This window comes from Mesocricetus auratus, unplaced genomic scaffold (assembly GCF_017639785.1).
Source record: "Mesocricetus auratus isolate SY011 unplaced genomic scaffold, BCM_Maur_2.0 Super-Scaffold_6730, whole genome shotgun sequence".
NCBI classification, from domain to species: Eukaryota; Metazoa; Chordata; class Mammalia; order Rodentia; family Cricetidae; genus Mesocricetus; species Mesocricetus auratus.
In genome coordinates this window covers 101,233,359-101,305,447 of record NW_024429184.1, presented here as the reverse complement: position 1 = coordinate 101,305,447, position 72,089 = coordinate 101,233,359, and the positions used below count along the sequence as shown (strand labels likewise).

The following is a 72,089-nucleotide window of genomic DNA, read 5'->3' as shown; positions in this document are numbered from 1 at the left end:
TAGCATTTACTTGGAAACAAGTTCTGTGTGACTAATGATTCCTTCCCTTTTTTGGGGGGCAATTTAAATATTCCCGGGTGTGAAGGCTTATGAATTCTACAAGGTGAAAGGAGAGGGTGACAAATGCAACCTCAGGCTGAGTTACTAGCTGGGAAGCCACTTACCAAATAAGTAAAACCCTTATTTCTCCTGGCCATCAAGCACAATGCTGAACTCCTCAGTGTGGTACTGCCGAGGAATTTCCAATAATGGGGAGACATACAATACATTTGGAAGAGAAAATAAGCCCACTTGAAGCAAGCAAACTGTTTATGTGCCCATTGCTGTGTGGTCAGAAACTACACGAAGTTGAATGGAATCTATCCCTACAATTGCAGGGAGAGCCACAAGTTGACACCATCTGTTGGAGCACGTTTTCCTGGCTCTTAGGAAGATGCAGCCCAAGTGCTGAGGACACCATCATAACCATGGCCAGTACCCAAGACAAAACAAGCAGAGGACAAAAGGGATCAGAAGGGAGGCATTTGCAGTTCTTCAAACCCCTTCTCGTTTCTGACCTTATTCTTCTGTATGCTGCCTTTGAATATGAATTCATCCATGCTGTTGCCAAAAAGGGTTGCATAATATTTCTCTTAAGATACATCTTACAGTGGGAATTGGAGATCCAGGTTTTCTCCCTCCTCCATTACAACCATGCTCAAGATATTTTTTGAACCCTCAGCCCATGCATTGCCTCGGGCACAAAACCCTTTCTGCCCTTAAAGGTCTCTTTGCCGTGCCTCCTACTTTAATGCACATCACTTTATGCTTATACCTCATTGTCTACATATCTGTGTGTGTGTGTGTGTGTGTGTGTGTGTGTAGTACTAATATTATGGTTCTAATTTTTTTGGAACTATGTATTAGTATTTTATCAAATATACTGGAAGTAAAAATTGATAACCAATACAAGGTGCATGGCTATTTTACTTCATTCCTAGTCCTGATGTCTAACTCTCACAGTACATTAACCATGGATGGGGCAGAACAAGGAAGACTTTGCTCTCCTGTGTCTAGAACCATCATCATCTTCAAATGAAGCTTCCCTCTAACTGGTCCAACAAACAGGTTCTGCTTTTTTGTTACATCTTTCCACGTTCCCAGTCTTGTAATTGAACCTCATCTAATACAAATTGTAGGTCAGTTGGTGGTGGTGCGTGCCTTCAATACCAGCACTCAGGAGGCAGAGGCAGGTGAATCTCTGAGTTTGAGCTTACCTCGGTCTATAGAGCAAATGCCAGGACAGTCAGGGTTACACAGAAACCCTGTCTTGAAAGGGGGAGGGGGAAATGGTGAGAGACTGGCACCCATTCAGTCCCTCTATTGCAATAGGACATGGACTACTACTCTCCTAGCGAGTAATGTACCACACAAGTGCTAAAGTTTTCTTGTATTTGGGTACCAGATTTTTTTTTAAAGCCACATGTAATACAATGCCTGACTCTAAATATTCAAATTCTGAAATGTAAGATATGCTAACTGATTATCACAACACCTAGGACAATGGCTGGACTGTCCATGGTAAAAGAGACCTAGAAATTGAGGTAGATGTCATGAAGAATTTGTTTGTATTACCTAAAACACATAATATAGAACTTGGAAATATATTAACCACCCAGTAAATCCTTATTTCAAGAGGAAGAATAGAGAATAGATGATTTGGAATTTTTCCCATAGAAGGAAACTAAAATTCCACACCAAATTGCCTGAGATATTAAGGTGGCTTATCAAACCATAATATTCAAAACTGAGGAGGCATAGAACTAAGAGGATTTGGCAGTTCCCTTGCTAGTCTATGGGTTTCTGTCACCTCTGCCATCCTGAATAGTATCTTTATCCTTGCAATGTATGTCCATTTAGTAGCAAATAGCTGCATCAGTGTCCAATACTATTTCTGTATATCTCACCATCTGGGGGACAGAAAAACACCATTTAAACATGTAAAATTAACTAGATTTTTATACTAGGAGCTTGGAGAAGGGGATTGAGAACATTGAAACTGGCCTACTCCAATTACAACTAATTCTTGTCAAGGGGTGACCTCTTTCCTACTCTAATAACCTATGAGGAAATTTCTAAAGTTGAAGGTAGAGGATGAATGCCAAAAGGTATCCCCAGTATTGTACAAAGAGGAAAGAAGGGAGGGAGGGAAAGATGGAGAGAAGAGAGGGGGGAGGAGAGGGAGAATGGCAGAACAAAGGAAACAGGAAGAGAGGAAAGAAAAAATTGAGAAAGAAAAGCTTGTTTGTTGTTGTGCCCAAAACCTGGGTTATTTAAAGTACATGGAAGATAAACTATATTTAGAACAAACAGAAGGGTCAATGAATGAAGCAGCATGAGCTATCCTGAGATAGACTCGGAGAGTTGGTAACACTTTATTTCTCTGGCTTATTCTATATTTGATTAAAATAAAGCTAGTTTGAGATATACAGCAGTAAAGTGACTGATGATGGTCTACATAGAGATGTTAGAGACATCTTATGCATTCAGAGGACGTCACCCATCTAGATCATCCCCACTATCTTTACTACTTCATTTTATTTTATTTTTAAAGAAAGAGTTATAGGGTCTTATTCGGTGTCATAGACTAGCCGTGACCTTGTACTCTTCCTGCTTCAGCTTTTAAAGCCCAGATATTACAAATGTACACTGCCATGCTTGGCTTTGTTTCTGTCTAGAGCACACACAAACATGGCTCCAGTGGTATGAAATTTTAAAACAGAGCAAAACAGGCTAGCAAAATGTAGCAAATATCAAAAACGTGAGAAACATAGTTTCAGAAGTTCCAAGTTCAAATCTATTCTTCCTAATTTTATACAGATTTTTTCACATCACATAGTTTTCTGTCTTTGAAATACCTTGCCTATAACATAGACAATATACCCTAACTACTCAGAGTATGTTGGAAAGACTAATATGCTATAATAAATACATTATTAGCATTTACTTCTTTACTACTTGAGTTTCTGTTGAGGAAATACCTTTGGACCTATTGTGAAACATCCAGGTTCAGTTATTAGCTGCAGATACAGCATCTGACCAGATCCAAAAGACTCCTGATACTTGACTTAACATTTGGCAGTTCCCATGACATACTAAGTTCTCCTTTTCTGTGTCTTACATTCCTACAACAGATATTTGTTCTCTTTCTATATAGCCATTGCCTGTAATGGATCAGGTGCATGAGAGAGCCAGGGAACCAGAAATGAGAAGAAAGGAGAGACAGGCATTTAGATGAATTATTCATGAGAGTGTACATATGAATCTCTGTTGGCAAAATAGACAGAGACGGTCTTGGGTGTGTTCTTTTCTCCCCCAATCTCAGTTGTTATTGTTTAACACAATATGTGGATCTGAAAGGAGCATGAAACTTTTAAGGCTTAGTTGCCATCTCAATACTTTTTCTCAAATGTTCTACTACCTCTTTCAGGGGTACACGTCATTCCAATTTGAACTCTTTTAGTTCTATGAACAAATCCTTAACTTCCGTGTTGATGAGTAAGATGGCCAGATAATCCTAACCTTGATATCCAATTGCTTATAATTCCTTGATGGGTTTTAATGAATATTCAGTTATTCATTTCAACTCTATACTCTCTCAGGTTTTCATGTTTTGTGAATTTACTTACTAAGGCCCAGATAGTCAGTTGCTTTCAAACATCATTTCAGTAATTTCACAAATGTCTTTATAAATTTCTACCATATGATAAATAGGCCTCTTGTTTAGTTTAGTTTCTCATTAATTGATTCTGAGTCTATGATATAATATGATGACAATGGATACTTCTGGGTCTGAGTACAAAGACATGAAACTACAGTGTAGGCAACAACTTGACATTTAGTTCTAATTTTCTCTGAAGGAAAGAAATACTGTGTCCATCTGGTGCATTGTGTAGAAATGGGGTGACACAGTGAATAAATAATGAATTACTAATAAGCTAGTTAACAAAACAAAACAAAGGCCATTCATTCTGAAGCAAAGAATACTCAAGACAAACTGATCTGAAAATAATGGGCGGCAAATTGGCATTAAACTAGCAGTTTCTCAAAAGTTTTCTGTGGACCCTGTCTCATTGAGAAGGTAAAAAGGGAGAGATTTTGTTATCAAAAATGCACACAAAGTTATGTATTGCAATTAAAGCAAATACATAATACTAGTAGATTTATCACCTGTTTCTGACTCCCTTTTTCTCCTCTATATGCTTATAGACATCCAAAATTTATAAACTATTCCATTAAATAGAGCATTCTCTTCTATAAGATATCCTTGGATCTTTTAATAGCAGAATTGTGTTGTGCCTTGTGAAGACATAGGGAATAAAAGGACAGTATGATCTCAAAAGTATCCAAATGAAATATTTCAAAATAAGACTATGCTAAGGGAAAGATGACATCATCTTCATTAGGATGCTAATAATATCAACTATATTCTTAGTCATTACTTCAAGAACACTGCCTTGCTGATGGCTAATTCAGAGACACATGACTGGTCAAAGCTAAGCATAAATAGCTATTGAGGGTCAACCCTCAATGAGACAAATCTGTTTACTTACCCAAGGCTCAGGGAGACTTGTATATGAGGAGGCAGAAGGCATGTAAGACCCAGAGGAGGCAGAGAATTGCTGGGCGGTGCTGTCCCAGACATGGTGTGATCTTCACATTCACAAATTCACAGCAGCTAGATTTACCTGCCTGAGGCCTACTCACAATGGGCTTCTTTGCCATTCCAGCTTGGATAGAAGGAGGAATGTGTGAGGTTTCATCCCTCCTTTAAGAGCAATTGACAATGGGTGCTGGCGATGGGGTGGAGGGTTTTTTCCTTCAGTAGTATAGGTACTGGTAATCTGTCATTGCTCCAACGAATAGTTTCTCATCCATGCTCATGCAAGAAACTCTTAGTTAAATCAAGCAAGTAACAAAACAAACAAAAAGAGGAAAATAAGCAGGGGAATTGGAAAGAAGGGGTTAATGGGAATGGGAGTGAGAAAGGGTAATGGGGGGGTGAAAATGGTCAAACTATACTATATATGTCAGAGAGTAATTAATAATAAAAAAGAACACTAACTTATATTTAAATTATTCAACAAATATTTATTTTGTTGATAATACTTCTGCTATTGGAAAACCAACTATTTTATTCTCACAAAGAAACACTAATTTTCCTAGCTGTTTCTCAATTTAGGTCACTGGAGATACTAGGAAGGGTATTTAGAATGAAGCAATACGTCAGCTAAAATTTGAAAGAAAATATAATAAACGGAGAAATGCATTACTTACCTTGTGACTTCAGTACATGAGTATGTGATCAGCTGCAGACACATACTCACTTAACACCTTAATCAATCCCTTAATAAACTTCATCTCTCTCCTCAGCAGTGTTTCATCCTTTCCATCGGAGACATATGACCTACATTATAGTTACAGCAACTGAATGCAATGTAATAGCCTGCAATTCTACACAGACTGTATTGAGTATGGCTGTCAGTGGGGGGCTAAGCCATGAAAAGGGGGAGAAAGAGACATGAAAGGAGACATGCTCCAAAGCAGGTAAGAGTTCTAACAACAGAACCAGACTGCTTGAATCTTGTTTGGCTTTGATGCTCGCCAGGTACATGCTCTTGCACAAATTGTTAAATTCTTTTGACATCATTTCCCTACTTGCAAACCTTTTTCATATGGAATTTGCAAGAACCTTAAATCACAACATCCAAACACCTAGCTCTGTCTAGGCGTTTTACAACAAAAATTTGAAATGTTCCCTGAATGTTTAACAGATTAATAACACTAGCGCGTGATAATGCTGGCTGAGAGCCGGAAACAAGCCTCTAAGTAAACACAGATGAGGGACTAATTCCACTAGCCTGGAGGACATGAGCTCAGGAAACATTCCCCAATCTACTGTTGTTGTTTGTTGTCACTAAGACTGGGGTGGGGGGAGTCACAGTCATTAGAGAGAAACAAATGGTAGTCTGGTGTGTATTAGCATAGTGACAGGAGGAAACTCTGTCCCATGAAATGATGTGTCACAGCAAGGGAAAAACAAGTCAGGTAGAATATTAATTAAAAGACAAGTCAGTTGGCATATTACAGTGAGACAACCTTTGCTTGCTCATAATTACAGATTCTAAACACATAAAATATTTTTAAAAATTTAATCACTTCATACATGTCCATGTTTGCTTGTATGAATATATGTGTACCATTTGTGCCGGATGCCCATGGAATCCAGAAGAAAGCATCGAGTACCCTGGAACTCTACATGGTCATGAGCCTCCATGTGAGTGTTGGGAACCAAACTTGGATCCTTTGCAAGAACAAGTGCTCTCAGCTACTATACTAATACATGCAAAATTAAGATGCCAATAGGGAGGGCCTCTCCAAAGGCTGCAGAGGACACCTCCCTTGTTTCTTCGGTCCTGTTGCATTGTCTCTGGCCATTGTCCAGGCCATTGTCTTCCATGGCACACTATCCCTGAGTTGCCTACATATTCTTCTCTCTATGCATGTCTGCCTCTATGTCCGTGTTTCCTTTTCTATCAGGACAGTAGTCATGCAGAATTATAGCCTTTCCACCCCAGTAGCCCCCTCTTTACCTTGTGAAGAGCCCAACTCTGAGTCAGTTCACATCCTGAGGTAGTGGGCCTTAGGACTCCAGCATGTGCCTTTAACAAGACTATTGAGGCAATGGCTCTCAGGCAGGGGCACCTGCAAGGCTGGACTAGAATGCAAAGCTGCGCACCCACTCAATTTTGCAGAAAATAAAGAAAACAGAAGGAATTGTTCAATCATACTCTTAGAAAATACTATGGGGGACTATTGAGGAGGAAATTGACAGCAGAGAACACGGAAAGTAGAACACCATGAGTGAGTCTCATCACCACCCAGTTACCTGTGATATCCATCTTGGCGCAAGGTACATGTCTGGAACAAGAAAGAAAAATATAGATGAGATTTGGGAAGCAAAGTAGACTGGGAACCGGTACTTAGGTCTCCATCCTCTCCAGAGAGGTCAGCTTCCCAAGCCTTTTATATACATACATACATACATACATACATACATAATGATCCTCTTTTTTGACAGGTTGGCTAAACCTGCTACAGAGTCAAGGATGACCTTAAGCTTCTGATCCTCCTGCCTCTACTTCCTGAATGCTGGGATTACAGGAGTGTGCTGTTACACCTGGTTTATGTGATACTGGGGCAAGAACCCAAGGCTTCATGCTTCGTACATGCTAAGGAAGAACTCTACCAACTGAGCAGCATTTCCAGCTCATTATGTTTCTAAATGGAACAAAACTCCTCACACTTGGGTGTATGTCTATACAAGAATTCAATATTTACCTGAAACTGAAATCTTACCAGGCAACCTATGAATCATTTGCTAAATCTAGCAGCCTTAATTAGAATAATTGGCTTGGTTGGAAACAATAAAGAAAAATTCCAAAGTATATAAGTTAAAAAATTTACTTTTCTAGGTAAATAAGAATTATGGTATTATTGCTGTGATAAACACCATGACCAAAAACAACTTGGGGAGGAAAAGGGATTATTTGACTTAAACTTTCACTTCACTGTTCATCACTGAAGGAAGTCAGAACAGGAACTCAAACAAGGCAGAAAGTAGGCACTGATGCAGAGGCCATGGAGGGGCCTCTTATTGGCTTACTCATCATGGCTTGCTTAACCTGCTTTCTTACAGAACCCAGGACCACTAGCCCAGGGATGGCACCAACCCCAATGGGCTAGTCCCTCCCCCCATCAATCACTAATTAAGAAAATGCCTTACAGGGTTGCCTGTTTGCAGCCTAATCTTCTGGAGGCATTCTTTCAATTAAAGTTGCATCCTCTCTGATGTCTATACCTTGGGTCAAGTTGACATAAAACTCCCAGCATGGTCAGGAAGGCTGCAAGTTAGAGGACCTGCCCTATAAGGTAAGATTCTGTCTTGAATGAACCCAAAGCCCTCAATACACATTATCTAGCAAGAGTTCACTGGACTCAAAGATTAAGAAATTGAAAAATTGAAGAGATATAAATAGAAACCTTGTTGCTATTCCAGCTCCAATGCCTAAATTCCAGAAGGGTCCAGAACTACAGTTCTAATTTGACTCAAACTGTCCTAGAAGTTTGAAACTAAGAGCAGTTGGCACAGACCTGGAATGCTATAGGCTGTCTGAGAACCCGTTGTGTCAGTCCTGAAGTCTTTGGCGTGTGGCAGACAGGACTGTCCCAGATCCATCTCAGTGCTGGTTAGGGATCTAACACTGCTACCACAGGTACACGATGAAGAGGGATGTTCCGTCTCTTGGCTACTTTGCTCTTCAGAGTCCAGATTTTGTTCTTGCCTTTCCTCTGCCTCCAGCCTCCTGTCCTAGGTGTGGCATCTTTGATTATTTCATGGTCACACTCCACACATGAAGGAATCACCTATAGAGTCAGTCCCCTAGTAAGAGCATCCTATTCCCCTGAAGAGTCTGGACTTGCTTGAGGTTGAGCCCATCAAGAGTAGACATTGGCACAGTGACTTCTACTCTGTTTCCCCGGGGCACATGTCTCTGATGCGCACTGCCCCAATTTCACAGGACACATTTTCGACTTAACATTTAAGCCTCAAATGTTCAGTCAGATCCTAATCTGGGAGCTTAACATGTTTGATGTACTGTTTGTTTTGGGTTCAAATGGAAACCTTGAGAAAGCCGACAGTAAACAAAACCTTTCCTGGCCCATTATCTACATAACTTATTCTTCCCTCTACAACAGTGGTTAAGTATGATCAGGGCTTTTATGACTTCGAAGCAAAGACTGAAGCTCATGAAAACCATGCAGGTGACCTGGATTTCCCTCCACTGGTGTTCCCACCTGGAAATGAGATACAGTTTTCATAGGCAGTAGCAGTGTTCATTCCATCACTCATCTTTCTTGCATAAGCTTCCTTGTCTAGTATAACATCTTCACATAATACACTTTCTGAGTATCTGCCTTATCACAGGTTTCCTAGGTATTTGGTTTTGGTGGTTTTGTTGCTGTTGTTTATTTTTTAAATACTGGAGACTTCACCCCAAGGTCTCATACATGTAAGGCAAGTGTTGTACCAATGAGCTACATCCCAGTCACACCACAGGCATTCAAATACTCATTTGCTTCCTGGATGGGATCATATGTAGCTTTTGAATGAATATAAACCCAGAGATACTCCCAAACCAGAAGTCCTCAGGAAAATACAACTGGATTTCTTTTCAGTCTCTTTCCAGGGTCATTCCTGACAATGGTTTTCTGATTATGATGCTATAACCAAACCAACAAAAGTTACATCTTTGTTCTCTACCTAGCACATCAGATAATTGTTCTATGAAGATAATGAACAGGATACAAATATGGATAGTCCAGTGGGCCAGTAGGATCACAGGATGTATTTTAATTGTTAACTTACCATGTAACTCCATTAAAAGTAGACTTTTTCAGGTTAAATTATAGCAATATAAAGAAAATTTTCTAATAGGTAAGTTAAATATAGATTAAATTGTAATGGAAACTCCATGGAGTTTTGTCCTGAGTCTGTTGTGTTTAAGTGGGCCATTGCTGTAATTAGGTATCTTTAGGAGGCCTCTTTCAATACCAGAATAGAACTAAGGACCTTTGAGAACTCTTCCCTCTGTTTGTACAATCAACCCTTTCAAACTTGCATTTTAGCACCAAGCTACCTTTTTTTTTATCTCATCAAGATGGTCCCAAATTACCTCTGATGGTAAATTATTCAAATAGCTGTATGTGGGGGAGGTGGAGCCTTTTAAGTGGATTTGATAAAACAACTTCTTTAGCAAGTCATTAAGATAAGAGATCTCAGCAGGGGGGAGTTTCTCAGCCAAGAACAAAGCCTGACCTCTTTTCTGTCCTCTTTCCTTCCCTTTTTGCCTCCAGAGTTCTCCCCTCCTTCTTTTTGTATAACCAATGACCCCCTACTTTTTGAAAACAACATAGGTTTCTAGCAGTATGCAAAATGGTTTCATTTTCAGGACTTTGAAACATTCAACACGGAAAACTAACCTGGGGAAGGAGAAAACTCGGTCTACGTTCACGGGTGATTCTAGAGACAGTGAACATTGAAGACAAATGCTTTCTAGAGGGTTTGGTGATGGCAATACTATGGAGGAACTGGAGAAGATGGAAGGCAGTGGGATTTCCAGAGATAAATACAAGAAAGGGTTTCTCTAGAAGCCCCTATTGTGATTGGGGGACAATACTTACTTGCTAGCAAAAAATTCTGTGTTGAAATGTGGATGTTACTAGTGGATGACCTTAAAACCCACTGTCTACCTGAACACACAAAAGAGGTCAATACAGCTATCCGGAAAGACTTGCATGCAACAAAACAGCCCTGGTAGACAGAACATTGCATGAGTGAAATTACAGTATTCTCAAGGTAGCAGAGCACAGAAAGCAGTTCAAGATTTCCAGCAGTTCAGCACTTTCTCTTCATATATAACTAATTAATCCAACTCCAGACAAAATTACAGTAATTTGCATGAAGCTCAGTATCCATAATTACCTATGTTGGCTATAGTACTTTAACAGCATCAGTTTTGGTTATTGGGCTGGACCTATAATCCATTTTTGAGAAACTCATCCGTTAGATTTTTGAAATCTACTAAGGATTTGAACTTGTCCAAAACCATAGAGAGATGACAGCCATGGCATTTCTCTTATTTTCCTTATGAAAAGAAAACTCTGTATTTGGAAAGGAAGGGCTGTGTCCTACCATTCTTTTCAAGTTACTTCGCTTTGCTGTCCCAGTGAGAAGCAGCTTTCTGAGGTCAGCATGTGTTGTGGCAAAGTATGATGGAAGGGTGAAACAAAGACGTGACCAATGCTGACTGTCATTTTCAGTGGGTAAACGAATGCTCTTTTAGGACATTTACATCACAGTTTCCTGAGAAGGTAGGCATCTTGATTCCTGAAAGATGGCACAGCCCTATTTTTCCTGATGAAACTTTCAGGTGTCCTTTAATCACCAGGTCACAAAGATCAATGCACATGCTACACATAACATCCCACATGTTTTGTTTGACTTCTCATTTCTCCTTTAGTTCAGTTTAACTGTAAAAAGATTATGTTGATGGAATGTTGACACTGGAGGTATGTGTGGGAGAGGGTAGAAGGTGGATACGAACTATCTGAACTTTAAACAATTTTATTGGGAGCCTAAGACTGCTCTGAAAATACAACCTGTATTAAAAGATGATACGAATCTAGTTACACACTTTTCATTCTGGCTCCTTCTTAGTCCTGTAAGTCAGAGTTATGTCTGCAGCTGGGTTGTGGCTACCTTCTTGACCTAGTGTTGCATTAACTTTGCCTAGGGAGAAGGGAACAGACTTCTACTGACCCCGTGTAGGGTACCAATGACAAAATGATGTAAAGATTCCAAGCACATCTGTAAGTCTTTAAGCTTTCTTACAGGTGCATGGCTGAGGGATTGTAGTATGTTGATAACAGTCAGAATTAGAGACAATTTAAACAGCCAAATAGTGAAATTGCTTGTTAAGCTGGACTTGAAAACCAAGAACTTCAATGTTTTTGTCCAGCTGTAAGGTGCTTTCTTTGACTTATTTGAAAAACAAAGAGAGTAATATTTTATTTGAATCTAATTTGTGTTGAGTCATAGGACAGGCAAGGCTACTGTTACATCTTTGGAAGTCTTATAAGTATAAGGTGTGGCGATACCTTGTTTGTACAAATAAAGCCTGTCTGAAGGTCAGAGACTGGAGCTCACCATTAGCTAACCATAGATGTCTGGAGGTCTGTACACACAGACAGGAAGTGATATAGCTTGGAGGAAACAGGATATAAGAAGGGAGAAACAGGAACTTGCTGTCTTGTCTGCTGAGATGCAAAGGAGGTAAGGTGAGGCCGTGGCTTGCTACTTCTCTCTGATTCTCAGCATTTTCCTCCATATTTGACTCTGGGTTTTGATTAATTAGACCAACTAAGAACTCCATTTACAATCAGGTGTTAAGGAAGAAAGTTCATGATTCTTTTACTGTTGGAATCAGATTAAAATGTCAGTAAGATAACTATAGCAGCAAGATATAGAGCATGGCTTTCAACTTACCTTGGGCAGTGGTTAGTTTAATTGTCAACCAGACATAAATTAGAGTCATCTTGGGAAAGGGAAGCTCAATTGAAGAGTGGCCACCATCACATTGGCTTACGGTCATGTGTGTGGGGAATTGTCTTGATTGATGATTAATGAAGGCACAGTTGCTCCCTGGTAGCATCAGCTCTAAGCAGTCAGGCCTAGGCTGTATAAGAAAACAAGCAGAGCAAGGCAGTGAGAACAAATCTTCCCACCACCATGCTCTCAGCTTGAGGTTCCTGATGCCTTGAATTCCTGCCCTGCATTCCCACAAAATGATGGATTGTGGCCTAGGACTTGGAAACTGACATAAACTCTCAAGTTGCTGTTGGTCAGATTTTATCACAGTATCACAGTATCACAGAAATAAGCCACTTTGAACACCATAACAATAATCTCTTCCTGAACTGTGAACGTTGTTTCAATGTCCTGAGGCTGCACCTGGGTGGTTTCCACTTTTGCAGCAAGAGGTAACCACTTAAGTCAATCACCAAATCATTCCAACTTTGGGATGTTCTCCTCTGCCTATTTTCCTACACCCAGTTTATCATCCACTCCAAATGGCAGATGGTGCAAGGTCTCTGAGGCTCTCAAAATTCGCACCAAAGAAATCCAAACCAAATAGGTGCCTTCACATCCTTCATGTGACCGAGTCCCAATTGTTAGGGAACAGCAGCACATGGTTTTAAGTTTCTCTATGTGTGTCCTCTTGACTTCAGGGTCCTCCCTCACACAGCAGGGATTTTGAGTCAGAAGAGGAACAAAACCTGGAAGGCTGGCATGAGACCTGATATTTTAGAGTCTTGGAATTGCATTTCTGCTTCCCTGCTTTGATATCAGCATGCCTAGAAACGCAGGACCCCCCTTTTTTTTTAGCGCCTGCTGGAAAATCAGGAAAAGTATGCTGACTTAGGATTCAGTAACTGGAATATTAACATTCTCTCACTTATGAAATACAGGGTTTGGACTGACCCCTACAACCAACACAAGTTGCCATTATGCCTTGTAAGATCCTGGAGGTAAACAAGAGCTTTTCAAATTCTTGTGAACACAGAACTTCTATTTGTGATGCTATGTGGGCAGTATTCAAGTCTAACCAGTGGTTAATGTCTCTGGCAGTTCCACAGTGTTTTTCTGAGATTATTGATAGCATCTTCTCAGGCCAGCGTAATCTACTTTAAGCCTTGTTAGATACTGGGGGAACCAACGTGCAATCACGAATGTTTAAGGAAATGACAATCAAATTTCCACACAAATTCTTTGTGTCCAGGCAGAGAAACAACGCATCTAGGCAGAGAAAACAGATCTCTAAGATCTTAAATTTGGCTATAGGAAGTGTTTGAAAAACATAAAGCAGACTGGTGTTTGCAGGGAAGCATGATGGGAAAAGAAGACCCAGCAGGAGGCCAGCGTCAACCCTTAGCGTCTATAGAAGACTGCACTTCATTCTGAGCACTGTGTTGAGCACCAAGATTGATGGAGCAAAGCTATCTGAGTGAACTGCCAAGGTATGTGGCTAGGTAGAGGCTGGGAGGATTAAACCATTTTAGCTGGAGAAGGGAATAGGGAAAACAGTCAGAATGCAGAAGAAAAAATTAGGGGAAAGGAGAAGGCTTTTGGAGTAAAAGAGGTGTCCCTGATAAAAGGGGAATTTTCTTGATATTTGGAAAGGAGAAGGCTTTTGGAGTAAAAGAGGTGTCCCTGATAAAAGGGGAATTTTCTTGATATTTTCCAAAAGCCACTGGGGTTGAGGTTCACTAATGTCAAAAATAGGAAGCTACACATGACAGAGGGAAGTGAGCAGGTGTTAGGAATGTCGCTGTTAGAGTCCCTGATATGCAGGGACATAAGGCATGTGTATTTGATGTATATGAGGATTCTGTATATCATTAGACCAGGCTTATGGTCAAAAGGCTAACAGTCTTCCATACTCCATTTTTCTTTTCAGCATCTAACGTAATGCTATTGGATGCTCAATATATATTTCTGGGTCTCCAACTTTACTCACAATTTTCTGTCTTTGTCAAATTAATCACCTGGATTTGTATGAAGCCTGGTAGATCAAGAAAACTTCTTGTAGGCACTGATAATTCCTGCTTAGCAGTCAGTGAAGCAAACTCTCTTATTCTGGCCTATAAAGTTAACTAGACAGCCAGTTTGTTAAGATGGCTCATCTTGCTTGAGTAGAATTTTATTACTTTACCTGAAGTACAAGGCAACATCCCCAGGGAAGACAGTGTCATAGGAAATAATAACACCTTGCATATGGAAAGTAGTTTCCCCAGTGTTTTTGCATATATAATAATGTTTCACCACAGCAACTCAAATTAGACAATGCAGATGTTATCATTTTCATTTGGAAATTTGGAAATTAAGGCTAACAGTTTGTACATTTATAGTAGAGTGAAAGACTTGTCACCCATATCTTTGTCGTTGTTAGGCTTTGATGGAAAGTAATTTTAGGGGGATATACATATCAAAATTTTATTATTTGAGTAGTAAAAGAGCAATGAGCTTTCTCTGTCCAACTTTTATATAAACAATAATTTTATTTTACTAAGTAGAACTTAACCCAATACTTATAATGCACCAGATACTATTCTAGTCACTGGAGGAGTAACAAAAATCAAAAGCAACTGTCCTGTTATTTACATTCTGGTGGGAGATAGACAGACGTACTCTAATAAACTGTGTTGTCCATCAGATGGTCCTCCGTGTTGTAAGCAATAATAAAGCAGGGAAGGTAGCTGGGAGCAGTAGGATGGCAGTAAGTAATGGTGTAAGTAGGGTGTTGAGAAAAAGCGTTGCTAAGATCACAGCATTTGCCTGAAGGTCTGAGAAAGATGGTGCTGTAAATCAAAGCAGGAAAAGAAAATTCCAGGCAGATAAAACAGCAATTCTCAAAGCCCTGAGAGAGTAGCATGACTGGCTTGTTGGAGACATGGCACAGAGTTCTATGTGAACACGCCAGGAGGGTAAATCTGCAACTGGAGGCAGTAATTCCCATTGTGCTGGGGAACTACCCAGGGACAACAGTAAGCAGAGTACCAACACCATCTGCGGTAGCAGCATCTTGCCTTTCCAGGGAACTTGTAGTGGTGGCCACACCCTTTGGGCATGGTTTCAGGTGCAGATGTGACCCATTATAAGGTAGAGGACCAGTTGGCTCATGCTCTCTTAGGTTGCAGAGAGCATCAGAAGGGTAGAAACTTCATCTTCTGGAGCACGAAGACCGCAGTGGTTATTTACTCTTATATGTGTACGTGCTTCCCTAATAAATATCTATTTATCATTTATCTAGGGTCTGGTGAACTCATTTAAAGCCCGCCTTCAATCTGCCTTACATTTAATGAGCTTTCCTGGCCATTACAGGAAGGAGAGATAACAAAAAGAGGTGGCAATGATAGACATGCTAAGATGTAACTTATACATCGTCTCAATAACTCAGGCAAGAAATGGCATTGCCTGAGTCCAGAGTGACAGCAGGGAAAGAGGCAGGGAATAGGGGTGCTAAAGGCATATTTTGAAGGTAGGACCAAAAGCATAAAGTGTAGGTTATGAGAAGCACATCTTTTCATTGAATTCTCGCCAACTGCCCGGATTTTGACTAAGAGATAGGGTTACCTTGCTGGCACTGACAGAAAGGGTCCAAGTCCTTGTTCAGCTTATAGCCTTGCCTGTTCCTCAAATGTGGCTTCTACCTCAACTCAGCAAACTCACGAATACGGAAAGAATCTCCCTTGATTCACTGGTTCTTCCACAGTTACTATCCACCCCCTCCCATCTCATGCCTTTGTTATTTTTCTTGTTCCTGTGATAAAATATTCAAGAGAAGCAAATTAAGCAGGGAAGGATGTGTTCTGGCTCGTTCTTTAAAGGGACAGTCTTGCGGGGAAAGCAAGGCACCTTCACGTCAGCAGAAGCATGAGGCCACTTGCTCACATCTCACTCAATTAGGAAGCAGAGAGACGTGGATTCAGAAGCAGGGCCCAGATTATACCCCTCAAATTCCAAGTTCCAATGACTCATCCTAAAGGTTTTACAGTCCCCAAAACAGAGCCAGATGGGAATGGAATCCCCAGGCATACACATCCATAAAGGACTGTTCACAACCACACCATAATTCTTACTATTGGAGCAGGTCAATTATTTTCATAGAGCCTCAATTTTCTATAATGGGTTGATAGAATAGACAAACTGGACCATTTAGCTTTAATAGTCTACATCCATTTGTTTAACACAAAACGGTGGTCTCTTTTTCATTATCTGCGGTGAAGCGTAACTATAATATTTTAGAGAGCATAGACTCTCTCTCTCAGAATTGCAAATGTTAGAACCACAGGGTGTGACCAGCTGCTCCCAAATCTGTGGTATCTTCCAGAAATATAGGATTTCCCACACATCCATAACCCACTCTCTGCGCTGGCATCAACAACCTGCTGTAACACTGACTCCAACACACAGACAAAAAGAAACTCTAGGACTTCTAAATTTGGAGATGTTCCTCATGCTACATGATGATGCCAACGAGGGCAGAGAAGGAAAGGCCAGGCTCAAAGAATTCAAGAGCATGACTTGTAGTACCACCCAGAACCTGGCCCCTTGAGTTTTAGCTTGAGGCCCCTGAGCTAGTAAAGGACATCAGCTCTCACAGCTGTATCCTGATCACTTGTCCAGGCTTTTATCTCCCTCCCCCAAGTTAGTGGAGTCCCACCTTAGCTGACCCTCTAGGACAACGGTTCTCAACCTGTGGGGTGTGACCCCTTTGGGGTCACATATTAGATGTCCTGCATATCAGATATCTCACTTTACAATTCATAATACTAGCAACATTACATTTATGAAGGAGAAACAAGATAATTTTATAGTTGGGGGTCATAACATGAGGAACTGTATTAGAGGGCCTCGGCATTAGGAAGGTTGAGAATCACAGCTCTAGGGTGAAGGTAGCTTTTCTCTTTTCTGCCCAGTAGATCCATTCAGGGATTTCTGAATAAAACCCAGCACTTCCCTTTTAGAAGAAGCTTAGCCTTGAGGTCAGGTCATTTATTCCTCCTTCTTCCAACTTGGAACCTGAAAAGTGGAACCGCTAAAAATAATTTCATGCTTCAGCAGAGTTCTGCACATCACATCTGATAAATGCAACCTGCTTTCTGCTCATGAAGATTCTTTTCTATAGGTAGACGTTTGTTCCCAGGCACAAGGAACCCCTGGACCAACAGTCGGCATGGTATATCGCACTCTGACCCATCATGGCACCAGACTTGTGTTTGCACCCCACCCCCAGGGTTTGTATTCTCTGATTTCTAACTTCATTTTCTCTCATCTAAGGAGACAGCTTTCCTTCTTTTCTTCTCTCCTGTGTTATTCTGAATTGACTTGAGCTTCTCCCATATGTCTCTCCTAGAGCATCTCAGGCTAACATGTGTCACACGTGAGGCACTCTCCAGAGTTTCTCTCTATACATCCAGGCCATTCTGGTGACTGGGCGACTTCTGCTTGCTTGTTGGCTTGTTTGCTGGGGATGTTCATCTGTGTTTGTGTGGGAGGAAGCTGTCATTATCTATAAAGTGAAAACCTTCTATAGCTCCCTGTAGCCTCTGCCAGAAGAAGTCACAGTGACCGCCTTTCTACTCAAAAATGAACCCTGTATAAGGACAGAGCAAGAGACCAGGCCCAGGGTGTGTCACTGGCCTGATCCAAGAAGACTCAACTACTGAAAAGGAGGTGATGATCGAGTAGGCTGAGGGGGCTCTGAAGCCTTTCCTTGTCCATCTTTCTTAGGAATCTTAAGTTCAAATCTATCTCCATGCTCGATACATCCATTAAAGGCAGTGTCAATAAGCCTCCTGAAAAATGTTTTTTGTAAAGATACTTTTAAAAGACAATACTGTTTTCTGATGGTGGGACCCAGTAAGTTGACAAGGAGGTAATGTCATGGGTGCATCCACTGGGCAAGAAAGTGTAATGATAGCTATAGCATTAGGAAATAAAGTGAATGCTGGTAGTGGGGTCTTCTGGTGGGAGCCAAGAGAGTATTGTTTTAGGGTCCTTTGCCAAACAGTAGTATGAACTTGCCCAAATCTTGCTGATGTGGCTCCTACTTTCCTGGGAAGATTCAACATCCAGACAACATCAGCCAGATGTGGGAAACCCTTCCGCCTACTCAAGCCCAGTCTCTGGCAAGGAAGTGGGATGGGGAGTCCACCTGGCTGGGTGAAAACAAAGCAGTCCTTCTCCCTGCCTGTAGCTTTATGGGTTGGCAGCTCTGAAAGCCTCTCTTTGATCTTGAGCTTTGAAGGGATCAAACAAGCTGCTTTAATGGGCGGGAATGCAGCTCTGAAAATCCTACCTTTTGTCAGGAAAGCCTTTCTCCTTCTCCTCCTGGGACAGGTGCAATTGGAGAAGGAGTCTGCTTTCAAGGCCCCAAGCCAGATGTTCCTTCTGGCACAAAGGAGTGAAAGTGAGACAGGGCAGCCACTGTGGAGTTGCTGTGGAGGCCTTGTCTCTTGTCTTCAGATGAGCTCACAGGGCTAGGAGTTAGTTCTTGCTGTGTTCTTCCCTGAAGGCTGCATTCACTGTGCTGCTTTTCCCCCTCACAGACAGACCAGCAGTTGGCTGCTTTGCTGGTAACCTGGGCTGCTCTTGCCTTCTATGAGCTTGTGTGTTTGTTTAGAAGAAGATTCACTGTTAAACCTTGGGATTTGGACTTGCGGCTTTTGAGGAGTGAGATGTGCTGACCACCGCATCCCAGCTTAGGCTTGCAAAGGCGTTTGGCATGCTGGAACAGTCTTTACAGGGCAGTGTTCATCCCTTAAACTTTGCTGCCGCTATGATGGCAGAAAGAGAAAGAGAAAAGTCACATTTGGTTGCTTGTTTCCTGTAGGGATAAAATATGAATTGTCAAACTTATCTGAAATAAGGAATTCAGTGTACACACAAGTTTCCAGATCAGGTCAACACTGTTTCTTTACAAGCTTCATCTAGAAAGTACTTATGTGCCTTTAGGAGAAGGTCTTGGTAATTAGGCTTTCAGAGGATTTCACCCTTCAAGCTGGCCCTGGAGGTTTTCATGGCGATTCCTTTGGAACTGGATCTGCCAGGATGGGTTCTGCCCATACTCAGTCTGTTACACTACTTGAAGAGAGCACTCCATGACCAAAGAAGTTATGATGACACTGGAATAATGGAGTCCTTTCTGTATTTCTCAATGCACTTTCAAGTTTCCATTAAGATGGTGGGTCTCAACCTGTGGATCATGATCCCTTTGGGGATTAAATGACCCTTTCCCAGGGATCACCTAAGACCATTAGAAAACAAAGATGTTTACGTTATGATTCATAACACTAGCAAAATTATATAGTTATGGAGTATCAACAAGTAATTTTATGGTTGACGGTCACCACATGAGGAGCTGCATTAAGGGTCGCAGCACCAGGAAGGTTGAGAACCACCGCAGGGAAAGACTGAAAGTACTGACTAAGAGAATACAGAATGCTCAACCATAAAGGGAACGTATGTACCACATACCGCTTGCTATGCAAGGTTCAGTGCTAAAGAGGGGCCTGAAGAAATGGAAGAGCCGGAGGTGGAGGATGACTGTAAGGAAACATCTTCTGGACACAGCAGATGCAGACTCACAGCATCTCCCACAAGCATAAAACCTGTGCAGTCCCAAGCCAGACCAAGTTCCAGCGTGGAAGGGTGATGGGGGTAGACACACAATCCCACCCACCTCTAGCTGCAGAACAAATGATATTGTGAGTTTCTGTGTGAGGGAGAGAGTTTTTTTTCCAAGAGTCTATGGCCCCCAAAGTTGGCTATACTCCAATGAAACACCACACATTCAAAAATATTTGGAGGGCACACACTAGTCTTAAAGGAGGTGGTGTTTTGAAAAAGAGGACACAGGGCTGGGGTTGCATCTCAGTAGGTAGGGGGCTTGCCTAGACCCAACACCTCATAAACCAGGCATGGTACCACATGCATATAATCCAAGTGCTCCAGAGGTCAAGACAAAAAGCATTGCTTCGAGTTTGAAGTCATCCTGTGATAGATAGTGAGTTCTAGGTCAGCCTGGGCTATAGTTGTGAAGTTGTGAGAGCTTCACTTTACTAAAAAGTAAAGGAAAAAGAGAACACAAAGTTGGGTCAGTAGGGAAGAGGGTATGGTCCTAGAAGGAACTGGAGGTGTCAAATAAGATAAGTACACAAAGAATTCAGAGAGGGGCCATGCCAAATATATTTCACTCACACTCCCCTAAATAACATGATCAAGTGAAATAGTTTGCAATGTAAGAACTGCCATCCTATAAAACTAACCGTCGGGGGACTCACAGTGAGATGCTCCTCCTCAGAGCACCTCATAGAATCCACCTGCTTGTTTTCCTCACAGTTTCTGGGGAAACTGTCTTGAAGGTGATCCTTTCAGTGAGACAGTGTGAGAAATGCTTCCTTTGTATCTGTCCTCCCACCCCCGTGCAAATATGCATGCATTTAATGGTTACCAAAACACAGCACGGGCTACACAGGAGCAATGTGGCCCCAGGTAAACAGGTGTATAAAATAGGCATACAAACAAAATGCTTATCGAAATAAATCACAAGGAAATTTATTTTACAACAATCCCTTGTATGCATCTAATTTCACTATTTAGTAAAGAAAAAAGGCTAATTTGCATACTAATTAAATGGATGCACTTGTTTATTTTAGCATAAAAAACTCATTCTTGGCTGAATCTTTGATCCTGCAGGATGTAGGATCTTCAGAAGTTTTCGGTGTTGACAGATTTTTCGATTTTATCCTTACTAGAGATGAGAAACTGTCTTTGCATGAATATAGTGCAGAATGGTGAAAGGGTGTTGAGGGGCCTTTCAAACATTGTTGGAAATGCTGTCCCAAACCAAAATCCATTCAACTTTTTTTATATACATATAAAACTCAAACCAGGATTCAAATAGCAATTTTTAAAAAAATCTGGATTCCTAATATAATGTAATCCAAAGATAGACTCAGGTGACATTTTCATACTGAGAAAACATATGTAATTAAACCATTAAATGTTGGAGGAGCATAAAACCTCATGTGTCTAGGAAAGCTGTCATAATTCACAGTGTATATAATAGTGTTAAATCTGAACCAAGGTGTTTCAGGCAGTTTTTGCTGGCACCGTGTGGCATGCAGGTATGAATAAATAATGCATGTTGTGTGTTCAGAAGCAGGGCTGCAGTGATGACTTACTATGCAGCATGGACAGGCACTGCCAGAGACACCTTGGATTTTGAATCGCCAAAGACAGATTTGGTCCTTGAATTTTCAGAAAACTTTAACTACTGTCAACATTTTTTAACCATCCCCACATCCAGTCACATGACTACATATGGGAGGATGCTTTAATGCACTGTTTAAGAAGCTATAAACTGCAAAGTCAAATATGGTAGGCACATACCTGCTCTAGCTGCATTTCAAAGACTGAGACAACAGACCATACAAGTTCAAGGCCAGCCTGGAGTACATAGTGAGACCCTGTCTCAAAAATCGGACAGTGAAACCCTTCTTCTGAGAGGGAGGCAAAGAATGCAGGCATGCTGGGTAAAGCCAAACCATATACGGTATGTCTAACTGTCAGCTGAAGAGGCTGGGCCACATCACAAGCAAGATGTGGTACAGGGTGGTCCCTAGGCCCTAGGTCCTCAGCGAGGGCACCAGGGATTATGATCCTTGCTGCACTGTATTTTGCTAATCCTCTCATCTATAAAATGGGGAATGACAAAAATAAGTCATTCCTTTACATAAGGTATCACAGAAGATAAAGTCAAGTAACACACTCACATTGTGTGGTCTGACATAAGGCATATTACTAAGAAATGTAAACATTGGCAGTTATCTTTAAGCAAAGATTACATTTTTAGAGGATATGAAAATACATGAACAAGGTGAAAGACAGGACAGAGAGTCTGTCTGATACAGAAACTCATCAGGAGCCATGGGAACTTGCTGTTCATCTATTCTGTGTTTCTCTCAGTGTCTCCAGCTTCCTGTAGTTGGAGTAAGGGAGCACTATTAGGCATGCTCCTTGCCCCAACCCTTAAACCTTTTAAGTTCCAGGCAATGGTGTTCAGGGCCCACCTAACCTTCTTAGCAAGCAGATGCAAGGCAGCAGAAAAAGGGTTACAGCCACATTTCTAAACAAATAAGCACTGCCAAGGCTCAGTGCTGATATGAAATTATAATCAAGGCATTCATGGAATGGTGGTATTTATCATGTTGTTAGCATTGTAAATTTGTACCATTGTAGATAGAAGTCACACAGCTTGGGGCCCTGTACCTTCACCTATTGTTTTCCCTGTGTTATGATAAATTTCCAGCAACACTTGATTAAAACTGCCAATTTGTTGGGAATAAAGAGAATCTCTCGACACCACCAGGACTAATTACGTTGTCCTTGCCAAAGGGGTAGTTGAATAATTGCATGCGATTATTGCTCGGGCATGGCGCTATTCACGTCAGTAGCAAAGCAATGAAGATTGATTCCCTTTAATTAATCATTCAAAAATAGCCCCCTTGTATCATTCCCCAAATAGGAAGGAACATGTCCCTACATCTCTCTTCCAAAGGATGCCTGGATGCAATTGGTTCCCTGATGAGATATCAGAACGTGTGTGTGTGCCTGTCCAAGATAGGAGGACCTACTTTGTAATTGATTGTGGATCCTTTTCCCTAATTCTTTCTCCCCAACCCTGAACTCTCTGTAATCTTAACAGCCTGAAGCACATTTACATAGCTTTCATTAATTGTACTCTGGCTTCTCATTAGAAAGAGACAGCATCTCTTATCTGATTCAATATAGACTCTATTTGCATTGCTGCTTACATGATATATGGCACTTCCAAAAGGCCTAGTGTTTGGTTTGGAGAATCAAAGGCTCTGTAAGTCAATCTATTATTAGAAGACAGTGATACACACTATTTTATGTGACTTGCCAATCTTTCAATTTAGTCTTGTTTAAATTTTAACATTCTCAGCACTTAACACTTTTGAATATGAGAAATTGCCATCCTGAAATGTGCATGTGTGTTTAATGTTTCTCTATTGAAACCACAGTTAGCAGTCTTTGATGTGTGTGTGTGTGTGTGTGTGTGTGTGTGTGTATAAAATTTGCCAGACAATGGTGGTGCATGCATACCTTTGGGGGGGAGGGGCAGGCAGTCTGGTTTACAAAGTGAATGTTCCAGGGGGCAGCTAGGGCTATACAGAGAAAACCTGTCAACAAAAAGCACAAAAAGAAAGAAAAAGAAAAATTTCAAGCTTCCCTTGTTAGTAGCTCTTTGGCAAGAATAAATAAATAAATGAATAAATAAATAACTAAGTAGCTATTCTTGGTCTGAGAGGTGATGCTGACGAGGTAGGATGAGATAGAATTGTTCTTTTTGTCTAGCTGGGAATGTGTACTCTGGGCCACATATCTACTCCTCATACCAGACTTTTACCAGTGTGTGTGTGTGTGTGTGTGTGTGTGTGTGTGTGTGTGTGTGTGTGTGGTACTTACAAGTGTGAATGGTAGAAGCCAAGCTCTGTTGTCCTTCCTCAATCACTGTCCACCTTGTTTTTGGGGACAGGATCTCTCTTAGCCTTTAAACTCACCAAAGCCCCTGGAATTGCTGTCTATACCTGTCTATAGTTCCTCCAGCCTTGAGATTATATGTGCATGCCACCCTGCCAGGACTTGAGTTCTGAAAATGAACTCAGCTGCTCAGAACTTACAAAACAAGAACTTTATCTGTGAAGCTATCTCCCCAGCCCTTTATTTCAACATTCTAAGTCATTAGAACAAGGTGGCATCAACCTTAGTACACACTATCTCCTCTGTTTTTGCTGTCTACACCTTCCTCTCCAAATACCTTTCTACTTCCTGCCAACATGCATCTTAAGCCATTTTTTCTAAGTTGGTCCTTCTTGGCTTAATTCATCAGAGACAAAGAAAGCACTTGGGAATAAATGGAAAGGGTCATTTCAGGTGCTGCTCATGCTTGGTACCCTCACTGATGTGTTTGCAGGGCTTGGATTTAGTGTTCAGACATCTGATTGTATGAGGTGTTCTTCTGTGAAGATTATGGAAACATGGACCCCTGTGCTCGGTCCAAGAGGAACCACGCCAACATATTGAGTCCACAGAAGAGAAAACAGAGGTTATAGAGGAAGCCGCTGTCCTTCTTGTGAGTGCTGTGCAAGAGGCATCTGTGTTAGTGAGTTTCATCATCTCTCACCAAACATGTCTGAAAGAGTAACTAAAGGGAGGAATTGCTGGGCTCATGGTTTGAGAGATTTCAGTCCATTCTCTTTGACCACATGGTTTTGGATCTGTGCTGAAACACAGTGTCAAAATGGCAGGAAAGCAAGTGTTGGAGGAAGCTATTCCCCTGATGGCAGAAAGGAAACAGAGAAAGGTAAGCATCAGGACGATGCAGGGCAAGCTGAAGTCACCATCAAGTCCCCAGTGACTTACTTCCTGTGGCTAGGCTATGAGCTTAGCAATGAATTAAAACACTGATTAAGTCACTCCTGCCCAAAGCCTATAGGCTGTCAAACAAACTGCAATACATAATAAGCCCGTGGGACACTGCTCATTCAAACTATAACGTAGTTATACAAGAAGGAAAAGGAAACATTGGATAAGCAGAAACCTGGCTCAGGAGAAGCATCACAGGCTGTGAACTCTGCCCTGTACCAGAATCTCAACTCTGACACTAATATTCTCCCTTTCATTTCTGTTTTCATATCTGATCCCAGGAGAAGACAAGAGATTGTCCTCCTCCTCTTCTTCCTCTTCTTCCTCCTCCTTCTCCACCTCCTCCTCCTCCTCCTCCTCCTCCTCCTTCTCTTCCTTCTCATCTTCTCCTTCTCTTTCTTCTTCCCCTTCTTATTCCTCCTTCTCCTCCCCATCCTCTTTCTCCTCCTTCTTCCTATTCCACTACCTTTTTTTCCTCCTCTTCTTCCACCCCCCTCCATCCTTCCACTTATTTTTTTTTCTTTTGAGACAAGGTCTCATGAGTTCATCTAGACTGACTGTTCACTGAGTTCCAGGGATAGTCATATCCTTGCCTCCCCACTAGTGCTGGGATCACACCCCCTTCTTTTTTAATGTTGGAGTATTTCATACATGAATCTAACATATTTTTGATCAAATCTACCTTTCCTTCAACTCTGTTTCCTCCTTTATCTCTCCCTCACCACTTTCATTACCAATTTAAAGTACTCAGGTATAGTGATACCTTGCTTGTACAAATAAATGCTGTCTGAAGACCAGAGGGTGGAGCTTGCTACTAGCTAACCAGACAGACAGGAAGTGAGGTAGCTGAGCGGAGAGAGGATATAAGTGGGAAGAAACAGGAATGTGCTCTCTTTTCTGCTAGGAAGCTAATGAGGAAAAGGTGACTTTGGCTTGCCCCTTGTCTCTGATCTCTCAGCATTTTCCTCTATTTCTGACTCTGGGTTTTTATTATTTAGACCAATTAAGAACTCCATTTACACTCAGGATTTGTTTTGTTCTGTGTTTTGTTAAATTTGAGTCCACGTAGTGTTAGGGTTTCTATTGATGTGAAAAGACACCAGGACCACACAGCAACTCTTATAAAGAAAAACATGCAATTGGGGATGACTTTCAGTTTCAGAAGTTTAGTCCATTGTCATCGTGGTGGGAAGAGTGGCAGTGTGCAGGCTGACATGGAACTGGAGAAGGATCTGAGAGTTCTATATCTGAATGGGCAGGCAGCAGGAAGTGAATTGGCGAATTGGCTTGCACTTCTGAGAACTTAAAGCCCACTCTTAAGTGACACACTTCTTCCAACAAAGTCACACCTACTCCACAAGGCCATACCTATTAGTGCCATTCTGTATGTGCCTATGGGGGCCATTTTCTTCCAAACCACCACAGTTACCTGTATGTACATGGACTTGGGACCATCTCCTAGAACATGGGTAACCCCACATCCCTGATAATAGCAGTCCTCCTCCAGAAACCATCATCTGTCAAACATTCCTCAGCTAGAGTTGGGACTTTATGCCTACCTCTTCTCAACATGCTGAATGTATGTGTGGCTGATCTTGTGTGGGTCATTATAAACAGTCATAGATGCTGTGAATTCATGTGTATAACTGTGATATCATGTCCGGCACATACAGCTTTACTTCAGGGGCTCCCCTATCTCTGGCTCTTACAATCTTTCCATGCCTTCTTCTGCTTTGAGCCTTGAGCCTTATGGGAGAAGATGTGGCACCACTGTCCCATTTAGAGCTGGGTAGTCATTTAATCTTTGCACATTGATCAGTCATGTGTCTCTGAATTAAGTGTTATCTATAGCAAAAAGAAGATTCTCTGCTGGGGGTTGGCAGATGCACTCACCTTTGCACATAAAGATAAGAATTTAAGGAGTAGTTTATTACTATGCCCATTTATTACTATTTATTATTATTGTTACTGACACTATGGTCACATAGTATTAGATTTTCAGGTAAGGCCCATGAGTAGCCAGTCATGGTTTTTCTTGACCCAGTCAACAGTACTAGGCATGGAGTGGGTTTCAAATCTAAACAGAAAATACTTAATTACTTCCACAATATTGTTGCCATGATTTTACAAGTGACAAATCTTTTTGGGCCAGTGGTTATTATAGCTTATAGCATTCACAACTGACTATCATTTTTCTTTCCCAGGATTATACATAGCATCTTCCACCACTGGGAAAGCCAGTAAATAGTGATGAAACTTATGGTTTGGTACCACATCAATTTCCATATGCCCTGTGACTCAAGTATGTGGTGCCTTCAGCAGTGGGATATTATCATCAAGTTCAAAAGAGTATTCAAAAGCAAGGATATCTGCCTTTTTTTAATTGTAGGCTTTGGGGATAAAACTCTGGTCCTCATGCTTGCATTATTGACTTGCATTTACTGACTGAACTATCTCCCCTTCCCTAAATACTCTTGCAAAGTAGGGTACTGGCTGTTTAAACCCTTTGAATTCAACTTCCAGAATTGCCATCACAGAAGGTAGTACACACGGGACACTTGACTGATTGGGGCTTATTCTCTTTTAGTTTGAAAGGTGGCAAGACTCAGACTCAGGTGTTAGTTGTGTTCTTCTGATGACACTATTCTCTTTGGTTTGTGGATGGCCACCCTCTGTCCCTTTGTGCCTTCACACACTCTTCTGTGTATCTTACAGGAATACCCATCTCATCGAATTGGGACCTGCCTGCATGAAGTCATTGTTCCTTGATACATACACTCCAAAGGTGGAGTCCCGACATAACTAATTCTAAAACACTGGATGAGGGCATCCATGTACCAATATTAGGGGAGGCGTAATTCAGCCCATGGCACTCTTGCTTCATCCTCTCCCAACACACACACACACACTCACACATACACACACACACACACACACACACACCACACACATACACACATACCACACACACACACCACACGCACACACACACACACACACACACACACACACACACACACACACACACACACACTCACACCACAGCCTGCTGGTGAAAACATGTCTTTAAATACATATGCTAGGCTGGAGCAGCTGGGTAGGCTCTCTTGGAGTGGCTCATATCTTTCCATCAGCCATCCACCCACCCATAAAAACAGAGGCAACATAAAGACATACATAAACAGGTTTTATATTCATATGCTTCTGAAACACCAGGGTCCATTTTCCGAAAATCCAAAAGCCTCAGGATTGCATTTTGAGATTTGGGATAAGTGATGTCTCTCCAGCATGGGAAGCACTTGTAATCCCCATGTATATGTGTCAAAGCAAGGGGACTCTTCTTTCCCCTCCTTCCCCTGCTCTTATACAAATACCATAGTAAAGAATTGTTTATCTCCCTCTGCCTCTCTCTCTCTCTCTCTCTCTCTCTCTCTGTATGTATGTATGTATATATGTATGTGTATGTATACATATTATAATTGATACATTAATATAGCCTTGGCTGCATTACCATATTCTTGGGTCCTGAGATAGTAAAGGCTGATAATCAATAGTCTTCGATGTAATCTCAAATTCAATGCTATTTCCCAAAGGAGCATTAGCCTTTAAGGTTTGCACCAGGCAGTGCAAAGTTTCTTTTGATGTGTCAGTCGGTTTCCCTCCTGTGTCCCCTTCTGTCTATCTGCTTCCGATGTCTCTCCCACCTGCAAGGGCTGGACCATGCTATGTGATGCCATAAAGCAAAATAAAGTATTTTGTGGCTTCCCAAATTGTCTCTTCTGGAAACCTATTTATTGGAAGGTGCAATACAAAAGGGACAAAGTGCTGGGAGTCGGCATTATAAATTCCATCTGGGTTTCAGAAGTTGAACCGTCTATTTTATTCTAGTGGGAGATGTTTTCTATATATCTGCTGATTGCCCATTCATTCTTTAATCTTTATACATGAAAAGCTAAAAGCAGAAATCCATGGACAAAAATTTTCCCTGAAAATTGTTGAACATTTGCAACAGATATAGAAAATCACAGTGTGAAGGCTGTTAAAGCTGTGAAAAAATAAATTGGAGGCGCCACAGGAAATGGAGGTTTTACATAAGGACAAGGAGCCAGCTAGAGCTTCCAAGGCCATTTGGTAATAAAGGAAATTATGATCCACATAAAACCCACTTTGGGAAATTTACATTTTGATGGATAATACGCTTATAACAATTAGCATGAAATGTTTCTGGTTTACCTGCGACATGTTTCTAATGGATAGTCTGTGTGTATCCTCAGCAGAATGTAACTGCTAATATCTGAAGTGCAGGTAATGCCTTGCTTCTCCTTTAAAATACCATAATGCTCTCCTTGCTCCAGGCAAGCGAAAATAAAATCTCAATTAAAAATAAAAGCAGGCATGGTTCCAGTTAAGCAACGATCATTTGGAGAATTAATGCAATAAAGCTTTTCCCATGGAGTGCATAGTCAGTGTGGCATGGGAGCAGTGATACCAGGCCAAGATGCTGGTGCCCCAGTGCCACAAATCCGTCTCCTTCCCGGGTTCACGTGGATCACGTTACCTCTCAGGACAACAGCTTCCTAAGGATACAAAAATGAAAAATTGAACCTTTCACCCTTAAGGTCTCCTCCAGCCTCGAAATGCTGGCCTTTATGATTGAAGCAACTTCTGGAAATCTTCACAGCACTGAGAAATAAAAGTACTCAAAGGGACTCAGTTGTGCTAAAATCTAAGCTCAAGAAAATTAAGAAACTGCTACAGGGAACTACGTACTGAAATTACAAACAGGCAAGTTTACACCAAACTGGTTTTCCCTGGCTAACTCAGCATGTTAGTTCAAAAACCATTAATCTTTTTAAGTGTCCAATTTGCAATAAGACACAGCTTTTTATTTCAATTTTTCTTTGTAACTGACACATAATAAATGTATATATTTATGGCGATTAAGATGGTGTTTTGACCCCCAGTCTTCTTTCTCAGTCTCACCCATCCAATTTACATTATCTGCCTGTGTCCTTGGAGAAGTGAAGTTAAACAGACATTTTCATTCATTACATAGTATGTTGAGTCTTAACTCTGGGTCCCAAACACAATATAGTGGGGGTGTTTTCGCATGTTTTTGTTTTTGTTTGATTGGTTGATTTGTTGGTTGAGGTTTTTTGTTTATTTTGGTTTTGTTTGACTTTCATTTTATTTATTTATTTGTTTGTTTTTGTTTTTTGTTGTTGTTGTTGTTTTGAGACAAGGTTTCTCTGTGTAGCCCTGGCTGTCCTGTCCTGGTTGTCTGTGTGACCAGGCTGACCTTGAACTCAGAAATCTGTCTTCCTTTGCCTCCTGAGTGCTGGGATTAAAGGCATGTGCCTGGCTAGAACAGAGGTTTTAATAGTAAATAGAACAGAAAACAATCTCCACAGCTCTAGTGTCTGATTGACGACTTATCACCAGTGAGTGTTTCGCCCTCAGTTGGAAGTCTCATTTATAAAGCTGTGTTTGGAGAGTTGCCTTCTTTTCTGCAGCAGAGGCCTTCCCTAAACCCCGGACATTACAGTTGTCGTCGTACCTCAGATAACGGGGAGTGTTGTCCCTACCACTACGAATTTTGTTGTGGTCCTGAGTTCATGGATGATGCCCCCTGATCTCCTCTGGGTCAGACAAGCATCTCCCTTCTCCCACACAGTTGATAGTTGCAAAGATTTTGCTACTTCTGAGCACATTTTCCGTGAAGGTGGAAGCTTACCACGGAGGGAATGGCTCCTTCTCTCTTCCCAGATGCACTGGGGCTCTGTCCATGTCTCCCTCCATTTCTTGAACACAATCGTTTGCTTTTCCCCAGGCTCTCTGTTCAGCCCAATGCTAACCTCTGAGTGGGAGAAATAATGACGGTCATGCAGTATTAGTAAAAATGCTGAATGTGTAATTTTAAGTATCTGCACTTACCTTTGGGCTGGGTAGAAGGGAAGAAGGGTACTATTTATTATAGGAAAGCACCAATTACTCATGACAATAGTTGGGGGGGTATCAGAACACAAAATACAGACAGAGAGGGCTTAGACCTGAACACACACATTGCTTAGAGTATGTGTGCACGAGCTTGGGTCAGCTGGTTGGGGTGTGCTGGTAATAGCACCATAGACTATCAGATTGGCGAGATAAACACAAGGAATTTAATATAATATGGATCTGAGGTGCAGCTCAGTGCTAAAGTGCTTTCCTGGGATTTGTGAAAAATGTAAGGCCTTGGACACTACCCTAGCACTGGAGGAAAAGAAAAAAAAAAAGGAAAATCAAGATAGTAAGGTTTACCCTCTTTGAGAGAAGAGAAATACAATTATTGATGAAAGAGTAGGACTAGAATGAACCCTGTGGTGTTGTCTTGAAATTGGAGGCATTGCGCATACACACGTAACATACATATACATACATATATACATATATATCAAAGCATTGGAATCTGTTCTACCTCAAAATACAAAATATGCCAATTTGGCTTAAGATGTATTGTAAGCTGAAGGCAATTAATACAAAACAGACACACCAGAAAAATGTGCTCTTTGTCTCCTCTGCTTTGGATGTGCAATGTCTTCATCCTGTGATGAAAGGCTTGCTCCCAAGCACGATACCAGAGGAGAGCTTGGAGAAGTGATTGGATGTGATGCATGCCATTTATATACTTTCATTCCTGTTTCTCTTGTTAATCTGTCTTTGTTAGGAACTGTGCAAAGCTGTAATCAGAGAAGGTGAGATGGATAAAGGAAAAATGGCCTTTTCTCCTCTACAATATAAAATCAATACACTTTAGGTGAGCACGTGTGTGTGTGTGTGTGTGTGTGTGTGTGTGTGTGTGTGTGTGTGTGTAAAATATTTGCATACATCTCTCATCTCTTCCCACTGAGAGGCTGGGGGAGCAGTTAACATTAGCCTAAACCCTGGCTATCAAACAACTCTCTAGATATTCCATAGATCTTGAGAAATAGGATGATAGTACCAGAATACTTTGTGGCATTAGAAAGCAAGAAAATGTTCAAGACTAATGAGAATTCACCAACAGACAATGGGTAAGCTTTACAGAGTCTATTTAAATGGATGATTATTATCAGAATGAACCAGCTAATGGGATCCTATTTTCCCCATATCCACATGGGAACAATCAGGTGGTTCTATCTCCATTTGTATTGCGTTTTAACAAAAGAATAGCAGATTGATATGGAAAAAATGAAACCAAAGAAAGGACGTGTTAATTGGGGAAAGTTAGATTTGGAGAAAATAAAACATGATAAGTAATGGTCAGAAGGTTCAGCATGTTGATTTCTCTGGTGGTAGCCCCAGTGTAAGAAGGATCTAGAGTTGATTCCAGTAGGCAACCGGTGTCCTTCCTGGAAAACAGTGGAGGAGGTGATGTGTCCACAAATTGATGCACTCCTTGAGTTGTATAGGTCAACTCCCCATCAGTTTGACAAAAATCCCTGAGAAGACCACCTTAGAGAAAGATTAATCTTGGCTCTTGGTTTCAAAGGATCATCTCACCCATAGTCATTTGTCTCCATTGTTTCTAGGCCAGTGGTGAGACAGAACACCATTACAGCCAGAGCATGTGTGAGATGAGGCGGGAAGCAGAGAAGGAGGGAAGAAGTGGTGGGAACAAGACACAGCCAACCCCTCAAGGGCACTCTCCAAAGGATATGGTCCCTTAACTAGGTCCCGCCTCCTGTTTGCATGACTTCCAGTAGCACATCAAATTATGAAACCAGTGGGATTTGAATCCAGTGATGATGCCAAAGTCTTAAAAATTCAACATGAATTTTTAAATTCACATGAGCATCAAAATAAATAATAAAAGTGGGTTCTATCTCTCTGGACTATCATAGCCTATTAATAACTGAAACCTAATATTGTAACGACATGGATTATGACTCCTTAAATAGTAGTATCATCCAAGTACTAAAAATCTTTGGATCAACACTGGCATAAGTGAAAGTATAAAAAGGGACATAAGAGGAAGAGAAAACTGTTCCTGATAACACAAAGTAAGGTTAGTAAAAACAAATGATAGAAAGGAGGTACCTGCATCGACCGTAGATATTTTAGGCAAGAAATGCCCACGGGTGTTAGAACTGAGATGGCCAGTGCTCTTACCCAATGTTGTGGTTTGAATGTAATTGATCCCCATATGCCCACAGGGAGTAGCACTGTTAAGAGGTTTAGCTTTGTTGGAATAGGTATGTGGCTTTGTTGGAGAAAGTATGTCACCGGGGGAGGTCTTTGAGGTCTCAGATGCTCAAGCCACACCCAGTGTGGCATTCTCTTCTTGCTGCCTGTGGATCCAGTGTAGAACTCTCAGCTCCTTCTCCTACACCATGTCTGTCTGTACACCACCATGCTTCCTGCCATGATAATGAACTCAATCTCTGAAACTAAGTCTGCCCTGATTAACTGTTTTCCTTTGTAAGAGTTCTGTGGTCGTGGTGTCTCTTCCCAGCAATAGAAACCCTAACTAAGACACCCACTGAGCCATCTCTCCAGCCCTATATTTTAATTTCATAAAATAAAAACAAATAACAAACTATATTGCAAGTTGAATATTCCTTTTCTGAAATTCTTAGGATAAGAAGTGGTTTGATTTTTTTTTCAGATCTTGGGAGTATTTCACTTACACAATAAGACATATTCGGGGAAGGGACCCGGATCTGAATACAAAATCTACTTACATCCCAGAGAGTCTTTCTTTCTACACAAGGGCTTAGGCAATCCTACGGTTTGAGTTCAATTGCATTTTGCCTATGACTAGTCACAGGAGGTGTGGGGCTTTTCACTGTGGCATTGTGCCAGAACTCAAACAGTTTTTGATATTAGGACATTTTAGATTTTGAGTTTTTAAGGTAGGGGTGCTCAGCCTGTACCAGGATTCAATCTTGAGGAAATAAATAGGTAGACAGTCTGAAATTACAGGGCATCCTTTCAAAGGACAGGCACAAGGATTCTCACGAATGATGAGATCCTAAAATCAAGAAAAACTATGAAACTGTTCCATGTCAGAAACTCAAGCCCTGAGCCCTGAGAACAGCCTGTGACCCTTTACTCCAAAGGTCCTTGCAGGGGGGGGAATTTGAAATTGAAATTTGGATATAGCCTCGGGCGCAAACGGAGCTTAGTAGTCCTGTGTTCTGGTTTTGCTCTTGTCTGCCACGTCTCCCCCTGGACCAGAGATATTTGCCGTGTCTGTCTCTCTCATCCATCAGCTGTTAGACTTCAGCATCCCAGCTGCCTCAGTTTGCTCTCATTCCCCAGCGCCCAGGGCTCAGCAAACCCTTCAAACTGTTAGTGGAAGACAGAAGGGGTGGGGTCGTGGGAGAGAGGCAGACAGCCAAAGTCGACATGTGACCCCCCGCGCCAGGCAGTTCAGCTGGGCTAGGTTCCTAGATGACTTTGGGCTGGATAATGATTGTGTAAAATTCTGCCCTGCTTTCCTTAAAGCGTCTCTGGAGGAAAGAAAAATCATTGAAGTGTGTTTTTGGACCAGCTTGTCATTAAGCTGGGAAAAGCTATTTTGTTGCCTTAATTAGTTTTATTGTTTTGACATTTTAGCTTTTTAAAGGCTTTGTGCTGAAATTCAAGTACAGTATTTCATTGCCATGGATTCTATTTTAATGAATGATTATTATACAAATGAACCTGCTAATAGGATCCCATTATTCTCCCCCCCCCCGAAACAAAATAAACAAAATCCACATGGAAATGCCCAAGAGTCTCCACTTTATGCTAAACCTACGTGTGTGACCATCTTCCTTAAAACCAGGAAGAGAAAGAAAGGAGGGATGAAAGAAAAGAAGGAAGAAAGAAAGAAAAGAAAGGGCAATGTCTTAATAGTCCTTGGTTCTTTTCTACACAAACCTAAACGGAAGTTGTGGTAAATGGACATATTATGAATGGGAAGTTCCTAATAAAGAGACTGCTCCACTCTATCTTATTCTCAGAATAGTCAGAGCACGAATATGCCTGTGTCTAGACACCTCTGCTCAGGCATCCTCTTATGGACAAACTCTTTGCTTCCTCTCTATCAACCTGGCATCTTCGGTATGCATATTCAGAGTGGCCCTGCCTTGAGCACGCTGCCAAACACATAAAACAGCCCCTGAAAGGAATGCTCCACCCATCTGCTCGTAAACAATGATGGCCTGCATGGGAGCCCAGCCTCCCCTGACTGCAGAATGTGGCATCCTGGTCCTGAGGGATGCTATGCCATATTAGCCAGCAGGGTTCCAGTTACAAGACCATGGTAAACAATTAGGCCTCATTTACATTTTACAATTAGGTTTCCCTTACATTTTCCTGTGTTTTTTGCACGCATCAAAGGCTTTATTTCACGTCTTTACTAAATCCACAAACCGTGAATTTAAGCATCCCATATTTTTGACATGTTATTCCACATGCTGAATGTCAGGAGTCTGTATCTGGTGGAACAAAGGCTGAGAATTACACAGGAGTGTGCCCAAATTGAAATGAAACGACTCTGAAATGTAAAAGCTAAGCTAAATCATTGCGAGCGGCTTCACCAAAGCCTGAGAAATGAAATGCAAATTTTAGCTGGTGTTAAATAAAATATGTTTAACTCATGTCTTGTTCTCTAAAGGTCTCCCTGGATAAATTCCTGAAGGTCTGTCGGTCTATTAGGGCACAGCTGATATCCATCAATTGGAAATCAATACTTGCTGTTGAGCTCTAATTAGAAATTATTGGGGTAATACAGGTGGTACACAGGCAGGACAGTTTTTGTTAATATTTAAAAGAGAATCGGTTTCATTTCAAGAATGCGAGAGCAAATTTTTTTCCTGTTTATATCTGTTTGCTTTTGATCCTGACACACACCAACAGACCCCCCAGGGTTTGGTTGCAAGAGGAACAGTTTCTCTCTATGGATTACTGCGTTTTTTTAAATCCTGGAAAGTGGCACTCTACAAATCCAGCATGATGCTGCTCATAAGGAAATCACATGTATTTATATTTTATGGGCACACATCAAAGAAGGTCTTTTGCTGCCTCCTTTCTCTCCTTTTTGTGGTCATTTTATTCCCAAGTATACAGCTCCGGGCACTCATCATGCTTTTAAACAAAACACATCCTGTACAGAAACCCTATAGCTTTTCTTCCAAGTTCCTCATGCCTGGTTTATGTCCAGATAGTAAAGTGCTCTCCCTGTCTTCATGTAAAATATATGAAAGGATTTTAAACTGAGCAAAGTCACCCCCGGAACTTCGCAACCAGAGAAGAGGCAGATGGATTTTGTGCTTTGCCTTGAGCAGAATGTACCCCATAGCTGCCGTTCGTGTTATTTCTGAATGCTCTAGTCATTTAAAAACTAGATTTCTACAGTCCATCAGCTGGGAAGAGGGATTCGGCTCCCCAGAGCCCTTCGCACTCAGTGTCTACATCAGATCTGGGAACCTCCCATTGACTACTATTGATTTCTTGGTGCCTCCAGGCCAGGTATGAAGTATAAACTCTACTGTGTACCAGGAGGAATTTGACAGCCCTTGCTCTGATGATGCAAGGAAACTACTAGTAAAATATGACAATAAATTATGAGACCTATTGTGACACGGAGTAGAAAACAGCAGTTTGGGGAGTCCAAGGGGAGGACCCCAGCACATAGAGCACACACTCGAAGGGACTGTGTGTGGTCACACTGCAGACACTCTCAATGCAAGCACATTACCTATGATCATCATGCCTATCACGGCACAGGCTTGACAAAGGAGGAAGGCCTCAGGAGATTATCCATAATTTATTTTAGTTCATGTGTAAATGTTAATTCTACGCACATAGTCAAATATTATAGAGACATGAAAGATGTTTTATGAGATCACTTTAGGCCAGCAGTTCACAGCTCTGACTGTAGAAACATTTTGCTGTAAAGTATAAGCATTCCACATACATGTGTTACTATCTAGACAGCACAATACACAGGCCTAAGTCACACACATCCACACAGAAAGATTACTTGAAAATAGTATTACTGGAGTGGGTGTGATGGAACATGCCTATAATCCCAGCACTTGGAAGACGGAGGCCGGAGGATTGAGACTTCAAGACCAGTTTGGTCTACACAGAGGATAACCAAACCAGAAATACATCATGAGACCTCGTTTCAACAAACAGACAAATCAAAGAAAGAAGAGAAAGCAAACACATAATGCAAAGCATCTTTGGACTAGCTTGCAGGTCAATGATGGAGAACTTGTGCACCACGAGTAAGGTTCTGGGTTCAATACTAAGCACCTTAAAGACATGGAAGAGCAATTTCTAAAAACAAAATCTTGAGCACTAGCACTACTCTGTCTTGTATATACTCTTAACATTTTATCCATTCATCTTCACAACTTCCCTCTTGACTGGCACACTCAGGATTATCAAAATCCCAAACACAGCGCCAGTGTCTTGAATGCCCCTGGTGCTTTTCTACCCCAACCTGAAGTTTTGACATTGTGACACTTTAATTGATTTTTTTGTCCTTATCTAAAAGCACACTAACTGGGAAGTGCTGTCACAGTCAAAACAATACAATAGCCAAAAAGAAAAATAACTTCTGATAGCTATTTTAGAGTTGTTTATTCTTCTGACAACCTTTAAAGTATCCCCTTGAAATGTCTATAGCTGAATGGGCCATTTCTGTCCTTTACCACTTTAATCCCAATTAGGAAGGTCTCACTCATCCTTTCGGAGCCTTTAGGGACATTTCCAAATGGAACTATTAATGTTAGAATTAGAATTTTGCATGAGAGTGGCAAAAAATTCATGAAATGAAAAGCTTCTTACTGTCTGGGAAATACTGGATACGAATTGTATCTGAGTCTTACTTTCTTCCTAGTATGTGAACCCCATACTTATCAGTCCTGTAGCTCCTCACCTGTGTGTGTGTGTGTATTCCCCCAAAATAATGGATATGAGCATTTCATGATTACAGGATACCATACTCTTATCGCTGTTACTCCAATCATTATCTCCATCCAGTAAATATAGTATGTAAAAACGGACAACTCTTACTTTCAGCTCTAGACAGAAGGATGAAAATAAGTACAGTGCTTACCTGTGCATATTTGCATCTTAAAATATTTATGTTCTGATTAGGTAATTCCCTCATCTCCAGTGTTTTAGCTTCTCCCTGACCTACTGGTTGGCACAACCTTGGAAAGCTCATTTTTCAAAGAGCATTAAGACTCCCACAGTTTTGCAAAGTTGAGAAATACTTTCTAGAGCACACAGAGCTTTTATAAAATGTGCATTTTTGAGCTGGGGGGGCGGGACATGCCTTTAATCCCAGCACCCGGGAGGCAGAGGCAGATCTGTGAATTCAAGGCCAGCCTGCTCAACAGAGAAAGTTCTAGGACTGCCAGGTTTTACACAGAGAAACCCCTGTCTCAAAAAAGAAGCAAATAAAAAACAAACAAATGTACATTTGAGTGCATTTTGATCAGTGTAACATACTGCCCTGCCACCCCACAAAATTCTTCTTTGTTTCCTCCTACACTCATCATTCCCAGATTATCCCCATGGTTCTTTCCACTCTTGGCCACATGGATAAGATTTTTTTTCCTTCTGATCAGAGACAGACTCAAGTTTACATATTGGATTCCGTGGCAAGTTCTCCCCCATCTGGCATGTTAGCAAAGGACTTGGCAAATGCAGGTTCTATACTATTCAGTGGTGGGAGTGACGGTCATGCAGAGTTAGAAATGGGTACAGTTGATTCAGCTGCCATATCAAATCAAATGGAAAGTCTATCATTGTTGTGATGGGAGTGGGGGATGGGTGGGAATGCTTACCTCACACATTTCAGTTGAAATCAAGTGACAGAAATCTTCAAATTTTCCAAGATATGATTTATCTAGCTTTGGGAGTATCTATGGAATCAATTACTTGGCCTTCAAAATAGTTTCAATGCCCCAAAGCGAGGGCTCTCTGACCCAGTAACCATGAGATTTTGCAAAGAACTTCAAGTCAGCCTGGAGTCTCACATGGTGGGTAGATGAAGTTAGCAAGAATGATTTCTGTGGGCTTCAGTATGTGGAATCTGATACATTCACTGGTGAGGCACTCAGTTAAACTAAGAAATAGGTCAAGAATTTTCCCATGCATGGCTTCTACCTATGAGAATATTGCATATACCAGTATGAAAACAAGATATTTCCTTGCACAGATGGCTCTGGTTAAACTCTGTACATACAAAAGAAAATGGATAGACATGGTCATGAGAAAGATTTGTAGAGGGTAGGTAGACAGCATAGCAAGAATGTGGGACATTGTGGGACGAGAAGGGTCAATATGCAATATGTATAGGTGTGAAATTGTCTAAAAAACAAGTTTATTATAAACCATTAAGAGATTATCAGAAATTTGTACAATGATACTTACTCCATCATAGAACTAAATAAGGGTGAAAAAGAAGTGCTATCCTATGATATTACCTATTGTGTTCTGTTAGTGATGTTCTATGTGTGTTCTATGATATCATTAAAATAACTACGTTTAATTTTAATGACAAAATGCACATCATTGATATAAATAAGTAGTAATGAAAGAGTGTCTACATTACAGCTTTATAGAAAACAATAGAAAGAAAATACGCATAATACGAGCAAAAGTTACTAAAAGTAGACATATGGTTGTTTCTTTCCCTCCATATGTTTTTTGATATGTTTTAAATTTTCTACAACATGAGTGTATTAATTTTATTTTCAGAAAATAAAATAGAACCAAAACAAAGTCCCTGAAGCTGGATGGTTATGGCAATCTGCTGATGATTTTTATTTATTTATTTATTTTTGGTATATGGATTTGTACACCCTATTTATCCTTCTTTGAAACAAAACACTCTTTGATGAACATTAAATGGGAGGCATTCCCTCAGATGTGTTTCTTAAATTTTAAAAGAGAATAGAAGACTAAAAACATGTACTTTCCAGTTTTATAAGGTGAAAAAAGAACAATTTCCTTTGCAATGACCCCTACTACGCACCCTCCTGAACCCCTAGCCCAGCAGCTAAACCAGAGGCAGTCCCTCTGCGCTCTGGCTGGCCCTCTACCGAGTGACCTGCAGTGACCTACGGATTTCTGCCCTGCTCTGTTCATTTTATTAACCATCAAAACTTTGGCTATGAGACAGGTTGCTGGTGAAAGAATTTCACCTATGGGGTTCATTTTACTTTAATCACTAAATGCAGCTTTCAATCTCTTCTCCTTTATCCCCATCAGAAAACTTCTCAAGCCTGCAGTCTGGGGTGGAGATTAGCCACGAATACTATAGTGCCTCATTCAGGCCCTCTGCTCCATTATGATCCATGACATAATGACATGATGTGATTTGCCCCAGTGACTCTAAAGTGACTCACTGTTGTGGTGCAGCCAAGCAGCAAGAATGTTTCAGAAGCTACATTCTTGTTGACATCATAACTTCTAAAGCACTGGATTTCTCGTTGAATTTTTTTCCAATTTAATTTACATCTACTATCTCCAGTATTAGATACACGTGTGCATGTTTACACACAGACCCTCTGGCCTAAACTGAAAGTCTTAATTTTTCTTCTATTTCACAGAAATTGCTAGTAAATCTTTGGCTATACTTCTGATTGGCCCCATGGTTCATACGTGCTGGAGCGGGCAGGTTGGTGTGCATACAGCGAAGCCAAAGAAAGGACAGGTGAAAAAAATAATTTTTAATGCTCAGGAAAGATGGCTCGGTGTTTACATGAAAGTGCTGCTCTTGCAGAGGACCCAAGTTGAGTTCCCAGCCTCCATACTGGGCAGCTCACAGCTATCTGTACCTCTAGCTTTAAAGGGTCCAGTGTCTATTACTGACTTCTGAGGGCACCTAAACTCTCATGCATATATACGCAGACACATATTCACACACATAATTGAAACTAAAAATAAATCTTAAAACCTTTTGAAGATATTGCTGAAATTATATCTATATATACACGCACATTTCATTCCATTCATTTTTATATACATGTGGTTCTTGCACAAAAGGGATTATAGATAAACTTTCAGTATCTAACTTATAGGATTCAATTGACTGACTAGAACCCTAAGGTTCTGTTTCTTTGGTCAGCTAAAATGATAAAAAGCAGGCAATGCCCTGGTTCCATTTGTTGAGTCCTTCTTAGAAGGGAGACTTTTCTCTGTCTTTTCTGGCCCCACTGGACTGTTTTTCTCTCTGCCCACCAGGTCCCTGTGACCACTTATGAAATAAGCATTCTGAGGCTTAATATCAGTTACTATTGTTTGGCCAATGATTTAGGCTTCTTACTGGCTAACTTTCTCTTAAAATATTAACTCATCTGTTTATCACCATGCGGTTCTAGCTTATTGGTGATGCCCTGGTATCTTGCTTCTCTGGCAACTACATGGTGTCTCCTCTGGTCCTGCCTTTCTTCTCTCATGTCTTTGTTTGGAATTCCTACCTACATATATTTGCCTGGCTGAAACAGCTTTATTCATCAACCAATAAAAGCAACATATATACACAGCCTGCAGAAGGGCATCCCACATCAGTCCTTTCTTTCATCGATCCTGTCTTCATTTCCAGACAGATGTTTGAAGGGTGAAAGTTGAGTTTGTCTTGAAATGCCACAGCCTTGTGATTTCTCTTTGGATATGATTTGATGGAATATCTTGGTTCTCTAGAAAAAGAGAATCAGTAAGAGATTTATGCATTGGCTCTTGTGATTGTGGCCAGCTAAGATGTCTTGTGATCAGCCATCTACATGTTGGAGACTTGTGAAAGCTAGTGATACACATTCCTGTTCAAATGACGCATCAGAAATCAATGACAAGCAGAGACAGCTTCAGAGAGCATGAAAACTTGAAAAGACCCCTGCAATGTCTGAGATCTGTCCCATATCTTCTGAAAAGCAGTTACTGAGTTTCAGTGTTTGCAGCAGAACACGGAGAAGTGCAGCCAGCCTGCCCCAGGATCACACCTAATCTTTCACCTGCACTAAGAACTTGAAGAACAGCTTGAACTTCCAATTACCCCAGGAGTTCCACTGGTGGAATGGCTATAATATTCTCTGCCACTTCATACAGCTATGAAGATCAAATTAGCAAATCGCCTGCATGTGGTATTACCCAATAAATACCATCAACTATTCCAGATGGGATGAGATTCCATGACTAAAACAGATCATTGGTTTTAATGTTAGAGGGGGAAAAAATCAATTGCATTGTTATTTTGATTTATCACAAGTGTTGTTCTCCCCTTGACGAAGCTGGGGAGTCTGTTGCTTTTGGTTAGATGCATTTTCTGTTGTCAGAGACACAGTCATTTTGATCTCCACACTTGATGTCTTTTTGACAGCTAGTGATTTATAAAGCATTGTCAGGAGAAACCAAAGGCAAAGACGCTACAAAATCCATAACGTCACACATCGTGTGCAGGTGAAATCAATGGTACCATGGAGAAAAAGAACCTTGTAATTCTCCAGAGTGGGGAGGCACCTCCTTCTGGCAGACAATAGAAATGGGCTTTTAGTTTCCCTCTAAGAACTAATAAGCAGGCACACTAATAGATCTCAAAAGGGATGCGCTTGCAGGGCGCAGTGAGAGTTCAACCAAGGCAATCACCAGAAGCAACTCAGAAAAACAAAATCACTCAAGAGCGTGGTTCAGCCTAGAACCAAAGATGCATAATCACTGTGAACAAATTCATGCATGAATGACTTTCACTTGAGGGGTAAGCAGAGGAGAACATTGTAAGAGCAGAATTTGATGCTAGCAAAATTTAAGATACATTTTAGAGCTCCCATCTGGCTCTTCAAAGGGCACAACACTTTAATTTTGCAAGAAAGATGTTCTTGTAAACTTTTGCAAATGAGAATATGTGACCTGGAAACAATGTATTCTTGAGAAAAAAATTGGTGACTCGGCAGTGTGTGTGTGTGAGAGAGAGAGAGTGTGTGTGTGTGAGAGAGAGAGAGAGTGTGTGTGTGTGTGTATGTGTGAGAGAGAGAGAGGGACGAGGAGAGAGAGAGAGAGAGAGAGAGAGAGAGAGAACGTGAGAGAGACTTTGTGTAGGTGCTGACACACATGCTACAGTGTGTGAGTAGAGGTTAGAGAACCATCTGGGGGAATCTGTTCTCTCCAACCATGTAGGTACAAAGGATTTAACTCAGATCCTCTGGATTGGTAACAAGGACCTTTACCAACTGATCTGTTCAGCAGCCCATTTATTTGTTTGCTTGTTTTGATTTATTTTTAGACATTGGGTTTTGGTCAACTCAGTGGTTCTGAGGCAAGAGTTCAACCCATATTCATGGACTGCTGTACACATTTGAAGAGACTGTGGGGCACGAGGCTGCTGGAAGATAAAGCACACAGAGGACATGTGGCACCGAGATAGCTGTGGTGAGCATGAGGTGGCTGTGAGGATACAGGAGGTTGTGATGTCGCTGTGGGGAGCATGAGGTGGCTGTGAGGAAACAGGGGGTTGTGATGTCGCTGTGGTGAGCATGAGGTGGCTGTGAGGAAACAGGAGGTAGTGATGGAGCTGTGGTGAGCATGAAGTTACTTTGAGGAAACAGGAGGTTGTGATGTTGCTGTGGTGAGCATGAGGTGGCTGTGAGGAAACAGGGTTGTGATGTCGCTGTGAGGAGCATGAGGTGGCTGTGAGGAAACAGGGGGTTGTGATGTCGCTGTGGTGAGCATGAGGTGGCTGTGAGGATACAGGAGGTTGTGATGTCGCTGTGGTGAGCATGAGGTGGCTGTGAGGAAACAGGAGGTTGTGATGTCACTGTGGTGAGCATGAGGTGGCTGTGAGGAACACAGATATCTGCCTCCCCCAGGTTCTCCTAAGCTGATGGTAGCTATTAGAAGTATCTTTCATAAGTAGAATGGTGGAGTCCTCTATTACAATTGAGGGATGATATTTTCTGTTTAATCCCAGCTTTCAGTATGGGATTCAGTATTTTTATGAATACCAGGATCAAATGAGATATTGGTTTTAGTCCGACAACAACAGGTTTCATCACCACACAGTTATGTGGATAAAAATAGAAACTTTATTGGTTAGAACTTAAATTTTATGTCCTCTTTTCTTTTTGTTCTTCATAACTTTACCAACTCAAGACATAACTTTAGTCTTTCTAGCGCAGTAGTTCTCCACCTTCCTAATGCTGTTACCCTTAAATATAGTTTCTCATGTTGTGGTGACTCCAAACCATATGTTTGTTGCTACTTCATAACTGTAATGTTGCTACTGTTATGAATTGCAATGTAAAAGTCTGACGTGCAAGATATCGGATATGTGAGCCCTATGAAAAAGTCCTTCTATTCCCAAAGGATCATGAGTCACAGTTTGAGAACCACTGTTCTAGATACTTTCAAATAGACCCAGAACTTTCTCCAACTTGTACCTTCCCTTTTCCAATTTCCTCTCCAACCTGAGCTTGCAGGAGGAGCTTCTAAGATCAGCTATGCCAGACAAAATAATCCCTTGTGTTAAATTGTGTGTTTGTCAATGTGATAAAATGCCCTCGATAAACAGTGTAAGGGAGGAAAGACTGGTTTAGACTCACTTTCTCACAGGTTTCAGCTCTCAGACGGATTTCCTGACTTGGGTGGATGCAGACTGTTGATCTCACAGAAGCCAAAAAGCAGAGGCAAGGACAGGAAGGGACCAGAGAGATCACAACCCCTTCAAGATAAGCCTCTAGGAACTTTCTTCTTCCAACTAAAGCACTTTCAGTTACTAACTTGTCAATGGATTAATCCACTGAGGAAGTTACCTTAGTTCCCATCCAGTCAGTCACATGTGCCATATGTGCATAGTGCCGCGAACCGGTGACACATGAGCCTCCTGGGTGAACACTTCATTTCCAATTACACCACCTTCTTTACCCGAGGTGTATAATCCTCATGGCAGCCTGTGGTGGTTGTCATTTGTACTCAGTAGGTGGGTGGAGCAACTCTAAGCCAAAGCTGACTCTTCCTCATCGTAAATTTGAGAGTCCCAGAGGATCATCCGCCTCCTCATAAGTAGGGAAGTGAGAATTTTAGGCTCCTCTTTGTACAGCATTCCTTGATGATAATCCATTTCCTCACACTTCCTTTTGGTGACTTCAGGAAGCATTGCCCCCTAATATGACACCATGGCATGGGAGAAATCAGTCATGGTGGGACCTTATATCAACACAGGAGGATCAGGGAGGACATTTAGACTTTCCCTGAAGTCAGTCGGACATGTGAACACATGAAAGTTGTGTCCCTTACACCCTTAAGAAAGAGAGTTTTATCTCCAAATGGAAAAAGTCACAGAAGGATAGAACATATGGATGTGGGTAGAAAAACATCAAGAAGATAAAACATTTGAAAAGAAAAAGAAAAAAACTCAAGCAGCCCCTCTCCCCAGTTCATTATCATTACTTCCTACTTCAAGTTCCCTTCATTCCTATAAACTCATCAGCAGTGGTTTAGACATAGAAGTAATCTTAACAGTTTTTAGCTTTCACTTTCTTCTGAAGGCTTCCAGGACACATAAAATGTCTATGAGATGTCACGTGTTTATCTGCTATTCTGTCTCTTTTGAGCCTCAGATGGTGAAAAAGATGCTTTGTGCTCTTACTATCTCTCTGGTGAGGACACTGTAAGAAGGCTTTTCCCACTCTAATAAAAATACTGTCTTGAGTATTTACATGTACATATGCTAGTTTTGTTATTAGACCACCTATACTACTACACTACTCTGGGCACATATTTGACCACTTGTGTAAAGCAAGAATTTTTACTTATTGTATATAATATGTGCATTTGTATGCATGTTTATTTATCATCATGTAGTATCTGCAAGGGTCTGATGACTAATGCATGCTGTGGCACCCAAATACACATAAATAGCATCATTCATTTGTATCATCATTTCTCACTTGCTGTTTTACTTGAGTTCATAGGCTGTGATTTAGCCTGCAGCCATGTTTTGCTACTGAATTAATTCTCAGAGATTGGTGCTAAGCTGCAGGGGTGCTCCAGCAGTGGAGATCAGGTCATGCAGAGACGGACACTGAGCTTAAAAGCCAATTTCATCAACTACCGACAATGTAACTTGAGGCTTGTTACTAAATTTTTGTGGTTCAATTTTCTAGAGTGGAAAATAAGAGTAATAGTCAACCTGGCCAGGCCATGAAGCTGGTAAAGCCACCTGTTACCAAACAGAGCATGTCTGATGAACCGAATTATATCCCTGGACCCCACCGTTAACAACATCACAGCACTGACTATGTGAGAAATCAACTTCACAAAGGTGTCCTCTATAAAAGTACTATGGCATATGCATGCCTCACTGCCACACACACATATAATAATAAATCAAATAAATAGAATTAAATTTCAGTAGCAATGTAAGATTGTTGGGATGATTAAGTGGGATAAAATGCTTAGGATGATGGAATAAAAATATGCAGTAAAGCTTTTGGATTATTTCTGAAAACCCCCAATGCATCATCTTGACCTTTAATCCATCTCCTAGAACCAAAGTCAGTCTCCTGTGGATAGCAGCCCCTATGGCTAGAATCCAGGTTTCAATGATGTTTGCTCCTTCCAAGGGTTATGAGAGAAATATGTTCAGTCTTTCTCTCTTGGATTCTATCAGCAATTCACAATTTACAACATCCCTCAGTTTCTAGAGCCATGGCCCTAATCCATTCTTCCATCTTCACATGATCTCTTAGTATCTATTACTGTAGTGACTACCTCCTAAGAACAAAGCCATTCAGGGACCAACTGTAACGTGAATTTTCTGGCCCAGCAGGTCCCCTGGCCCTTGAGCCCCCAAATAAACACACGGATGCTATATTAGTTATGAATATTGTTGGCCAGTACTATGGCTTCTTATTCATTAGCTCTGACTTGATTATTAACCCATAACTACTAATCTAAGTATTTTCATATGGTCTTCTCTTACCAGAGAAAGGTCTGGGCCTCTTACTCTGATGGGGTCTACATCGTGTCTGCTGTCTACCCTTTATATCCTACAATATCTCTAGTCCCACTGTCTCTCTCTCTTTTATCAAAACAAAACCTTGAACCAACACTTCTCCATTATGACCTCACTTAACCTAGTTCATGACAATCTTATTTTAAATGAGGTTATGCTGTGTATCCTGGGAGCCTGAATATCAACGTCTTGTAGGGGTGCACAAGTGAACCGAAGGTTCCTTAGTAGCAATTCATAGTTCCTTAATAGCAATCATTGTGTGTGTGGGTGTGTGTGTGTGTGTGTACATCCATGTACTTATTTACTCACCATTGTATAGTATCTCTGTGGGTCTACTGACTACTCATATAAATACACATGAATTATCTAAATTGTCCCATTTTATTTATTTTATGTCATCATCTCACAATTGTTTCTCCAATAATTTAACAATTATATTGGTAAAAGTTGTTTTTATTTGTTTGGTCATTTTTTGTTATTTGTTTTTGTTTTGTTCTTAAGTAGCCCACAATGAGCACCTATCTCACACCGCATGCACACATCCACTCATTTTTCTGTGTGGGGTCCTGAGGAGTCAGTGTGGTTATGATAGATGAAGAAACCAAAACTTAATGACACGGCCCACCCAACATCCCAGGCCACTGAGAACCCATCCAAAGCCCTGCCGTTCCCATCTGCTGTCTTTGTCCCTGAGGGTCTGTGGCATTTGAGACTGAAGACAGACAGTGACTAATTTATTCGTAGTGACTGGAATGCTACTATTTCAGATACCATCTTAACTATTCCAGGGTCAGAGAGCAGGACAACTCCATCCTCAGAGCAGCCTATGTTGCTTTAGAGGGTAAAACAGCAGATACAGTGCTTCACCTGGAACTGTTCCTGTAAGGAAAGCTACGGCCAGGTGAAGTTCTTAAAAGTTGCATTTATGTAGGGGAGTAGGGGCATTGGCACATGTCACACATGCCATCATGTATGTGGAGGTCAGAACTTGTTGGGGTTGGTCCTCTTTTTCTGCCATGTGGGTTCCCAGGATAGAACTGAGGTCTTCGGGCTTGGAGCAAGTTCTTTTAAGGTCTGAGCTATCTCTCAAGCCCAGACTGGAGTTCCTAATGGTTAAGAAAGGCACCAGTGGGCACCTGAAGAACCTGAGACAGCTCCAGCTGCGTAGCCAGTACCAGCTGAGTGTAGATTTTCACTACATTTTGACATTTTCATTTATCATTTATGATGCGAATATGTTTATTCTACATATAAAGGCAGCAAACAAAGCAGGCACGACTGAGGAACGCTTTCTCACATCTCCCAAGGCGCTCTCTGGGAGAGTATGGGATGGTCTCAGGGCACACAGTGCGCTTGCACTGCTCGTCGCTGCCCACCACGTGAGTGTCCTCGCTTTCTCCTCCTCCTTGGGCGCTCCCTTCCAGTGGGCACATGTTCCTTCCTTGCCTTACTTCCTCCCTCTCTGTAGACTGAACTTGCACTCAGCCTTTGCCTTAAGTCAGGATTGCAGCCCTGAACTTTGCCTGCCCTGGGGTTGATCTAGACTTGTGCCAGGGGTGGTAAGACACCCAATGGAACCCTGGCTATGTGATTATTAAAGTTTCTGTGGCACTTCTCACCATGGTATTACCTGAGCCATCTGGCCCCTTGCCCTGAGCACTGTTGCCTAGGCCTCCTGCAGACATCTGCAGGCCCTTTCAATGAAGGTCATTAGCCTTCCATTTTCCAAAGACTGCACAGATCTGAGGTAATCAAAGCCATTTCTAGGCAAAAATTTCCGCATTATTCACTTCAAAGTTCCTTTCCTAACAATGCCATTTTACCCAATTCCCAGTGATTTCAGACCATTCTTTGGCCACTCCATAATTTCAGAACTGTGCCAGAAATCTCACATGGGTGGCATTGTGTGCTCTGAGCATGCTCTGTGTGTGTGTGTGTCTGTGTGTGTGTGTGTGTGTATGCACAAATGTAGGTACTTACCACAGCATGTGTGTTTCAGTCAGAGAACAACTTCAGCTGTTTTCCTGCCCTTCTGCCTTGTTTGAGATCAAGATATCCAAGGATTTTCCTGTCTCCCCATCTCTTCACTGAAGCTGTCATCTTAACTGCACTGTGTCAGTGCCTACACCGGTGTGTGAGGTGGGAATATAAGATGATATGAAGACTAAATCCAGAAATGTTTGTAAGGTCTGAGCAATTTGTGACATATAACAAAACCCAGTAAGCAGTATAGGACTAAGTCTAATCTGTTCTGAGGTTTAATGTGTGAATATTTCTGGGAGTGGTATTTTACAAGAATAGTCAGGCAGATTTAAGTAAACTAACAGGACAGTAACTAAGAGAACTTTGGACTCTCTGATGCCTTGCTAGCTCTGATCCCATTAATGATGCATTATTAGTTTTATTAATGACCACCATGCCATCTTTTACACAAATATTGAGCTTTGCCTGTTAGCCCTAGGCCTTTTATTCCTGTGCTCATTAGCTCTGTACAGAGAGAAAGTCGTCTGCTGCCACTCTTTATTTTTGCTCCTTTAGATGATTTTATACTCTAAGAACTTTCACTGAAAGGTGGGCTTGGTGGTGTGTGTGTGTATTCCTAGCACCCAAGAAGAAGCATAGACATGCAGATTGCTGAGGTTCACTGGCCAGCCAGCCTAGTAGTCAGTGGGACCCAGGTTCAGTGAAAGGGCCTCTTTCAAAAATTAAAGCAGATGCTGTTTGAGGACTGCATCTGATGCTGACCCATGACCTCTACACACACACACACGCATACACACTTGCACAAACATATATGGACCACATGCACACAGACACTCATGCACACATTCACACAAACATATATGGACCACAAATCCCAAAACACACGTGAATTTGCAATTTGCAACCTTGCTGTGAGTGTCCCCTCTCTCCCTTTTTTAAAATCACAGGTTAGATATGTTACAGCCTATTCATCTTAGAAGTTGAACTGTGAGAAGAAAACGATATTCCTTGTTGAACTTCAGTCACACTATAAATGTCTATGCTTCTTGTCTGCTTTTTCTTTGCTCCCACAACTGAGGAAGAGCCTGATCATCAACATTCATGTTACTGCCACATAAGTGCAGTCCCATTACTAGAAAAAATATGGTCATTGCTTGTTGTGGCCTTCCTGGATTAAGTCAATGTGGCCCAAGCTTAGTAAATGTTATGCCAGGTCAAAAATATTATTTTATCTCACACTTTCCTTATGCCAAGTCTTCTCAGTATGTTCTGCAATCTTAAGAATGAATGTATAAGACTTTGATGCAATTTTCCTGGACTGGAGAGGTGACTTGATGCTTAAGAGCACTTGAGGCTCCTGCAGAAGACCCAGGTTCAATTCCTAGCACCTGCACGCCCACAGTGTAAAGCAGATTGGTTTCCCCTTATCATGCCACTATTTCACTAGTGGTCCTTAGCATCTTTGCAGCATAGCTAAATCTTATTCCTTGTTTTAGATTCATTGCTATTGGAAGAGCTATTGGCAACTGGTGGCTAGCTGTTGAGAGAAAAGTCACTCCACTTTGGAAAAGTAGAGACTGGTAGGGCTCTCCAGCCCTTGTGAATGGTCACACAGTCATATGCATATGGGCAGCACTAATAGGGTTCTGAGTTAATAACACAAACAACAGTGAACAAACAAATAAAAGAAGACAGAAGTTGAGGGCAGTGACAAGTTGGATAGAGGTGGTAGTGGATGGATATTATTGACACACATTGTGTAAATATATGAGACTTTAAAATGATAAAATACTGTTTAACTAGAGTGAGGAAAAGAATGAAAGAAGAGAAACTTGTGGGCAAACAAAGGGTTAGAAGTGAGTATCTTGCCCAATGTCAACAAGTAAATATCTTGCCCAACATCAGCTCCATAGTAACAGATAGCCCTTACTGACTGCAAGAGAGAAAGGATGTCACATTGGGGGAAATTAAGAAAACTAGCCTTGGTGAGAATAAAGTGTACCAGTTAGAAAAACATGCAAGATGAAACAGAATGGAAAAGGGGGAGGCCAGATCACATGACCCAGAAAAGGAAGCCAAAGCCTTGCCTTGTTTGGACAATGAAAAGACTTTGAGGAGTTTGAAACAAAACAGAGACTTGGACACATTTCCATGGTACAAAGATCCTTATGGCTGAGGGGTGGAAAATGCATTGGGAGCCATGCAAGAGCCTGCAGGATAATCCAGGCAAGCAAGGGCCATGACAGAGATCAAGGTGTTACAGGGCATTGTATGGGTTTAAAAGCTGCTTAACACTATGGAAAAATACCCAGCAACAATGAGTGAGAGATGGGGGTTAAGGAGGAACCTTGAACTCTGGCTTGCTGGGATGTTATTCACAGAGAGAGTAGACATGAGCCAAGGGGTAGCTTTACAAGAGCAAAGATGGCAAAATCTAGCTTCTTCCCGGTCCAGGTGTGAGAGGTGGAAACATGGAAACAGATCATGTAGTGTATAGACCTCTCATTCTGGAGGGTTTGCTACAAAGAAGCCGATGGTGTGGGTGAAGAGAGGCCAGCAGGAAGAGCTTAAGCACAGGCTGTGGGGGATCACTGAAGAGGACAAAGCAGGGGGTCTCTGAAGAGGCACACAGCAGCAGAGCGAGGGCATCTATTTAGGGGAAGAGATTTCCACTCCACAGTGCTACCGATGAGGACGGCTGAGATGGAAATAGTGGCTGTAGAGAAACTGATGGCTCCTATCTTCCCGGCAGCACAGAGTGTGAACTCATCTAGGGAAGTGATGGGACCAAAGTCAAAGGAGAACAGAAGTTGGGGATGGGGCAGGGACTGAAAGTAACACAGGAGCAAAGTTGAGGAGGATGGTCAGGTAGCAAGGGGAGCCCCGTAGACGCCCCTGGTAACGCCTAGGGTTAGTCTTGCCAGAGCTACAGCTGCATCATCTCAGAAAGCTGTGTGTCTGCGTAGCAGTTGTCAGCATGGGATCAAGGTCTAGAATGGCAGGCAGTGGGATGCACCACTTGCATGACTCTCTTCAGCTCAGAAAGACACAAGCATGTCCTTGACAACGCCCATACAGGAGAGTCAGTCTATGTGTTGAGGGAGACCCAGGTAAAGTTGATGTGTTGCCTAAAGGGGTCACATCCAGTCCAATGCTATGAGGTGACCATATCCAGGGCTCAGTACAATAGAGGGGTTGGATAAGATGCTCTCCTCCAAGTCCGCCACCTGCATTTCTGCAAAAACCTTGCTGTCCACCTCTGTCAACTTTGAGATCGCTTTCATACCCCTGTAAGTTGGAGAAAACAATTCACAAGGGACCAAGCCTAAGGTTAGTCTTGCAGCATCCTGCTCCTATGGGAGACAGGAGCCCCAAGTGTCCCTGATGACCTTTCTCAGCCTACATCCTGAATTCAACTGAGGTGTCTGTTACTGGAGATCTCAGCTCTAGAGAAGAGCCCCTCATTCCCTTAGCACGTCTCAGAGAGAAGACGAAAGTCCCCCCCTCACCATCTGACCCGTTTGAGGGGACACAAAGCATCAGACAAAAATGACCGATTAGGAGGGAGAAGTTACAGCCCTCTGTGTCATGCTAAAGCTGATTGTTGCATAGTTTAAAATCAAATCAAAACTTTTTTTTTATAAGTGCACCCTCTCCAGAAACCCAGGCCAGAGAGCAGAGGAGGGATTTTTCTTTTCATTTTTCTTCTCTGTCAGATGAGCAATTTCAGAAGAACTGCTGAGTGCTGAACAATAAGACATTCAAGGACCCAAACTGGAGAGTCATTTTCCCCCACAACACCCTCGGGTAACTGTTCACTGTCTCTGGCAGACAAAATTATTTTCCAGCCGGCTCCTGGAGGACCATCTATAAACAAATTAGGAATTTCAAAGGGTTTGTTTTCTGCTTCCTGGCTGCCAGTAGGGGCCGTTCCCTTTGTGTCCTTCATATGAAAAAGTAATTTAACAAAGAAAAAAAGAGAGGGCGCCTCGGTTCAAAAACAGACAAGCGTGTACACCCTCTCTCCCTCCCTCTGCCTCCCTGCCCGGTCCATTGTCATGTTTGGTCAGTTTTCTGTCAAAATAACTTTTATTGTATGAGCTTCTCTGTCCTGCAGGGCTCGGGGAGCTTGGAAGACAAGCTGTTTTCCTCCAGCAATTCCATCAATAAGAAGAAAATGGGAAATGAGTACTGATTTATGGCTGATTCCTCATAACAAATAGCACCAGTAAGTAAATGCCTAGCCGGCTATGGGGGGGGGGGGAGAAAAAGGGAAATATGTCCATTTCCCTTCCAGCTCAGAAAGAAACAGACCCAAGCCGACTCGGCTTGGAAGCGGGAGATCCTTCCAAGCATTTTTACAACAGCTTGTCAAGTCAGGCACAAAGCCCTACTTCAAGAGAAAGACAAGAATCCAATCTGCCTCACGCTAACTCAGAACAGGAGTTGAGCTTGATATCTGACACTACCATCCACGCCGCCCCTCCCCCACCCCTTCCCCGGCTCTTCCCCTGCCCCCCACCCTCCCCCAGCACCCTAGCTTCTTGAGTGTGCTAGCGGCATTACATATAAAGGTAAGAAAAGGCATGCTACCGATCCCCCTTCCCCCCCAGCCTGCTAAGGACACTGAGACCCCGAGGAACCCCGAGGTTCTGTCTGTGATGGCGTTGCACACGGTCTTGCAGACAGGACCAGCAGGCCAGGGTCACTGCCCCCTGTTTCTTGTGGCCCAGCGGCAGCATGTGGAGAATGAGCCGCTTTCCTGAGTCCTGGCACGAAAAGCCCATTTTCTCATTATCTTAGATTTCATTCTCTGGGATTGATGTGGGGCTTGGCGGACAGTCAAGAGCTGCAGAACAGGAGGCTCGCAAATACAGTTATTTCTAGCATGCTGATGCTCTCCACTAAGCACGGTTTAAGTGGCATGCCAAAACTAGACTTTGCTTTCCAGGGCCCCATTCTGAGGTTTGCACTTTAAGGTGAAGAGGTCTTAAAAGCCTTCCTAACACAGCGCATTTCACTTAAGGACATTTTTGGCTCGGGAAAACCAATTTGACACTATTGGGAGTATGCCAATAGGATAAAAAATTGCTGTGTGGCCTTCATTCAGTTCTGGGTAGTTTTTTAAAACACACATATTTTTTTATATACTTTTATTTGCAGAGCTGATTTTGCAAGGAAGCTTCCAGTAACCACACCAGTACTGGGTTCAAATAAAGAATGAAAACTGTCCTAGGGGTGTAAAGGCATCACAGACAGGTTTAGTGTGCATGCATGTGCATCTGTGGTTGTTTGTTGTGGGTGGAGAGTAGCATGCTGGGGGTGAAATGGCATCCCAGTGAAGCTGAAGCTAACCTCTGGTTTTGCTTTCAGGCCCCAACTAAGTTTTTAGTTCATAAGAAAAACATGCATTTTGCTCCCACTGCCTACTAGAAATGACTTGACTTGACTTAACCTTCATTCATACCCCCAAAATGCATGGAAGGAAGCAGGTTGAGAAACAAACACCCGTTGAAATTCATTTCTTTTTTTCAATAACATGCCCAGGAAACATATTGCTAATGTGTTTCCCATGAGGAGATGAAGCCAGCCCTTTCTGCGCATGTTAAAGAAAAGCATGATCCCTGGAAGCAGGGAAAGGAGTCAGTTTTCAACAAAAGTATTTATAGTCTTTGGGCTGAGAGGATTGACCTAGGTTCAAATGACTAATGGAGAACAGACAAATAGTCCTTCCGTTCCCCTAGTGCCATAAAAGAATGCAGTATTATGCTGAAGACAAGATTTAATAGGCTTAAACATGTGTAATGTAAAAAGATGAAATGCAAGTCACAGAGGGAATCTAGGTAGTGTGTCCAGGACCATATAGCAGTTTTACAAATTGTTTATTTCCTTTACCAGATGGACCTTTTAAATTTTCCTCTCTGTGTACCTTAGTCCTAATGGAAAATCCCCCTGAACCGCTTCAGTGCCTGCATTACCTTTCTGGGATTGTGGCCAGGCTCAGAGCATGCAGGGTTAACGCCAGCCTGGAGCGACTCTCTGCCCTCAGTGAGGTTATTAAACAGGAACATTTGACTCATAATTTGTTCTCCTCATGTTAAGTAGATTGCTATAACTCAGCTGTCCAGGATCTGTTTATCAATGCTCTGTGGCTTTCAGCAGTAGATATTTTATAACCACTAAATAGATGTTCAGACCACTCATCAAATGAAAATCTCCTGTACTCAGAGCGGGTGTTATCATCACACCCCACCAAGTGAAGAGGCCTGGAGAGGCAGGAACCCCGACCCACAGTCTATCAGGCTTAGCCAGATCCTCACCCACTAAATGGCTTTAATACACACTGGTCCAACCTCAGAAATGAGTATAACATTTCAGGGGCTCTTCATTAGCCTATACTGTCCTAATAAATTGCCATTTTATTGAGTTTTCCTGTCTCCTTCATACGCTTTCAAATAAATGCCTCTCTGTGCACCTCAATCAGGGATGGAGAAGCAAGAAAAAATAACAAAAGTAGGTGGTAGACAAGACCTACTGCAATACTTCAGGTTTTTTTAATTTTGAAATTTGTATGTACATGATGTATGTAATGCATGTGTATACATGTGCATAGAGTATGTGTGCATGCATTAATGTGTATGAGTGTGGACATGCCTGTGCCATGCCTTGTGTATGGAGGTCAGAGGACAATCTCAGGTACCAACTTTAAGATAGTGTCTCTCTTTTGTTGTTTGTTACTGTATAAGCCACACGTATCGGCTGGCGAGTCTCCACCTCCCATCCTGTCTTAAGGGCCCTAGGGTTATAGATTGCTGCCGCCGTATCTAGTTCTTTTAACTGGGTCCTGGCGATTTAAACTCAGGTCCTCGTGCTTGCATGCTAAGAACTCTACTCAGCCATCTCCTTGGGTCAGATTTCAGAATCCTTGCATATACCCAATGAAGACAGCTTGAGGGTAGAACCCATGGCAATCATGAAATTCGCTTATGTCCTATATTCCGAAATACACACAACCTGGGGCTAGTTTCATACAACATTTCAGTGCACCCCTGTTTTTACTTAGACTCACACAGGACAGGGGCTTGAATTTCCCACATATTGCGTCATGTCGATACTCAAGTCATTTTGGATTTTGGAGTAGGATAGATTTCAGATTTTTATATAAGGGATGTTTGTCCATGCAAAGTGTATTCCGTTGGTGCTGTGTCCTTCAAACTAGACCATTTTAAATTATGAGAAATTTCTTATTATCACAGACAAATTTCTTCCACAAGAATCTGGCTTTTGTTCATGAACTACAGTGATTTTGGCATTTCCATCTAAAGCACAAGAGGTTATCTCCTCAAATGCAGGTGTACCACTATCCTATACTCCTCTCTCTAACTGTCCTTGCCATCTGTGGGGTGTATTAATCACATAATATTGTTTCTATTACCATAGCAACTACTAAGAGTCTCAAACAGAGTGGTTTATAATTACGGAATAAGTTAAAAGATTATTAGGGGAAAAGTCTGGTGTGGAAGTGCTGTTTTTTGATTGCTCTGATTTATTAGTATGTCTAACTAAATACATTAATGATATTTGAAATGATACTGATGATGCCATACAGGCATACAACATGTAAAGTTTGCAGTTTCCCTTAAGTCCCTCCCCCAACTTCTCCATTCACTTTTTTTCTTTTATTGAAATAGATTTTTTTCTCACATAATGCATCCTAATTCTGGTTTCACCTGTGTCTACTCCTCCCAATTCTTCTCCACCTCCCATGCATCTGTATCATTCCCTTTCCGCATCTCATTAGAATACAAACAGGCTTCTAAGGGATAGTAATAAAACATTATATAAAATAATAAAACATAATACCATAGAACAAAACTAACACATCAGAATAGGGTAAAACAAACAGAAGGAAAGGAGCCCAAGAGAAGGCACTAGAAATAGAGATGCGCTTGTTCAAACACTCAGAACTCCCATAAAAGCACTAAACTGGAAGCCATAATATATACGCAAAGGACATTTAGGATAAAAAAGTAAGAAAAATGAAATAAAACAATAATAAGATAAAGTTTTTTAAAAAAGGAAAAGTCCCCACAAGTTTTCTTTATTGATTCTTTTTCCACTTTCAGGTCTTGAACTGTTTTCTTCATTTCCTTCCACTATTTGTGTTTTCATAGATTCCTCTAAGGGATTTATTCATTTCCTCCTTAAGGACAGCTATCATATTCTTAAAGGCTATTGTAAGGTCTTTGTCTTAACTATATTGCCATACTCAGGGCCCACTGTGGCAGCATTGCTGGGCTCTAGCATAGATATGTTATCCTGGATGTAACTGACTGTGCTTATGCTGGCGTCTAGGTATCTGGATTTGGGAAGATTGTAGTTCTAGGTGCTGATATCTTATCTCATCTTTGTTGGGTGGGTGTTTTGTTCCTTGGTCTCTGTTTCTTTCTGCTTCTTAGCAGAATGTGGTGGTTGTATGTTGCTGGCTAGGGAATTTTTCTGGGATCCTGATAAATGTGGTCACTGGGAGTTCTGGTTAACACTTATTCTAGGTATTGCAAAATGACTCTTAGGAATGAGGAGGGTGGTGAGAAGATCCACAGGAGGGAGTAAAGCAGGGTGTTTCACCAGGCTCTGCTTAGTCTCCTGAGACTAGGGGCAGAGAGGAGGAGAGGCCATAACAGGTAGTCTGCTGCAGAGCTGGACGTGAGCTGGGGTGGGGGTGGGGCTGGATATAAAGAATAGGAAGAAAATGAAGAGCTGAAGCTTGCCTTCTTGCTTCCCTGGCCTATCCTCTTCTCTGGCAGGCTTGACTGACAGGTTCCCAGAGAGTGCCTGCTGGAGTTGGGGGCTGGGATAACAGGATGGGTGGGGAGGAAAGTTGGATGATAATATCTGTGTGATCTTCTAGAGATGGGGCCGGGAAGGGGGAGGCCACAAGAGTGATCGGCTCTACATGCTTGGGGTTCGACTGGGGAATTGTTTGGAGGACAGGAGGAAGGGGTGAAATCAAGTTAGGATACTTGTTTCCATGGATGGGGAGGTGTGGGTTCCCAGGGAATACCTGCTCAGTTGCGGACTGGAATAAAGTGATGAGTGGGGGAGGGGGGAGGTTGGAGGGGAAGAGCGGTGTGCTGCACTGGGGATGGGAGCAGGGAGGGAGTTGAGGCCACAGCAGATAGTCTGCTACTGAGCTAGGGATGAGATTGGCACCGGATTTGGAGAAGAGGGATAAGTGAAGATCTGCAATTAGCCTACCTGCTTCCCTGGCTTGGCCTGTGTGCTTGGTACATCCCAGACAATGCCTGCTAGTGTTGGAGGCTGGGGTGATGGGGTGAGTGGAAGGAAAGGAAGGTAGAGGAGGAGATCTGTTGGTGCAGCAGGAGGTCAGCTACGCATGGGTGATGAGATTGGGGAACTGGAATTGGAGGAGATGAGAGAGAGGTGAAAATCCACAGTTTGAGGGAGTGCTGCTTAATATGAAAGCTGACATCAGTGGGAAGTGACAGGAATAGAGTGTGCTGGAAGGAACACTGAGGCGGTGCCTCCTGACTCTGGCAGGGCACAGAAATTGTGCTCTGATCCACAAACAAAATAGCAATATCCAACTGAAAAGTGGAAAAGCTGAATAATATGGGTGGTATGGTGTTTTTGAAGAAAAAGTCAGGAGTCAGTCACACTAGTTCTGACAACAGAGACAGCTGAAAGCTTACAGGATACTTGTTTTAAAGACAGGTCAGAAGAGGACAAAACTCAGATGCACTAAATTTCAGAGAGGAAGAGCTTGCCATGGCTCTCGCCTGCAGTCCAAGGCTGAAGGGGAGTCCATTGAAGTTTTAAGAGCAAGAGTTGGATGAATTTTAATGGCTTCATGTGGTTGTATAACATATTTCAAACAGCAGGAGCTCTGGAATGGAGCAAGGCTCCAAACCCTCATTGTATCAGTTCCATGAGTCTTTACTGAGGGCCCTGGAGTGGGTAGAGCAAGGGAGATCTGCAGAGAGTCCTTGGGGGACACACATCTATAAATTATATACACAACATATATTGTACGCATATACCTATATATTAACCCTTTATATATTTTGATACATATTGTTACTTTATGTTACATAGTATTATATATCTTGGAGATATTTTACCATTTCATACAGTATATAGAAATACACATATACAATGTGTAAAAATACATGATTTATTAAAAAATTTAGTATCTAAGCAAAAATACTGAATATATTGATAATGAATATGCATTTGTAATATATGTAGGAGTAACATATAAAATGACAAGGACTCAAATGTGGGACCACAGAAAGTATTATTCTACTTTAATGTTTTCATGAAGTTCACTAAAATAGATAATAATTTAATAGTTTATACTATAAACTCTAAAGCAACTTTTAAGAACAAATTTAACACAGTATGTAAAAACTCAATGTGTAAGATCAAGTGAATACTAAAATAAGTGGGATTCCCTTGAGAAGAGACTGAAAACGAGGAAAAGGAGAAGGAACAAATGGGTTAAGCGTAAGAAGCATGAGCATGGGACACTCAAGTGCCAGTAGATCGATAATTACACTAAATGTAGCTGAGCTAATCGTGCATTAAAAGTGGGAAATCAGTTTGGATTTTAAGATCCAGACGAATTTATACTCCTTATAATGAACATATTTTACTAATGAAGCCCAGACAATGTGAAAGTCGAGGGAAGGCAGCAAGAACGACATGTCGGGTGGATGCCAGGCCTGGACAACATGTTGCTCCTCATGTCAATAGGTCTATTCTACTGCCAATCCCTTTGAACTTGAACTGGCTTCCGAGACGTGAGTAGTAAACCCAGTACAACAGACAGGCCCATGTGGAGCTTCTGAAGGCATACATTTAAGGTGAAGGAAACAATCTCAGGGTTTAGAAAGCCAAACCCACAGATCCACAGAGCTTCAACACACCTCTGGAATAGTTGCTAATAGTGGCCCTGATGTTTGACTTACAGACAAACCCCAGTGTGTAACCCTGAAAGCAGGGCTGTAAAGTTGTGCAGTTATTGTTAAAATTCAGGCTGAGTTTGTCAAAAGACTATTTGAAGAAATCTGGACAAAATAATGCAGAGCTTAATTTAAAATGAGTTAAGTGTACTCCATTAAATATATAGAAAGCAGTTTCGTGATTTCTAATTACACATGGTCAACCTCCATGGCTTTAAACGAGTAGCTAGTGTGGTACAGAATGAGAAGGAACATGAAGCCTTGAATTTCATTGGGGAGATTTCCAAAATCCATTAGCATTTGCTTGCAGAGTCTGTGGCATGAGCACGTGATTAAAGTCACCACTTTAATGACTTTAAATGTTCTTCTGGGGCGAGATATGGCTCAGAGGTTAGAGGTGACCACTGTTCTTCTAGAGGACTCTGGTCTGGCTCCCAACATTCACATTGGGTGACTCACAATTGTCTATAACTCCAGCCCCAGGGGACATGCTGCCTTCTAACCTTGGGTACGCACACATATGTGGCATACATGCATATACAAACATACCACCACCACCATCACCACCACCACCACCACCACGCAGCAACAGCAGCACAAAAGATAAAATAAATCTTTTTAGAAATCTTTCTTGGGACCACAAACATGGCTTCTCAGGTAAAAATGCTTTCTGTGCAAGCTTGACAACTTTAGTCAATCCTGAAACCTGTGTAAAGAGCCAGATGTGTGATATGCATCTGTAATCCCAGGACGCCTATAGTAAGATGGGTGGTAGAGCTCAGAGATCACTTGGACGATTGCAGGAGCTCAACAACTGCAGAAACAACAGGAAAGCCCTTGCCTCAAACAAGATGGAAGAAGAACAGACTCCCTAAAATTGCCCTCTGGCCTCCACAAGTATGACATGGCACACATGTGCCCACAATCACATACATGCATCACAAACATATACATATTAATAGATACAATTTTATATTTTAATATAAAACTTTTTTCTCTATAACAAATGTGGTAATTTTGTACTAAGTAGGACTTGCTTTTTTTTGTTGTTTCTGTGTTTTATTTATTTATTTATTTATTTATTTATTTATTTATTTATTTTTGAGACAGGATTTCCCTGTGCAGCTTTATCTGTCCTGGAACTCATTCTGTAGATCAGACACCTCCTGCCTCCTGCCTCTGCCTCCCCAGTGCTGGGATTAAAGGCATGCACCACCATCACCACCACTACCACCACCCAGCAGGACTTGCTATTTTAAGAACAAAATTAGACTTCATCCAGAGACAACCAATGTAAGTGAGTACACACAAAATGTACACAGTAGAACACAAAGACTAACACATCCTCGGACAGTGGTACAATGTTTTTATCCATTGTTTGTGGCCAGGTGTTTATGAGTGGCTGAGGTACTTTATAATTTTATACAAAAAAAAAGATTATCTATGAATCATCCTTGTTAGGGAACTAACAATAATTGACAGTGTTTTTGTGTCAGGACTTTGTTGAAGCAATCCTCTTTCATTTTCTATATTTTGAAGACTACATGCCAGAGTTGTTCCTAGAGGCCAATTAGATTAATGCATTAGCTGTGGGAACGGATAGAGACTGGGGAACTTGCTGGAGCCATTGTTCCCAGGGGAATACTCATGGAGCACTCCTGAGTAGCACTGGAGCCCTCCTGTGTAATGCACTCATTTAAAACAGAGTTCATAGGTGCTAAATGAAATGCATCTCAGTGGTAAACCCGCTCTGTCCTATTGAGCAGATCACTCTTTAGAGTCTCTTGTAGACAGTGCCTCTGATGATTTTAAAGGGTAATGACAAGAATCAGACCAGACTCTCTGGCTTTGGTGCCTCTTATCTCATCTCCAAATTCTAAAATGTGGGAATGGTGAATAAAAATGGGAGGGTTTTAGTCAACAACTTTAATAGGTTTTCTTATGTTGTTATAGAAAAGTTCTATAGAAGAAAAATGACTAACACTTTGAGGAATAAAGCAGATGTTACTTTTTAAAATTTAATTGGGTGAGTGCCTATTGGGTGTCTTTACTTTCTGAAGAAGTCATGTATAGATTACACAGAACTGGTTAAAATAAGTAGCTCTCAATGCCGGTGTCCCAATAGCTTGCATTTTGTCATGTAGTCAGACACTACAACAGTATTTGGAAACTGTTGGTAGTTGAGAGGTTTGCTTATTTCTTTGTTTTCTGTGTTTGTAACTTGAGTTCTCAGTTGGCTATTCATTCTCAGCTCACATTTTGCTAACCTACCTCTCTTTTAGCTTCTTTCCACTATTAGATGACCCTGAACCTTAAACAAATTGAGTTTGCAGCCAAGAAATGAAGAGAACCGGGATGCTCCTCACTTGATGGTCAGATAATGAAAATGTGATACCTTTTTTAAAAAATGTTATGTAGGTTTATTTATTTTCTTGTTTCATGAATATGAGTTTTTGTTTTATGAGTATGTATGTATACTATGTGCATTCCTGGTGCCCTCAAAGATGGTACCAGAAGAAGACTTCTGATCCCCTGGAAATAGAGTTAAAGATGATTACAAACTACCATGTGGATGCTGGGAAACCAAAATCAGGTCCTCTGCAAGAGCAACAAGTGCCCTTAACCACTGAGCCACCTCTCTTACCCTGTGGCACATTTATATAATGCAATACTATGCAGATGTTAGAAAAAACCCTAAATTTTAAAGTTTACATTTAATGAATGGAACTGGGAAAAATTATTCTGAATGAGATAATGCAGATACAGAAAGACAAATGTCACATTTTCTCTTATTTGCAGATATTAGCTTCAAATCTTAAAGATGTGTTTTATTTGGAATACCCAGAGAGGCCAGGGAATTAGTAAGGATCTCTGAGAGGGCAACTTCAGGAGAGGAAAGCTAGGATACCATAATGTAAAGGGATGAGGAGAATAATGGAAGAGGAAGGGGTAAATGGGATGAAAGAGGGAGGGCACTGTAGAGGAGGGAGTACCAGGAAGGATAAATAGCACAAACACCTTTTGAAAAAGCCATGTAGAAGCTTACTACTGTGGAAGGTTTCTAAGATCCATACATACACACACACAGTTAAAAGAGTTAAAATGGATTTACTCTGTAACCAGTTGACAATGACCCTACTAGACATCAAAGGTTAACTCAGGAAAAGCTCAGGAATTGGTTATGTCTTTTGGACTTGTTGAACAGTGAGGTTCTATAAATCTTCAAGCATTATAATCTATTGCCAACACCTCAGGAACTTGATGGTAAGACCCTATTGCTGAGGATACCACAATCCTGAGTCATAGAACAAGGCAATGTCTTTCTGATCCATGAATGTCTGTTGACAGGCCTGGTCTTGTATGCTCCTAGGAACTTTATTCCCTTTGGCTAGCTTTCATAGTGCTAGAAGGTACTATGCATGCTACTGAAGAAAAATAATCATTGATCGTACTAATCTTCAAACCTCAGGACCTACAATAAGCACCAGCCTGATGAGATGTCTACTGATGTATTAGTGATAAGAATATCACAATAGTAACCAACCACTTTCTGGTTTGATTTAAGGCTCCCTCTACAAGGAGCCTATAATATCTGGTGGTATTAGTAGGGTCAAGAGTCTCTGGCGAGACAAAAGATAGGCCTTAGAAGAGAACCTACTACTGTTATATGGATGTAATATTAAAACCACTCCTAATGACTTATCATTATATGGATGTAATATTAAAACCACTCCTAATGACTTATCATTATATTTGTAGGTTAGTGTGTCTCTCATCCTTAATCAGAGAAACTTCTTTTTGTAGACAATGGAGGTTAACACAAAGACTCACAACTCATCAAAGTATAAGCAATAATAGACTATAGAATAGAGTTGTGGAGCCCAATCCCAGTGGATATGTCTACAAAACAACTCCTGCACCTAAGGCTCCGGGGATAATTGTGAAGAGGGGGTACAAAGATTGTAAGAGCCAGAGGATCAGGAAGTTTTCTGAGAGACTATGTTCCATAGTAATGTCAAAAGGTACACCCATAAATTCTCACCAGCATGGCTGTCTAAACATGAGCTGGACAAGGAAAACTGCAATAGACATGCTATAGTGAATAGAGAGGAAAGCCCATATAGGCAACCAAGGAATGCTGAGAATGGGAGAACTATTCTTCTCCAGGGAAGAGCACACCTTTGGTTGTACAATACCACAGGGTCAGCCTTGAAGACATACATATAAGTAATATTATATAGACTAAACAGGTTACATTTAGGTATATATACATATGTGCACACACTAACAATTCATTAAAGGAGAGGCCATGGGCATGAAAGAGAGCAAGGAGGGTTTTATTGGAGCTCTGGGGGAGGAAAGGGAAGGGAGAAATGATGTAATTATAATCTCAAAAACAAAAGAAAAGCGAGAATGCAGAATGCTCAGCTCTAGGCAGGACATCTTTCCCCACACCTTTCCCTCCCCACAAGGGCTCAAGCATCATATAGAAGGGAAAAGAACAGACTGTAAGATGCAGGGTCATGAGTGATTACAGAAAACGTGTTTTCTGGACACAACAGGGTAGCTGGAGATGTGAACTCAAATGGTTTGGGTAGCATGCAAGCTCAGGCCAAACAAAGTCCCAGCATGAAGAAGGGAGATGAATTCCCACCACTAGCTGGCGAGCTATGGGCAACTAATAGTTGCTAGGAGAGGAACGCGCTCTCTCTCTATCTCTCTGTCTCTCTGTCTCTCTGTCTCTCTGTCTCTCTGTCTCTCTGCTCTCTGTCTCTCTGTCTCTCTGTCTCTCTGTCTCTCTCTGCTCTCTGTCTCTCTCTCTGTCTCTCTGTCTCTCTGTCTCTGTCTCTCTGCTCTCTGTCTCTCTGCTCTCTGTCTCTCTGTCTCTCTGTCTCTCTGCTCTCTGTCTCTCTGCTCTCTGTCTCTGTCTCTCTGTCTCTCTGTCTCTCTCTGTCTGTCTGTCTGTCTCTCTCTCTCTCCTCTTCTTAAGGTTGTGGGCATTAGGATGCTGACCATACTCCAATGGATAGCCACATACCTCAGAGTGTATGTGAAGCATAACTTGGATTCCATGGTTTAAAAAAAAAACAACTAAATATTAGATAGATAAAGGAGGGTGATTTAGGAGGAGCTAGGGAACAAACATTATCAAATTGTTTAACTGAATTTTCCAAAGAATTAATGAAAATGACTAATTTTCAGAAAAAAACTGAGTTTGCACACATGTAAACAGCTAAAACCAACATGTTGTGGAGGGACACAAAGAAGCTTTGATCTGAAAGAAACTCACATGAATTCTCACTCTGCCATTTTATCTGCATGGGTTTAAGCAAATTGTAATAAATTGCTCTTTGAACTTTAATTGCCTAAAAATGGCATGTACTGGCAGAACTATCTCCCAGTGTTAAGTGAGATTTCTCATCAGCACAAAGCCTGTTCCATTGTGATGTCTTCTTGTAGCTTGTCACCATCTTTTCTCTCTCTTGCAGATGATACCTGAGGAACCTAAAAAGAACTCTCAAGTGGTCTGTAGCTTCTGCAGGACCCCCTTATTGGCATGAGGGAAGACCTGAGGGACTAGTGAATTGCTCTGTACAGAAACTGTAGTGTCAATGATGTCTGGAAAAGTTATAATGTTTACAAGGCATATAACAACAGGTAATACTGTGGGACCAGTTACATTGTTCTATGAGCCTCCTTCTGGAGTGAGTGATGATGAATGCTTACAGAAATGAAGGTATTTGAGCAATGTTCTCTGTATGCTTGTCATGAACTTGGAGTAACGGTCTAAGAATCAAAAGGTCAGTTAGCCAAAGACATGGAAATGCATGAGAAGGGTTGTGGAAGCCATCACAAATGTGAGAAGAAAGAAAGTAATGGAAAAATGTTTGTCCACCATCATCACTATGAAAGGAGGTTTTGACATATGCAATAAGGCCTCACATGGGAATGTCAAGGATTACAGGAGTGAGAAGTGTGAGGCTCCCTCCACCATTGGCCTTGGTTACATTTCTAAGCATGTGTACTGTCACTGATCACTTGGACTGGACTGATGACCCATGTATGGACAGGGAACCTGGCCTGACTAATTCTATTGGCACTGGTGGCCCCTGCTGCTGATGCAATTGTTTTTCAAGGGTGCAGAAGTGAGATCACAGGCACACCTATTCCATCAATCTGTCTGTTACATGGGTGACTTCTTTCATCTATACTTGTAATAGTGTATCTTAAAGGAACAGAGAACACAGAGAGAGAATGTCAAGTGACAAAATGAAGATGTGTGTGTGTGTGTGTGTGTGTGTGTGTGTGTGTGTGTGTGTGCGTTCACCTGAATATATGAGTAATCTTGTGTGAGGTGTGTATGCAACTGTTTGTACTCATGTGGAGGTCAGATTTTTCCTTCAATTTCTCACCACCTTGTCTTGATGCAGGATCTATCTTCTGAACTCACTGTTCACCAATTCAGCTTGTCTAACCAGGCAGCTTGTCCTGGTGGTCCAGTATCTCTGTTTCCCACATGCTTGGATTACAGACAGGCTACCATGCCCACCTGGTATTTACATCAGTCTTGGGTGTCCAAATTCTTGTCCCCAACTTATGGAACAAGCTCTTTTACCCACTGCATTATTTCCCTAGCCCTGAAAAGAAGTATGAAATATGAATTTGAATGACTTAAAAGCTTTAAAGTAACCTATTAAATTTGTCTTTGGTGTTTTCTTGTGTGCACAAATTATATTTTAATTACTATCATTCCCTACCCTAAGTCTCCCAACCCCCATTTACCACTCCTAACACACCCCAATCACATATTCCTGTCTTTTTATTTTGTTGTGTGACACGTTGAATTTAATCAAGGCCACCTGTGTGACTCTGGGTTTTGTACACTAAAATATGGTGGCTCATTAGTAGGTACATAGGTAGAAACAATACCTACCCCTCCCCTAGAATTTACCAGTAGCCAATAATTTGTCAGGGAGGAATAAGCATGACTCCACCTCTGATCCATGAATGCCTGTTGACAGGCCTGCTCTGATCCATGAATGCCTGTTGACGACAGGCCTGCTCTTGCATGGATCCAGTGCAGGCAACTGCAGCTGCTAGAAGGCTGGGACTGCATTGGCCGTATCATGACCTAAAGATAGACAACATTTTGCAGCCTTTCTCTCTGCCTTCAAGGCTATTCCATTCTTTCCACCTCTCTCCTGGAATGTTCCCTGAGCCTTAGATGGAGTGGTATAAATGTCCTGTTTAGGACTGATTACTGAACCCTTCTTAGTCTCAGTGTACTAAACAGCCATGTGTTCCTGTACTCCCAGGGGTTCACTGCAAAAAGAAGTTTCGCTGATGAAGGCTAAGAGTAGCACTTCTTTAAGTTATAAACATACATACTGACAAGATACTTTAAGCAGTTCTATAATAGGATATTAGGCTAGAAATAGAAGTTGGACCTGATGGGATGTGTTATGGAAACCAGCCTCAGTTATGGAGCTGCACTGTTTAGTTAATGTTAAGACATTTGCCTGGAAGTTTTAAAAATGCAAACTATTTTAGAAAGATAAATTCAGAAGCAACATAGATGACACAGTGTAGCAGTTAAATAATAGAAGCAAAAGCACACACACAAGAAGGCAGTGTGGTCTGTCTTTTGTTTGCCCTTGTAGTGACGGAAGAGAAGGGATGGTGAAAAGAATTCAGAGTTGGGATCCACAGAACTTCGAACTCTGTGGTCTAGATACAATTGAAGAAATGAAGATGACCATTCCATCCTAACTCTGGGAAGAGAACAGTAAGTCACTGGATGAATTCTGGGAGAACTGAACTCAGAGAAAAATTGGTTTCAGTTTGACTACATGCAATCTCAAGGCAAGACAGTTACATAATATGGGCATGTCAAGCAAAAGAGGCTTAGAATGAAAGAAAGAGAGAGAGAGAGAGAGAGAGAGAGAGAGAGAGAGAGAGAGAAGGAAGGAAGGAAAGAAGGAAGGAAACTAATATCGAGGTGGCACCTGAAGCTGAGAACTATATAACCTAATCCAAGGTAGAAGAGGAGGACAGGCAGAGAATTGATCTTTGGAGATAATCATAGAAGAAGCACCAAGAGAAGGTACCAAGTAGGTGATGATATTGTAGGTATCCCCCATTTCCTTTTGGAGCGCTGCGGTGCTTAGTAACCTTGGAGACTAACTTACATGAGTAGTATATATGACTCCCTGGTCTCCAAAAGTTGGTCAAAGGTGGCCTGTGGGAGGATCTGATGAAGCTCAGAGGAGAGAGAGGGAAGATATGGTATCGATTCTCCTAGCTGCCTCCCTTCTGTATTGGCCCAAGTTTTCCAGAAATCCACATCTTGTGACAGGTGGTGACTCTGGTTCCCATATCTTGTCCCCCAGAGTTGTCCCCACCTTCCTCTAGTTCCGGTTTACTCACCATTTCTTCTTCATTTCCTATACTCTACTTCAAATTTCTCTCCTCTATTTAAAGCATTTTTAGTTGATTGGTAATATCTCTATATACTTGTAGAATACACTGTGCTGTTTTAATGATTACATAATATGTAAAGATCAAATAAGGGTAACTGGCATACTCATCAACTCAGAAGTTCTGTGACTCTGTTGAAAATTTGTAAGACCCTCTCTAGCTGGTTAGAAATATTCAATTGACTATTGTCAACCCGAGTAACTGTTGTCCTACATAGCTATTAGAAGCTATTTTTCCATTCCAAGCATGCGTTCTGTATCCATTAAACATCCTCGCCCCATCTCCTCTATCTCCGGCCACAGGTAACTAACCATTCTGTTCTATACTTCCATGGTGTCAGCCTTTTAAACTTCTATGGGTAGGTAAGGATAGTCAGATCTGTGTTTCTGCGTCTGGCTTATTTCAGTTTTTATGGAGTCCTCCAGGCTCATCCATGCTATTTATTCCATTGTATTTATGCAGCACATCTTTGCTATCCATTGTAGATACCTAGGTTAATTTCATGTCCTCTCTGTTATGAATGGTGCTGCTGTAACAGACGTGAGAATCCTGCGCCTGCGTTCATCCCTTCATTGTCTCCCTTTCAATCAGTTCCTGTGGATGTGCCATATGCCTCCTGCTAGGATCCCTACTGATTTCAGGGTAAATCCAGGAGGAATCCTGGAATCCACAGTAAGAGCTTAACAAGTGTTCTGACCACAGAATGGGATGCGGAGTAGTGAAAAAAAATCAGAATTTGCCTTGTTTGAGGCTTTTAAAAATTGTGTCCTCTTTTGTTTTTGTTTGTTTGTTTCCTTGAGAAACGAAGTGAGCAGGGGTTCCTTTGCAAGCTTTGGTAGAAAAAAAGGAATAGTCAAAGAAAACTAGAAATAGTAAGTAAAGTGATTGCTTTGACAAGGCTGGTAATTTAGGGGGACAAAGAGAGAGACAGGATGTCAGTGTGGAACAGAGCTAATCTATATCTTTAAAGTTAAGGAGAGTTGAAAATAGCACCATAAAACAACTTTCTTGGGGTCAATTGCTTGATTGTCACATAAGGCAAGAGGCCTCTTTAAATTACCTTATCACCTTCTCCCCAGGATTTTCATATGACAGAAAGGCTGCAAATACAACCAAGAGACAGCTAAAGCTGAAATAACTACTTGGGTCTTACCTTGGTGAGTCATTGCCCTTATCAATCATTTATAGGACACTATAAGCCAGCACTAGGAAAATGATGATTCTTTATTGCTTGTTAAAAATATTTATATTTTCCTCTACCAGCTGTATAAGAGGAATTGATATTTTCTGAATTGCTAAGTCAATAACATCTTCCTCGAGCCATCAAAGGATTTGATAAACCAGCAAAACACGAGAGCCTCTGCCGCAAATAAGTGGGAGGCACTTGGGCTGTCAGGCAATTAAGTGGACCTGAATAAACTGATGTAATTAAGCCTCTTACTGCATAATTATCTTTATTTTAAATGTGTCTTTTGATGGAACATCTGTTCCCTGCTCCAGTTATGAAAAGAAGGGCCCATGCTCATGAAGCAAACAGATCTGCCGGGGTCTAACACATGCTGCCTGGGCCACTCACATTCAAGGCAACACATGTTGTCATTTGTTCATCTTTGCCTGCAAGAAGCAGGTGTCCTGGCACCCTCAGTCCGTGCTTGCCTGACCTCTGAGATGGCAGCAGCTGCCTGGAGTCTTATCACCGGCAGCAGTCCCTGAGCACCAAGGGGCTCTCAGAGGCAGGGTGCAGCTCTCTGGAAGGACTACATGGAAGAGATAGTTAGATGTGTCGGATGGGGCACCAGGGGTCAGTTCAGTTCTGCCTCTGGGTGGCAGGGCTCATGACCTTTACTTTTGGCAAACAGAGTTCACAAACCTGACCTGATGAGATGCAATCAGTATCGTCTTGTGTGTGTGTGTGTGTGTGTGTGTGTGTGTGTGTGTGTGTGTGGGGGGTGAGGGGTTGCAATGCAGGTCTTTTGCCCATTTCTCGGGACTTCTGGCCACAAACACCATTTGGTAGATCCCTGGGCTGGTGTGAACTGGGGATTTTTGGATCCCGCTAATGTGCATGGAACGCTCTGCTGAGAGACTTTCATGTGCTACTGCTGCTGCTGTTTGTACGCTACGGTTTGTGTGCTACTGTGACCAATCACTGTTCTTTCTGCCCTGATTTGCTCACTTGAAATGCATGACCAGTGCACCTTCATATAGGAACATGGCAAGACCTGAAAGGCAGACAGAAAACCTAATGGCTTTGGCCTCTACTATATTAGCAGATCAGAATAAAACCAACTCCTTCCCCTTTTCCCACTGCTAGCACAGGGACCCGAATGCTAGCTTGTTGGTGAGTGCTGGAGCATAGGCTCTCATTAGAAGCTGTCAACTCCAACTCTCCACAGTGCTCCTCGGTTTGGGGGAGCCAGAAGCCAGGCCCTTAGGATGAGCATTTGAATTGAAGACCATCCTCAGTGTTCAGCAGTCACAGTCCTCAGGCTGGGCCACAGCCTCACTGGTTCACAATGGAGGTGAACCTTTGTGTTTTGATCTTACACCTCCGTGTCTTATATATACTCTGATTATTTCTCCCCCTCAACATAAGTATCACTCGCACTGGCTCATTTTTTTGACATGCTGAATTATTGAGTCAAGGCTTTCATCTCCCTTCTTTTTTCTTAATAGCTTTGTTGAAACATGGCTCTCATATCATACAATTCGTCTGCTTTAAGTAGATGATACATTGGCTATATTTTCACGGGGGAGGGTGTTCATCATCACAGTCCATTTTAGAGCACTTTTACCACTCCAGGAAGAAATGTTACATCGTGTAGTCATTACTTCCTGTCCCCCTATAGCCTTGGGCAGCCACAAGTCCTTTTCTGCTTCTGTGGTTTTGCCTATTGATGACATTTCATATAAATGGAATTATATACTATGTAATGTTGGGCATCTGGTTTCTTTCACTGGGCACAATGCTATAAGGGGCCACCATTTTGTGGTAAATGTCAGTATATAATTGCTTTTTATGGTTAAATAATATTCCATTGAAATGGAATCCCATAGTTAATTATATACTCATCAGCTGGTGCATGAGTGACCTCTTTCCACTTCTTTTGCTATCACGCACTATGATGACAAGCACATTCCTGTCTAGGTTTTACATGGAGAAACCATTCATTTCCCTTCTATACATGTTTAGTGGAGGGATGGTTGAAGTTACATGGAAACTATACTTTTAGCTTTTTTAGTCCTGGGAATTGAATCCAAGGTTTCATCCATGCTAGGCAAGCACTCTACCACTGATCTGCAAACTCGCTATGTTTAACTTTGGAAGGGACTAGTTCTTTCATTTGTTTGGGTTTTGATTTTGAGGTGATTTGTTTGTTTTAAGACAGTGCCCTGTGATATAGTCCAGGCTGGGCTATAACCTGTGATCCTCCAATCATTGGATTCCCAAGTGTTGAAAATGCAGGCATTGCCACCAGTCTCAGCTTTCTTAAAGTGATTTCTAAAATGTTTTTAAACATTTTAAGTCCCCACTAACAGGACATAAGGATTCTACATTCTCCACATGTTACCAACATGTGCTATTTTCTTCCTGTTGCTCATGTCATGTGTAGCATGATATTTCTTTTTCTTTTTGTTTTTGAAAGTATATATATTCATTTATTTTGCTGGAGGGTTGCATGTTTGCTAGGGTATGTATGTAGAAGTTGGAGGACAGCTTATAGAACTAGATCTCTCCTTCCACCCTGTGGGTCTTGGTGATTGAACTCCAGTTCCAGGGTTTGGAGGCAAGCACTTTTATCCCTTGAGCTTTCTTTTCTTTTTTGTTTATTTTTTTAAGTTAGAAAAAAGCTTGTTTCATATGTCAATCTCAGCTCCCTCTCCCTCCATTTCTCCCCTGCCCTCCCCACAAGGCTTCCCAGTCCCCCACTCAATCTCTACTCTGATCCCCAGGGAGGGTGAGGCCCTCCATGGTGGATCTCCA

The 72,089-nt window shown here is 41.6% G+C and overlaps 1 long non-coding RNA gene across 1 annotated transcript; it reads left to right on the top strand.

The window, feature by feature from the left end:
• Positions 1-60,784: 60,784 nt before the first annotated feature.
• Positions 60,785-69,541, top strand: LOC121138866. Its single transcript, XR_005875742.1, has 4 exons — positions 60,785-60,919; positions 61,909-61,998; positions 65,116-65,284; positions 67,288-69,541. It is a non-coding gene; the product is annotated as an uncharacterized LOC121138866 (long non-coding RNA).
• Positions 69,542-72,089: the final 2,548 nt, after the last annotated feature.